General features: G+C 42.9%; 4 protein-coding genes and 1 pseudogene across 4 annotated transcripts; 3 read left to right on the top strand and 2 right to left on the bottom strand.

Annotated features, from left to right (window-relative positions):
- The first annotated feature begins 5,272 nt into the window (after positions 1-5,272).
- LOC129487298 (small cysteine and glycine repeat-containing protein 2-like) lies at positions 5,273-5,599 on the top strand. The gene has a single exon (XM_055287897.1). It carries the CDS (start codon positions 5,273-5,275, stop codon positions 5,597-5,599), a length of 327 nt encoding a protein of 108 aa, XP_055143872.1.
- Positions 5,600-7,901: 2,302 nt separating this feature from the next.
- Positions 7,902-29,755, bottom strand: LOC129487268 (folate transporter-like protein C2orf83; annotated as a pseudogene).
- LOC129487269 (small cysteine and glycine repeat-containing protein 1-like) lies at positions 10,966-11,301 on the bottom strand. The gene has a single exon (XM_055287867.2). The coding sequence runs from the start codon at positions 11,299-11,301 to the stop codon at positions 11,017-11,019; it is 285 nt and encodes a 94-aa protein (XP_055143842.1). The 3' UTR covers positions 10,966-11,016.
- Positions 13,957-14,290, top strand: LOC129487270 (small cysteine and glycine repeat-containing protein 9). Its single transcript, XM_055287868.2, has one exon. It carries the CDS (start codon positions 13,958-13,960, stop codon positions 14,237-14,239), a length of 282 nt encoding a protein of 93 aa, XP_055143843.1. The 5' UTR covers position 13,957; the 3' UTR covers positions 14,240-14,290.
- A 39,343-nt stretch (positions 29,756-69,098) lies between the features above and the next one.
- Positions 69,099-69,392, top strand: LOC129487336 (small cysteine and glycine repeat-containing protein 9-like). The gene has a single exon (XM_055287908.1). The coding sequence runs from the start codon at positions 69,099-69,101 to the stop codon at positions 69,390-69,392; it is 294 nt and encodes a 97-aa protein (XP_055143883.1).
- Positions 69,393-72,089: the final 2,697 nt, after the last annotated feature.

The raw sequence follows: 72,089 nt of genomic DNA on the forward strand, positions 1-72,089 counted from the left end.
TTGGCTGATTGGGGCTTGGTACCACTGTGTATCCCCAAGAAGCCAAGCAGAGCTGCCTGCCTGTACGTAGGTGAATCTGAATGCAAATACACTTTGAATGAGTTCTAGTCATTGCCCAATATCATTTTTTTTTTCTAATTTTGGTTTAAAAGTTCAAGAAAAGCAAAGAGCCTATTAGATGGTATCTGTGATCTGTATAGGAGTCTAGTCTAGTCTTTGGGTAATTACTCTTTGGGATTCCTCTTACAATGGAAGGCATTATTGTTAGTATTAAATATGGTAATGGGCAATATATCCATGCAACAAACCTACACATGTACCCCCTACATCTAAAATTAAAAATATATGCATGGGGCTGAGGCAGGAGAATTGCTTGAACCTGGGAGGTGGAGGTTGCAGTGAGCCGAGATTGTGCCATTGTGCTCCAGCCTGGGCAACAAGAGCAAAACTCTTGTCTCTCTCTCTCTCTCACTCTCTCTCTCTCTCTATATATATATACATACATATATATGTGTGTATATGTATGTATATACACACATTTATACAACATATAATATATATATTAATATGCATATATGTGTGGTACTTGGTCCAGGATTCACCAGAATGTTGGAGTGCCCTGAGTCCAGATTTCTTCAACCTCTGTCTACCTTTTCTCAACTTAACCTGTGCAATCCACCATCTCTTTGGCTCTGTGAAGTGTCCCTAATGGACATCCTTTTGCCACGTCCATTAATGTCTATTTTTCCTCTAGGGCAGTGTAGCAGTGTACAGAACCCTTCTTTCCTTTCCTATAAGAAGGAAAGAGAAACAGATTACTTTTTTTTTCTTAAATAAGCGTGCTCTCCCACTATCTACAAAATATAGAAAAAGTACCCAGTTACAACGTTCAAGATACAAGCAAATAATTCAATTTTGTTTAGAGAAAACAAGAAACTTTTAATTGTTGTTAATCTATTTGATATTGATTCAATCAAGAGCAGAGCCTCTGAATGGCAATTTCCACATTACTGTGATACTTGTTCATACCTCATTAGTTATCTGAATACCTGGCTTGAAAGTTGGCTGTGGGGGTGGGGAAACCTAATGAAACAATTCTCACTACTTGACTTGTAATAAATACACTTTCTTTTTTTTTTTGGAGACAGAGTCTTGCTCTGTCGCCCAGGCTGGAGTGCAGTGGCGTGAACTTGGCTCACTGCAAGCTCCGCCTCCCGGGTTCACACCATTCTCCTGCCTCAGCCTCTCCGAGTAGCTGGGACTACAGGTGCCCGCCACCACGCCTGGCTAATTTTTTTGTATTTTTTTTTTAGTAGAGATGGGATTTCACCGTGGTCTCGATCTCCTGACCTCGTGATCCGCTCGCCTCGGCCTCCCAAAGTGCTGGGATTACAAGTGTGAGCTACCGCACCCGGCCAATAAATACACTTTCTAGCACATTCACTGCATGTGGCCAATAAATACACTTTCTAGCACATTCACTACATGTTGAAATTTACATTTTGACCTAATTGTATGGAGGATTGGTAGGAAAACAGTGAGCAGTTGCAAGTAGGTGATTCCCGACTACTCCTCATATTTCCCTGTCTCCAATCTTCTTTTTTTTTTTTTTTTTTTGAGATGGAGTTTCGCCTAGGCTGGAGTGCAATGGCGCAATCTTGTCTCACTGCAACCTCTGCCTCCTGGGTTCAACTGATTCTCCTGCCTCAGCCTCCCGAGTAACTGGGATTACAGGCGCCTGCCACCATGCTTGGCTATTTTTTGTATTTTTAGTAGAGACGGGATTTTGCCGTGTTGGCCAGGCTGGTCTCAAACCCCGACCTCAGGTGATCCGCCTGCCTTACCCTCCCAAAGTGTTGGGATTATAGGCGTGAGCCATCGCGCTCGGCCCCCTGTCTCCAATCTTTACTGAAGCCGTTTCCTGTGATAGACAGTCCCTGTCAGAGTCCTTCCAATTCCTCTTCTCCCACAGACAATCAGACTTGATTTATTTTTCCCCATACATCTAAGAAAGTCATTCGCTAGGGTTCTTGTTGCAGGTGCTTTTATTGGAATTTCTTTTCATGCATTTCTTATCAGACTGGGAGCTTGTGGATTCATCTTGTTAGGTTCTCACAGTGCCCTGCAGAGCCACTTTCTCCTAAGAGGAAGACAATCCAACAACTGTTTGTTAAATTGAGTACACTGCTCCCTGCAAGTTTATATGATGGGAAAGTATTATGGTGCATCAAAGTAGAGGTTCATGGGCCTCTTTAAGTAAAAACAGACAAATCCTGGAGATTAGAGGGTTGGAAAGAAACGTCTACCAGGTGAAGGCATGGAAGAAGTGCTAGTTCAATGTATGTTTTACAATATAGTTATTGAAGCAATTTAACTGTTTTGTCTTTAATCTGGAATATTGGAAAAAATTACCAAACATTGGCAGGAAATTATTACATTCCAAAATTTGAGGGAAAAATATGAACCAAAAACTAATTATTTTACACAGGGGTTCATCCTTGAAACATGGTACCTGAAGCCAACTAAGTGTAGGCAGGACTTAGAGGGCTGTACAACAGAACCACAGTGCTGAACCACTTCATTATCTTTCTGGTTTGAAAAGTAGTACACAGTTGCACTCTCAAAAAAGTAATCTTTAAGACTTCTTGTACAGTAACTAAAAATTAATCTGAAGAAAGGCCAGTGTTAAAGATCTAGCTCATATGGCTGGGTGCGGTGGCTCATGCCTGTAATCCTAGCACTCTGGGAGGCTGAGGTAGGTGGATTGTCTAAGCTCAGGAGTTCAAGACCAGCCTGGGCAACATACTGAAACCCCATCTCTACTAAAGTACAAAAAATTAGCCGGGTGTGGTGGCACACGCCTGTAGTCCCAGCTACCTGGGAGGCTGAGGCATGAGAATTGCTTGAACATCAGAGGCAGAGATTGCAGCGAGCCAAAATCACACCACTGCACTCCAGCCCCGGTGACAGAGCGAGACTCCAACTTAAAAAAAAAAAAAAGATCCAGATCGTAATATTATTCCAGGGTGTCATTATTCAGAGTTCTCCTGAGAAACAGAACCAGTAGGAAACATGAATAGATAAATGAGATTTGTTATGGGAATTGGCTCATGTGATTATGGATGCCAAGAAGTCCCATGATCTGCTCTCTGCCAGGAAAGCCAGTGGTGCAATTCAGTCCAAGTCAGAAGGGCTGAGAACAAGGGCAGCCAATGGTGTAAGTCCCAATCAGAGTCCGACTGAGACTGAAGAACCAGGGTGCTGATGTCTGAGAGCAGGAGATGGATGTTCTAGCTTAAGAGGAGGGAGAGAGAATTCCCCTCACTCTATCTTTTTGTTCTATTTGGGCCCTTAAGGGACTGGCTGATACCTGTCTTAGTCCATTTTTTGTTGCTATAACAGAATACCTAAGACTGGGTAATTTATAAAGAACAGAAATTTATTCTCTTACAGTTCTGGAGGCTGGGAAGTCCAAGATTAAAGCACTGGCATCTGGTGAGGCCTTTCTGCAGCTTTGCATGATAGAAGGCAAAAGGGCAAGAGAGAGATAAACTATGTGTCCTCACTTGGCAGAAGAGCAGAAGAGGGTGAATTCACTCTCACAGGCCCTTGTTTTTTTTTTTTCTTTTTGAGATGGAGTCTGGCTCTGTCACCTAGGCTGGAGTGTGGTCTGGGCTCACTGCAACTTCCACCTCCCAGGTTCAAGTGATTCTCCTGACTCAGCCTCCTGAGCAGCTGAGATTACAGGCACCCACCACCATGCCTGGCTAATTTTTGTACTTTTAGTAGAGATGGAGTTTCACCATGTTGGCCAGGCTGGTCTCGAACTCCTGACATAAAGTGATCCACCCACCTCGGCCTCCCAAAGTGTTAGGATTACAGGCGTGAGCCACCACACACGACCTCACAGGCCCCCGTTTATAGTGGTATCAGTTCCTTCATGAGGGCACAGTCCTCACGATCTAAACACCTCCCATTAGGCCCCACCTTCCAACACTATTGCATTGAGATTGTTTCCAACACGTGACTTTTGGGGAACACGTTCAGACCATAGCAACGCCCACCCATGTTGGTGAAGGTGATCTTCTTTACTCAGTCCACTGATTCAAATGCTAATCTCTTTTAGAAATACCCTCACAGACATATCCAGAAATAATGTTTACCAGCTATCTGGACATCCCTTACCCAGTCAAGTTGACACAGAAAATTTACCATCATGCAGGGGAACCATAGTTCCTGCAACTCTGGGTCCTGAGGGGACCTGAGAGGACTCTTGGGTTCTCCTTGTCTTGTGCTCCTTGGCATGGCCTGGGGTGACTGATAAGAGCACTATATTCTGAGAACAGACACACAGGGCTAGAACCTGTAGATTTCATTGATGGCCTTCACTATTCTATTTTTCCTTTTCATTTTTCCTTTGACAGGAAAGAGTAGTCTGCATAGGGATGGCCAATTGGAAGTAATCATTTCAAGTTAGCATTCTGTGGGGGACTGGTCCAGGATCAACCAGGCCCCGGGGACTGCCAGAAACATGCCTTCAGCATTATCCTCCTTCCTTAACAGGCTGATGATAACAGAAGCCTCTTTGAGTTTGGAAAGTGGCTTGGAAGCGTTCTGCCGAGGATGTGCTTTTATCATCTGCACAACACGAAGGATGCCTGTCATAACCCTTGATAATGCAGGATCCCCTCTTCTCTGAATCAGAGAGTCCTGACTCATGTTACAGGGCTAGCAAATAGCCGAGGAGCTCTGCCTGGGGAGGACAAAATAACATAACCTGAGACCACTCTTTCCTTTTCCATATTCAAAGTGCTCTCCTCCATCTAAAGGGATGTTTTGCAAATTAATAAATAGTTACAAATAATGTAGGAATGAAAAAATCTTTGTCCTGGGCTGATACAATGGAGAAATGTACAATAGCTAAGGGAAATTGTAACCCCACTCTGACTTTTACAATGACCAGAAAAAGAAAAGGGAGTTGTTAGACGTTTACTGTTCTATGTGATAGATGGCTTTAAAAAAACAAGTGAAAGCTAAATTTAGCAAGTTTTTGAAGTCAGAAGGACCCATTAAGGAAGTGTCCAAAAGGCCATGTGAGATTCTGCTTTGGATATTTGCATAAGCAACAGGGAAGCGGCATGGAGTCTTAGGTCAATATTCTCCCCCAGAGTTAGTATATAAGCTCCACCCCCAGCAGAAAGAGGCATCCTATCTCCCTCACCTCTCCTGAGTCCTCTCTTCTCACTTCACCTGAGACCTCTCTACTGACACCATGGGTTGCTGTGGTTGTGGTGGCTGCGGTGGCCGCTGCAGTGGTGGCTGTGGTGGCTGTGGTGGTGGCTGTGGTGGTGGCTGTGGTGGTGGCTGCGGTGGTGGCTGCGGTGGTGGCGGTGGTGGCTGTGGCAGCTGCACCACCTGCAGGTGCTACCGGGTGGGCTGCTGCTCCAGCTGCTGCCCCTGCTGCCGCGGCTGCTGTGGGGGCTGCTGCAGCACGCCCGTGATCTGCTGCTGCCGCCGCACCTGCACCTCACGTGGCTGTGGCTGTGGGAAGGGCTGTTGCCAGCAGAAGTGCTGCTGCCAGAAGCAATGCTGCTGCTAGGTGGGCTGGCCTGGCCTCTGTCCTGTGGCAGGATATGCTGGGGACTTTTCTTCACCCCATTCACCTGCCTTACCCATCCTCTGGGTATCCTAGCACTTATGCTCTTGGGCTGTAACTTTGCTCCTGAATTCTGGGGTCATGTATTTTCTGCTTTGGGTGTTTCCAGTCTCCCTACATGAAAAGTTTCCTCTCTAATATCAAGCAGCCAAAACAAAGACATGAGGATAACCTACCTCTTCAGGAAGAGTCTACATCACTGAGCTTAATCAAAGAGGATCATGATTCCCAACAGACTTTTTGATGTACATGATCATTTCATTTCCATTAGTGTGCTTTTCTCTGCTCCTTTTCTGTCTTGTATTCCTATTTGTCAATAGCTACCTTCTAAATTTCCTAATAGATAAAAATATATCATTAAAAGTTTATCTTTGCCTTTGTTTTTGGTTTGAACATATCTCACATTCTAGAAAATCTTAATCTCTCTTAGAAAGCCTTTGGTGGATGGGCAGTGATAGCGGAGCAAGTTAAAGACCCTGAGAGTAGCTTCCTGCCTCTGTTGTTTGTGCACTCTAGTTACCAAACAGAATACTTGAATGTCCAGCTTCTCTCTACAGTTTGTATTCAGTTTTGAGATGGGAGGTTCCATTAAAAAATAGACAAGCTGGGCCGGGCGCGGTGGCTCACATCTGTAATCCCAGCACTTTGGGAGGTCGAGGCGGGCAGATCACCTGAGGTTGGGAGTTCGAGACCAGCCTGGCCAACATGGTGAAACCCCATCTCTACTAAAAATACAAAAAAGTTAGCCGGGCGTGGTGGTGCACACCTGTAATCCCAGCTACTCAGGAGGCTGAGGCAGGAGAATCGCTTGAACTCAGGAGACAGAGGTTGTAGTGAACCAAGATTGTGCTACTGCACTCCAGCCTGGGCCACAGAGTGAGACTCTGTAAAAAAAAAAAAAAAAAGACAAGCTTCCTGAATGCATTCAAAAATCCTGTTTTATTTACAAGGAACTAATTCAAACAAATTTTCAGAAGCACACCTATTTGCAAAATGCAGGTGATTTGCTTTAGTTTTCCATCTGCTGGGGCCATTTACTCCTTGCCTGGAGGGCAGAGTTCCATCCTTTGTTAGAAGCCTAATTTTTACCACCCCCCACTACACCATAAATTCAGCCAACAGTGCACATTTAGAACTGTGGTATTATCGATTTCGCTTTCACATTTCCCTAACCACAAAATTAATGCCATCAGGTTGTACTGACTGCGTAGGCATTGATGAACATTGGATTTGGGATTTATCTTAGCCCTCCTGGCCTTCTTATATCCACCTTGGGCCCCACTTCTTATTTTCAAGTCAATTGCTATTTGCTTTTCTGTCTAAATTAATTTAACCGTGATTGGAGTATTGTTAAGGCTTATGGTTTCTTTCTAATTCATTTCAGATATTACTTAATAACTTAAACTGTGATTTATGTTTTCATTCATTTCTTCTTTTTCTGAATTCATAAGCCGAAGGGGCCTTGAGATTAGAATAATCTAATCTGTGTCCCTTTGCCAGACGAGTTAGTCCATTTCTGATAGAAAAACCATTTTTGTGTGTATACGATCTATGGTGTTTTTTATACCTAGAGAGAAAAGTAGATAATAATTAGATAATCCTCACTAATCATCATTCACTTGGAAGGTATAAATTGAAAGGCAAATGATGTTTTATGACTCAGACCATGAGTAGTCTATAAAAGCATTAACAATTTTTAGAAGAGACTTCTTTCTCTTGACCGACGCTCATCAAGAGACTCCTAGATGTAGGCCGGGCCTGGTGGCTCGCACCTGTAATCCCAGCACTTTGGGAGGCTGAGGCGGGCGGATCACTTGAGGTCAAGAGTTTGAGACCAGCCTGGCCAACATGGTGAAACCTCATCTCTACTAAAAATACAAAAATTAGCCAGGCATGATGGCACGTGCCTTTAATCCCAGCTACTTGGGAGGCTGAGGCACAAGAATCGCTTGAACCCAGGAGGTGGAGGTTGCGGTGAGCTGAGATCACGCCACTGCACTCCAGCCGGGGCAATGGAGCGAGACTCTGTCTCAAAAAAATAAAATAATAAAGAAACTCCTAGATATAAAGGCAAGTTTAAGGGGGTAAGACCAGTTCAGAGATGGAGCAAGTCCTGCTGTGGACTGTCTTTGGGATGGGATGCGTTGTGCACAAAGAATTATAATCCTAGGCAAAGTGTGGTATTTGCCATGGTATCCCTATCAGAGGTGGGAAGCTAGTTCCCCTGAAACTATCTACAGTGGCTTCAGAGAACTGAATCTTGTGGCTTCTTGTTCTCTGTGGACTTTTCATTACATGCTCCCTCTCTCACTCTTGGTCTGTTTAGGGCAGTGCCAGAGACAGTTTCAGGCTGAAGCTTGTGCAGTTGCATGGCAGAGGCCATGGCCCTCAGGGCGAAGGTCAACCTGCATGTCTGTACGGTAAGTTTCCTCATCCCTGGGTCCCAAGCCTCTAGTTTCTCAGATGGACTTAATACTGAAAAAAGAAAAAAAGATGAGTCAGAATTTAAAGAAGATATTTCTGTAGTTCAATTGTGCCCAACAAATTGTTTTCATTTTTCAATCTACTAGTATTCTTACTTGGTTTGCAAATCCCTATAAGCCCTGCCTGTAAATTCCCCTACAGTAAGGGATAGTTGACTACATTTGTGCTAATTATTCAGACTGCCTAAACCAAGACTCCAATTCACAACTGGATTACAGGGAGGTACCTACAGCCACTCCTCTGCGGAGGTGAGATGCAGACAGGTGCCCCGGTGCACTGCATTGTAAGTTTTGCGTATCTCTCCCAGATGAGCCCCAGCGTGGTATGTTTAGCCCCTGCCACAGGTTCACCTCCCTGTCCTCCCCTGACTGAGACCCAGTAACATTCAGATGCACTGATGGACACCCCTGCACCTCTTGCTCGTATATTCCACCCTGACACCCGTCAGCGAGCCCGTGGATGCTCTCTTCCTGTCTGCCTGGCTGAGACCACTCCCCCGGCGCTGCCTCCCATGTGACCTCCTCTTGGCATGCAGTGACTCCATCTCTTTAGGACCTGTGATTGGAATACACTGCTTTCCTGAACCTCTCCTTTGTCTCTTCTTTTTATTTATTTTTTTAATTTTTGAGATGGAGTCTCTCTCTGTCACCTAGGCTGGAGCGCAGTGGCACGATCTCGGCTCACTGCAACTTCCACCTCATGGGTTTAAGCAATTCTCCTGTCTCAGCTTCCCGAGTTGTTGGGACTACAGGCACATGCCACCATGCCCAGCTAATTTTTGTATATTTTTTTTAGTAGAGTTGGGGTTTCACCACATTGGTCAGGCTGGCCTTGAACTCCTGACCTCAGGTAATCCACCCACCTCGGCCTCGAAAAGTGCTACGATTACAAGCATGAGCCACCGTGTCCAGCCTTCTTTGCCTCTTCTTGTGGCCGTGCCTGATGGACCATCTGACTATCTCATAATATATGTACATATATACACACACACAACACAAACCCCACACCAGGCCACCTGGGTTTTTTCACAAATCTGTGTCAACATGAGTAATGACACCCAGCAAATCCTGGCAGGCAACCATGTCTTCTATTTACGCTGACTGGAAACAAACTCACATTTTCAGCGAGTGGGACAGGAGGAGCAAGTGCCTAAGAAGTGTTGGGTCTTGGTGGCTGGAAAAACCACATGTCCCAGAATTCTGCCTATTGGGTTGGTCAACATTACTGTGTGGGAAAAGCGACTTGAGGGGTCCTCCCTCAGTGAGGAAAAGCGGATGCCCCTTGTCTTAGCATAAGATGGATGAACTGGTGCTTCTCTCCTGACCCCGCTCTTCCAGCTGAGAACCATCACAAGGGAGGGGGCAGTTCTACGGGTGAAGCCTGGGAGGGAAGAATGAGTGAGAAGGTGGGGCCCCAGAGGTAAATCCTAAAGGCTGAGAGTAACTAAGGGGCTTTGGGTAGCCTGAGGGTACTAGAGTCTTAGGGCTCTTGGAGCTGGAAAGGGAACAGAGACAGAGCCAGATGAGTGCCCAAAGCCACCTTGTCAACTTAGACTTCAGAGGGCTCATCTCGCACCTGCCTCCAAACCCTCTCTTCTGAATTTCAAGGTGGAAGGAAAACTGTCTTTCTGTGACAGCGTCTTCCCCTCTTTGGAAATCTTATTTGACATGGTTATTTGACTCATGTTCCCTTTGGTTATAACATTCATTTGGTCAGTTCAACCTGTTTAAGTTTCTATCCAGAGCCAAACTCTGCTTAGAGTAACAAGGAAACATCGTAAGTGGCCCTCGTGGGGCTGGTGCAAGAACCAGCTTCTCCTGGAGACACACCCAAGGAGCTTGGCTTCCCTCGGCCCCTGCCCCACTGCTCACCCAAGCTGGGATTCCCCACTCTCTGTCTCGTTTCCTTCTCACTTTGCTGCTAAACCAGCCACAATAAATCAAGAATCTGGAGTCTGCAAAGAAAAGGATCGGGGAATCTCTATGAAAAATTAGCAAAAGGGGTGTTCGGGGACATTTTTTATTGTGCATGGGGACACTCTCAGTAGGGTGTATGATTATTTTGATTCTAATACTGATATCCTCACATTACAACTGAAAGCTAATTTTGTAGTTTGAAGTGGTTGATACCACAGACTTCCATGACACCTGACATGACACCCAAGAGCCAAATTTCGTCATTGCCCAAAAGCGAGCAGGCTCCTGAATGATCATATGACCATTTGGAGTCTGAACAGGTATTTATGAGTCCAGACTTCCATTTCTAAGACTCTATCGAGAGAGAGATTTGGGGAACGTTTTGGTTTATGATAAGTGTCAGGCTGAGGATGTGCCCCCAAGTCCCTTCCTTCTTTACAAACCCACAATGGATTAATCAGCTATGAATCTATGTGTCTGTTGTAAAGAATTCATCTAGTTTTTTATTCTTTGATTTATCTTTTGGGATAAAACTCATTTTTCCCCATGGACAGACAGTTTAGAGACTGGAAAGAACAAAAGAGATAGCTCTTTGAGAATGATTGAGTATAATTTATTAAGATAAGTGTTGCTTTGTGTATACAAATACACCCAGGCAGCGGTAAAAACAGCACAGAAATGAAGGCAATCTTAGAGGCATTTCAAGAAGGTCTATCTTCACTCCATTTTGTCGAGGTCATGACTTGAGTTGTAATCAACATAGAAGGCTGCGTGGTTGTTACTTTTGTTGGTGATGATTAAATGCAGGCAGAGTCACAAAAAACTATAGAAATGTGCAATACTCACGGGCAGGTGACAGGTTCAGGTCATGCTTGTGTCCTATTAGTCAGTGGCAGGCAGAAGCGGAAAGCTTACCTACAGCTGTTACCTGCAGCAGTTTCCAGAGGCTGGGCGCCCTGCCTAGCAGCAGCATTGCTTCTGGCAGCAGCACTTCTGCTGGCAACAGCCCTTCCCACAGCCACATGAGCCACAGGTGCGGCGGCAACAGCAGATCACCGGTGTGCTGCAACAGCCCCCACAGCAGCCGCGGCAGCAGGGGCAGCAGCTGGAGCAGCAGCCCACCCGGTAGCACCTGCAGGTGGTGCAGCTGCCACAGCCACCACCACAGCCACCACCACAACCACCACCATAGCCACAGCGGCGGCCACGACAGCCACCACAACTTCCACAACCACAGCAGCCCATGGTGTCAGTAGAGAGGATGCAGATGAAGTGAGGAGAGAGGACTCAGGAGAAGTGAGGAGGTCTGATGCCTCCTCCTGCTGGGGGAGGCCCTTATATACCAACTCTGGAGACAGGAGAGGGAAGGCACATGACCACTTCCTTGTTGTCATTTGACTTGATGTACGTGGAAGAATCTCTCCATCTCATATTGACTTTCCTTTCAAACATCTTTGTCTTCACTACATTTTCAGTTTTGTTAATTTTTTTCATAAAACTGTATTCCAGTATAAGTTAAAAAGGCCTAAAAGTTCTAGGGAAGCATTCTGGGAGCTGAGGTGTGGTGAGGCTGTCCTTAGTAATGACAGCCTTCTCCTTCCTAAGCTGCCCTGGGAATATGTGCCATGTGCATAGGTCCATGAGTTGTTAGCGGGGCTTACAAACCCCACACAGCACCAAGCAGTCCCTGCACCAAACAATCTGAGAGCTTCTCAGCGATAGGTACAGTGTTATTGAAGGCACAGTCCGTGACTTCAAAGGGCTTGCAATAGTAAGTAACACTGCAAGCTGGGAGGTGTAAATGGCAACAGATTCAAAGGTCACTGCCAAAGTCAGATGCCATCATCCCATTTATTGACCAGTGAAAGCACTGGGGCTGCTCCCTCCCTCCTCATTTGAAGCACATCATTGTGATTTGTCTTCTGCACACCATGTCTTAATGATTATTTCAAAAGCAGAAATCAATCCTCTTAGGAGTCTGCATTTTGGTGATGTAATTCTTGGTCTGGTTCACTGTAAACTCCACCTCCCGGTTTCAAGCGATTCTCCTGCCTCAGCCTCCGGAGTAGCTGGGATTACAGGCATGTACCACCATGCCTGGCTGATTTTTGTATTTTTAGTAGAGACAGAGTTTCATCATGTTGGCCAGGCGGGTCTCGAACTCCTGAGTTCAAGCAATCCTCCTGCCTCGGCCTCCCAAAGTGCTGGGATTACAGGCATGAGGCACTGCGCCCGGCCAGGAATTCATTTTTGTCCTTGATTAGGTGATGTCAATTGATGGCTGAGAGAAACAAGTCTGTGCTAAATAGCCTGGCCTGGTCTCCCTAGAGAGCAGGCTGTTGGGCTATTTAGAGAGCGCAGGGTGGGAACATCGAGGGACGCATGGTCCAGAGGTCAGAGAAGCTTGCTGAGCTGAATGAAGGCCCAGCATGGGGAGGAAAGGAGTTCATGGCTCCAAGGAGAAGCCTGTGGCTGTGGATCATGGTGGAGTGTGAGTTTGTGACAAACAAGGAGCCTGTAAAAAAGGCAAGAAAAATATGAGTTTAAGCAGGGTCTTCTCCATGCATGCTGAGGTAGAGGCTTCTGGCGATCAGTCAGTGCTCAGCAGACAGCAGTCAGCATCTCTGCTGCAGACGAGATTATCCTCCAACTCATTTTGTAACAGGCTTGCAGCCCAAAGCCTGTTTTCCCAGCTTGGTAAAATTTTTCTTCAGAAATTTGAGCAACAGAAAGTGCTGCCACGTCCCTATGGCTGATTAGAGTTGTTTATTAATGACCCCAAGCTGTCTCTGTGGTATTTGGACTAAACAGAGCATTTTCAACTTGTCAGGGAGTTGCTTGAACTAGGGGTTGCGGGGACAGTGGACCTAGAGATACGTGAATAGGTTTGAAGTTATTAATGAGGCAGAAGCAACAGAATTTGGTGAAAGACTAGAAATGGAACTAAGAGAAAAGAAAGATTCAAAGATAATTTCTAACATGGATTCGTATCTTGATGGATACGGAGCAGTGGAGGAAAAATGCAGTTTTATTTTGGTGGATAGTTGGTGATCAGGCAGGGAGAATTATGACTTGAGTCTGGAGCATGTGACATTGGAGGTGTCCCTGAAACTCCAAGGGGAGAAGATGGAATGGAGAGTGGCTATTGATGGATTTTGTAGTCTGCAGGAGAGTCTGAGCTGGAGGCACCCCGTGGAGAAACTAACCAGGGAATAGGCATGTGGAAGTCTACAACGTGGGTGTGAATGTGAGCACTCTGGGAGGCAGGACAGAGTGTGAAGGGAAGGGAGTGTTGCTTCAAGGCTTATCATAGACAACTGTGAGGGGAAACAAAACAAAAAAAAGAGTCTTTTACTATAAAGATCCCTTCAGAAATATAGTTGGCAAGTGACCATTTTTGCAAAAACGATGTGTTTTATTTGGATGCTCTTATTTACTCTTTTGCATCTCGGGAGTTTCCATGAAAGCAGGGTGATTTCCTGGAGAGACGCCATGGCAGAGAGATGGAAAAGCAGCTGGCAGCAACCTTGGGTTCCAGCTTAACCCGAAGTCTCAAGGATTCAAGTGGTTTCTGAGAAAATGAAGATCCTCTCCTACATGTTAGCATCTCTTGGCTTGCTTTTAATCTGGTTTTAACAGAGACAAGTGAAAATTAGCAAATGTTTTGGGTCAAATATAGTCCATAAGGATGTAAACAAGGAATAGTCCTAGATAACCTTATCATGGAAACTGCAGTAGCAACAACAAGGAAATGACCACTGGTCATGCGTCCTGGGTCATTCCCTCTTCCTTTTCCCAAGATGGTACCTAAGGGCCTCCCCCAGCAGAAGGAGGCAGCAGACCTCCTCACCTCTCCTGAGTCGTCTCTGCTCACTTCACCTGAGTCCTCTCTACTGACACCATGGGTTGCTGTGGTTGTGGAAGTTGTGGTGGCTGCGGTGGTGGCTGTGGTGGTGGCTGCGGTGGTGGCTGTGGTGGTGGCTGTGGCAGCTGCACCACCTGCAGATGCTACCGGGTGGGCTGCTGCTCCAGCTGCTGCCCCTGCTGCCGCGGCTGCTGTGGGGGCTGCTGCAGCACACCCGTGATCTGCTGCTGCCGCCGCACCTGCAGCTCGTGTGGCTGTGGCTGTGGGAAGGGCTGTTGCCAGCAGCAGTGCTGCTGCCAGAAGCAATGCTGCTGCTAGGCGGGCCCCTGGCCTCTGGGCAGGGGCTGCAGGTATCTGTCCTGTAGGTAAGACTTCCATCCTTCCCGTCTTGTCTGGTCTCCCTGTCCTCTATGGTCTTGAACTCTGTTGCTGTTTTTCTTTGGTGTTTCATGTCTTTCCGTCTGAAAAGCTTCCAAACTAATAGGAACCATCTCATGGAAAAATATGAGAACAGCGCAGCAGCTGTGAAACTGTCCAGGTCACTGACCTCAGGGAAATGAAATCACAACTCCTCGTGTTTGGTCTGAGGGACATGCTCATGGCTATGCAGCTCTGCCTTAGTTCCACTTTTCCCGTTGGCATGCGATGTTTCTTTTGTTTCTTTGCTTTTGTGTTCTTAGTTATCACATAACATTGTCCGAATTTCCTAATAAACTAAGTGCCCATAAAAAGTTCTCTTTTTGCCTTTCTTCCATTTGATCACACTGAATTCTGGTTTGTCTTTTCAGAAACTGGAGAGATATTTTATCTTTTTTATCTTGGAACAAAGCCTTTGAAATGCTTGTGCCCTGGCTCATCCCTGTAATCCCATCACTTTGGGAGGCAAAGGCAGGAGAGTCCAGGGGTTCAAGACCAATCTGGGCAACATGGTGAGACCCCAGTCTCTACAAAAAATACAAAAATTAGCCAGGTGTGATGGTGCGTGTCTGTAGTCTCAGCTACTCGGGAGGCTGGGGCAGGAGGATCACTTGAGCCTAGGAGGTTGAGGCTTCAGTGAGCCGAGATCACGCCACTGCACTCTAGTCTGGGTGACCCAGCAAGACCCTGACACACACACACACACACACACACACACACACTGAACAATAACCCAAAAAAAAAAGGAAAAAAGATGAAAAACACTTGCTATGGCAGCGATGCAGCAAAGGATCGTGTAAGAAGCTGCGGCCGGGTCTCTGGGGACCAGCCCTGCCCAGTGACACATCATGTTGCCTCAGAACACGCCTGCAGTGTGTCTTCCTCCCTGGAGATCCAGGGTCCCTGTTTTTGTTTTTGTTTTTTTTTTGAGATAGAGTCTCACTCTCTTCCTCAGGCTGGAGTGTAGTGGCGCGATCTTGGCTCACTGCAACCTCTGCCTCCTGGGTTCAAGTGATTATCCTGCCTCAGCCTCCCGAGTAGCTGGGACTATAGGCATGAGCCACCACGCCCAGCTGATTTTTGTATTTTTAGTAGAGACAAGGTTTCGCCATGTTGGCCAGACTGGTCTCGAACTACTGACCTCAAGTAATTCACCTGCCTCAGCCTCCCAAGGTGCTGGGATTATAGGCGTGAGCCACAGGACCTGGCCTGCGGCCCCTGTTTTATTGATGTAAGATGACACAGCCCTTCAGTGACAGACCCACATGCCAAGCTCAGGCGTTCCAGTCAAGAACAAATATGGGATTTAATGGTGGGTAAACTCAGCTGGGTTTCCCTGAGTTTTTTCATTCATATGTTTCATATTCTTCTTTCTTCTTCCTCCCATTCTCCTGTGTGTGAGGTTTTCTTCTTTTCCTTTTTTTCCATACACTGGAACATTTCGTGGAAGACATTTGAAATGTTTTATTTATTTATTTATTTATTTTGAGACAGAGTCTTGCTCTGTCACTCAGGCTGGAGTGCAATGGCGTGATCTCAGCTCACTGCAACCTCCACCTCCCAGGGTCAAGCGATTCTCCTGCCTCAGCCTCCTGAGTAGCTGGGATTACAGGCGCCTGCCCCTGTACCTGGCTAATATTTGTTGAAACATTTTAAAACCAAATACATTCGATTGTGGAAAAATTCTCCCAGTGACACCGTCTTCTCTACTACCTTTAGTAAAAGTAAGAAATGAAAGCAGGGCCTAATAAAAGAAAGCCCGTGGGAAGGGGGTTTTCTTTTTTTTGTTTGTTTTTTTTTGAGACAGAGTCTCGCTCTGTCGCCCAGGCTGGAGTGCAGTGGCGCGATCTCGGCTCACTGCAAGCTCCGCCTCCCGGGTTCACGCCATTCTCCTGCCTCAGCCTCTCCAAGTAGCTGGGACTACAGGCGCCCGCCACCACGCCCGGCTAATTTTTTGTATTTTTAGTAGAGACAGGGTTTCACCGTGGTCTCGATCTCCTGACCTCGTGATCCGCCCGCCTCGGCCTCCCAAAGTGCTGGGATTACAAGCGTGAGCCACCGCGCCCGGCCGGCGGGAAGGGGGTTTTCAAACATCTTTGAAGGAGGAAGTCTTTTCTTCAACGTTCCAGTTTTACAAAGAGCATGTTGCTCTTTCCTTTCCCTTCCTTTTTTCTTGTTGATTATTTTCTCCAGCTTCCACACATTTTCTGACTGTCAAGATTCTACGGTCCTGTTCGCTGTAGAGACTTTAGGCTAAGGAGATTTGGGATCAAGATGGTTTCACGTTTTCACACATTGATGTGGCCTCTGTTCAAAACAGGAAAAAGAAAGTTTTTTTGTGTGTTATATACACAGGATAGATATGTGTATATAGCATATAAAAATAAAATAACAACATAGCTGAACTAAAAACCAAGACATCTATCTCTGTGGATCACAGACTGAAAATGTAAAATGCAGGGCTGGAGCTGTGGGCTTGCTGGGTTCTGGGTCACAGGCATGATGTGCGTAGGATACAAGAGAGGCCAAATACCCCATGAGAATGGGGGATCAGAGCCAGTCTCACTTTTGAAGATAGGTGTCAGAGTGGGGCCCCCTTTATCTTGGAATAAACGTGCTGTCCTTGCTGCCCGGGGCTGTGGATTCTGAACTGCTAACCCCTTACACCAGGTGTCCCCAAACACAAGGCCACAGACCAGGACTCACAGCAGGAGGTGAGTGGTGGGCAAGTGAGTGAAGCTTCATCTGTATTTACAGCCACTCCCCATCATTCACATTACCACCCAAGTTCTGCCTCCTGTCAGATCAGCAGCCACAGCATTAGCTTCTCCTAGGAGCACAAACCCTATTGTGAACTCCACATGCGAGGGATCTAGGTTGTACATACCTTATGAGAATCCAATGCCTGTTGATCGGTCACTGTCTCTCATCACTCCCAGATGGGACCATCTATTTGCAGGAAAACAAGCTCAGGGCTCCCACTGATTCTACAATATGGTGAGTTGTACAATTATTTCTTATATATTACATTGTAATAATAATAGAAATAAAATGCACAATAAGTGTAATGTGCTTGAATCACCCTGAAACCATCTCCCCACTTCCCATGGAAAAATTGTCTTCCACAAAACCAGTCCCCGATGCCAAAAAGTTAGGGACCACTGCCTTAGAGAGACTGGAGGATACAGACACAGTCTTTTTTTTTGAGACAGAATCTCACTCTGTCACCCAGGCTGGAGTGCAGTGGTGGGATCTCAGCTCACTGCAACCTCTGCTTCTCGAGTTCAAGCGATTCTCCTGTCTCAGCTTCCTGAGTAGCTGGGATTACAGGTGCCTGCTACCACACCTGGCTAACTTTTTTTTTTTTTTTTTTGTATTTTTAGTAGAGACGGGGTTTCACCATGTTGAACAGGCTGGTCTCAAACTCCTGATCTCTGGTCATCTGCCTGCCTCGGCCTCCCAAAGTGTTGGAATTACAAACATGAGCCAACACGCCCAGCCCAGACACACAGTCTTTAGATAACAGATTGACCTAAATCCTCAGCAGGCTTGAGAATAATCTATTATTATCCCCATTAGCACTACGGGATGGGGCCTGGGGATGGGACAGGAAAAGACAACTGCAAAACTGCTAGACAGGTAGAGGCAGGCGGTGCTGGGTCGGGGTGTGTGTGTGATTGGGATGAGGAGAGAAAGTGAGAGCTATGGAAAAAAAAACACCTTGCTCTGAAAATTATGACACTGACGGACTTCATCTGCCCTGCATAGCTTCCTGAGCCCGGCTTCTTGATCATGATGACTCTCAGGCTTCTGATGCCCCTCACTGCCTACCTGTAAGTAATCAACCTGCTTCATGTCATTCATTGTGTGTGTGGGTGTGAGCCTCCCTGGACTCAGACAAATGGGTAATCAGTGCACAGTGAATCTGCTCCCCAAAACTGACACAGCAGGCAGGGTCCAGTCTGACAGAATCATGGCTTATTTGTGAAGCAGGGGGCAAAACCCCCCAGTACCTGGTTGAAGGTGGAGATGTCAGCCTGGGGGCACAAGAGCTGGACGGTACTGCTGGACATGTTATGGGTCAGGAGGGGTTATATGTGGGACTTCTGGATGTGAGTGAGCTGGACATGGACTGAGGCTGCCAGGAAGGAACGTGGAAACGAGATTGTGGCGCACGGCCCCCTGATTGTTGGGCACTGATGCGATCATTCATTCCTGGGGCTGGAGAGCTCAGGAAGAGAATGCTCAGATGGACCCTGAGGCACCTGAGAAGGATGTGGAAAGAGGTACTCAGGTCTTGAGGCATCTGAGCAGGAACCAACCATGCAATGCAGGCTGCCACAGAAGAGGAGACTCTCTAGCTAAAGGACAGGTATGGAGATGGTTCAGAGACGCCTTATGCAGCCTGGTTGATGTGTTTGTTTGATAAAAGGACATTGCAGACCCAATGTCTCGGGCTGAATGGTGTGGTTAGATTGAGGCCAAGGTCTCTGGGTCTCCACTGGAGGTCAATGGCGCTATACTCCAGTAGATACAGAAAGGGAAAGAAGGGGAATTCAGACTTTTCTGGGGTTCTTGGATACTGGAATCCATATGGCAATATTTCCAGGACCCCTTAGGGGAAAAATTAACCTGGTGACATTGGGAGGTTTGAGGACAAACATGGTGAACTGTGGTGCTTATCTGCTTCCAGGTGGGGCCCTCAGGCCATTTTGGGTGCTGGTGATCGTGGTTCCTACCACTTCGTGTATTATAAGCACTACCATAGGCTGCTTGTGGCACAGACCGTCACTGTGGCCTGAGGGGGTGTGGTCCCCTACAGCTAAGAATCTGAGCTGTAATAGTGGAACATACCCACTGCTGCTGGCTACCTAAGCTCCCAAGCCTGATGGGTTATTCAACAAAAGCAGTACTACAAACTAAGTGAAAAAAAGTACATTACTTGTTTAAATCTACATCAGTCGGCGTTCAACCTGAGATACAGAACAAAGAGGAGATATAAATAAAGAAATTAATTTTAAAAAGTTGGCTTCCATGGTGATGGAGGATGGCAAGGCAGTCCAAAATTCACAGGACAGGCCATCAGAATGGGTGGGCTAGGACTCACAGGCACAGGCTGAAGCTCCTGAACACAGACAGAATCTCCCTTTTCAGAGGATCCTCAGCACTGCTGGTAAGGCCTTTCCCCTGATTGAATCAGGTCTACCCAGATTACTGAATCAGGTCCTCTAGGATTGTATTTAAAATCAACTGATTACGGACTTTAATCACATCTGTAAAACACTAGCATGACCGAGGTTAGTGCTCTTAGATGGTCCCACTCTTTTGGTTTTCATGTTGTTTTGGGGGTGGACTTGAATGTGTTGAAACAGTATTTTGGGTTTCATTTGCTCACTGAGGCCGTGTAGATGGTTTGTTTCAATCTGTTCCATTAAATAATTTGATTGTACCCAGTTCACTGGCCGATGGATGTGGTTTTGATGGGGCCCATGATGGCCCAGTCTTTCATGGCACCCAGTTTCATCAGTTATCAACTCATGGCCCCAACCATTTACCCTTCCCCCCATGGGTTAATTTGAATCCTGTATCATATAATTTAATAATATTTATTAATTTAATATTTAATAAATATTTCAGTTTGTATTTTTAAAAATAAGGACCCAGAAAGTAGAAATAAAGATGCAGAAAGACTGTATTACAAGGTAAGAAGAGATGCAAATTTAAATATGATCATCATGGCAGGCCTCATTGAAAAGGAGACATTTGAACAAAGACTTAAAGGAAGTGAGTCACAGAGCAAGCCATGTGGATATCTGGGGGAAAAGAGCATTCCAGGGAAAGGAAGCTAAAGTCCAAAGATGGTTTCTGAAATACTTAAAGACTCTCAAGGAGCCCAGTGTAGCTGAACTGAGTGAGAGGAAGAATAGCAGAAAATGAGACCAGACAGGTAAAGGAGAGAGCAGGAATATCAGGTGGGATTTGCAGGTTATCCTCAGGCCTGTGGTTTTTCACTGTGTGTAAACTGGAAAGCCATTGGAAAGTTCAGCGCAGAAAAGTGACATGATCTCATGTATATTGTATAAAGAGCTCTGACTGCTATTTTGAGGCTAGGTTGAGGAGGGCAAAGGATTAAAGCAGAGATGAGTTAGAATGTCTTGCAATAATCCATGTGGAAGAGATAGTGACAACTCAGAACAGAGTGGTAGCCATGGAGGTGGTGAGAAGCAACTATCTCCTAAAATTACTTTGAAAATAAAGAAAAGAATATTTTCTGACACGTTATATCTGAGATGAGAGAGAATAGGAGGAGTCAAAAATAACTTCAAGGTTTTGGGCCTAAGCAACTTGAAAGATGGGGAAAAACTGTAGATAGCACCGTTTTGAGCAAGATGAGGATTCCATCTGGAGCATGCTGAATTGCAGGTGTCTACCGGACATCCCGATGGAAATGCTGAGTGGTAGGCAGCTGGATACAGTGGTCTGAAGTTCAGGGGGAGAAGTCAAGGTCAGAGATTGCATGAAACCATCAAAGACTGTATAGAGAAAAGAGTTTGTAAGCACTTAATCTTAGGAGCTCCAGGGTTAAAAGCCTCTGAAAAAAGAGGAGAGGCCAGCAAAGGAGACAGAAAGGAGCATCCAGTGAAGAAAGAGTAAAATTAAGAATGTATGGTGCCCTGGAAGCAAGTATGGAACTGTTTCAAGGAGGAGAGAGTGATAATGGTGACAATGCTACCAAAGGATGAAGCGAGATGCGTGAAGTGAGGCGAGCACTGACGAATGACTGCTGGATCGATACTGGTGATCTGGACAGGAATGGTTTTGGTGAAGTATTGAAGATGAAAGATGGATATGAATAGGTTTAAGAAAAAGTGTAAGGAGAGGAATTAGACAGGAAGTAGACAACACTTCCATAAATTTTTGCCTTAAAGGGAAGCAAAGAAATGACTTAATCTCACAAACATAATGTTAAGCAAAACAATCTATATAAGAATGACCAACTATATTCATATAAAATATTTTTATATATGTGTATGTGTATAAACACATATACATATACATACATTTTAGAGACAGGGTCTTGCTGTGTTGCCCAGGCTGCGTGAACTCTATAGCAAACTGTGCATGTGAGAGATCTAGGTTGCACACTCCTTATGACAACCATAGCTCATTGCAGCCTTGAACTCCTAGGCTCAAGTGATCCTCCTGTCTCAGCCTCCCAACTAGCTAGGACTATAGTGGTGGTGATGAAGTGGTCTTCCCTAGGTACAGGCAGTAAGGAGGAGAATTACCTGTAGAGAATTTAAAAACAATAGTAAAACTGGTGAAGGGCCTGTCTGCATTTTATTGTTGCCATGTACCAGCAGTTCTAAAATAATGATGGTGATAAAGTATGCTCCCCACCAGGTGGGCTGCTACCCCTCCTGGCTTGGCATGCCACCCTGGCAGTGTCTAATTAATAACGTTTACCTTCTCCAGAACAGTACAAAAATCTTTGGTTTTGAACATTCTTCTAATTTATTATTGTCCAGGATGTTAGTCTTATGTTTTTCAAAACTCTTTAAGATATAAAACGTTACTATTGTTTGACATGGCCAGTGTTGAGATTTACTCATGTGTTTTCTGTTTCACACTCCCTCTTGCATCATATGCCTTCCTTTTGGGGTAATTTTCCTTCTTCCTTGAGTGCATCCTTTAGAAATTGCTTTTGGAAGGGTCTGTTACACTCTTACAGAGTGAGTGTGTCTCACTCACTCCATTTCTCTTTGTCTGAAAATGGCTTTATTTTATTCTCATTTTTTGAAATGTTTTTCTCTTTGTATACAACCCTAAGCTGGCAATTATTTTCCCTAGCACTTTGATGGCATTATTCCATGATCTTTCTGGCTTCCCTTGTGTGCCATTGAGAAGTCATTTGTCAATCTAATTATCATTTTTCTGTAGGCGATGCTCTTTTCATTTTTCTGACTGTTTATAAGATTTCTTTTTCTTTGGTATTCTGCAGTTTCACTGCGGTGTGTTTAGATTTGAATTTCTTTTCATTTACTCTTTTGGAGAGCTGTTAGGCTTCCTAAATCTAATTGATGCCTTTCGTCTCGTCTGCAAAATTCTCCATGGATATTTCTTTGTCTGTCTCTCACTTCTATCTTATTATCTCCCCAAGGAACTTCAAATAGACGTTTGTGAAACTTTCTCACTCTAATCTCCATGTGTGTTAATATTTTTCACTTTCAGCTCTGTGCTATACTCTAAATGAGTTCTTACAGTTTAATATTTTCTTCTTTATTGCTCTTAACTTCTACATAGCTCTTAACTTGTTTATTAAGCTTCTATTCTTGACTACAGTAATGCATCCTTAATAACAGGGATATTTCTTGAGAAACGCATTGCCAGGTGATTTTGTCATTGTGCAAACATCACGTAGTATACTTATACAAACCTAGATGGCATAGCATACTACATACTTAGGCTAAATGGCATAGCCTATTGTTCCTACGCTGTAAACTTGTACAGCATGTTACTGTGCTGAATGCTGTAGACAATTGTAACACAATGGTAAGCATTTGTGTATCTAAATGTATTTACACATAGAAAAGATACAGTAAAAATACACATAAGAGATAAAATATGGTACACCCATATAGGGCACTTACATGAATGGAGCTTCAGGGCTGGAAGTTGCTCTTTCAGGGTCTTGATCTATCACCCAGGTTGGAGTGCAGTGGTGTGATCTCGACCCACTGCAACCTCCACCTCCCAGGTTCAAGTGATTCTCCCTGCCTCAGCCTCCGAGTAGCTGGGATTACAGGCACCTGCCACCATGGCCGGCTAAGTTTTGTATTATTTTTTTTAGTAGTGACAGGGTTTCACCACGTTGGCCACGGTGGTCTCAAACTCCTGACCTCGGGTGATCTGCCCACCTTGGCCTCCGAAAGCGTTGGGATTAGAGGCGTGAGCCACCGCGCCCGGCCATTTATTATAATTATCAAATATTATATACTGTACGTAATTGCATGTGCTAGACTTTTATAAGACTTGCAGTGCAGTAGGTTTGTTTACACCGGCATCACCACAGACTCATGAGTAATGCTTTGTGATGCAACATCACAATGGCTACGACGTCACTGGGTGATAGGGATTTTTCAGTTCCACTACAATCTTATGGGACCACTGTCCTATATGCCAGGGCTTCTCAACCTCCAGTCCAAGGGCCTGTACCAGGCTCCATGGCCTGTTAGGAACCAAGCCACCAGCAGGAGGTGAGTGGCGGTTGTGCAAGAGAAGCTTCATCTGTATTTACAGCCACTCCCCATTGCTCACATTACTGCCTGAGCTCTGCTTCCTGTCAGATCAGTGACGGCATGAAATTCTCATAGGAGCGGGAACCCTGTTGTGACCTGTGCGTGTGAGGGATCTAGGTTGTGCACTCCTTATGAGAATCTAATGCCTTATGATCTGTCACTGTCTCCCAGGAAAACAAACTCAGGGCTCCCACCGATTCTACATTATGGTGAGTTGTATAATTACTTCATTATATATTACAATGCAATAATAATAGAAATAAAATGTACAAAAATATAATGCACTTGAAACCATCCTGAAACCATTCCCCCGCCCTGGTTTGTGGAAAAATTGTCTTCCACAAAACCAGTCCCTGGTGTCAAAAAGGGTGGGGACTGCTGATATACATGGTCCATCATTAACCAAAACATAGTTACGCTTCCCATGACTGTAGTTCTATTTTTACCCCAATTCATGATTATTTTGTTCTATTCTTACGATGTTCTATTTATGTATCTTATTCTATTCTTATGATGTTATTTTCCTCCGTGTATAAGCGTATTAAGCATTTTATTTTATATTCTAATACTGATAATTCTTCTATGTCAAATCTTTGTTAGTCTGATTTCACTATCTATTACTTCAGTTGGCTTGTTCATGAAACTTTATATCCTTGTATGATTCTGAATTTTTAAAAATCATAATCTCCTATTTGATGGAATTTTATTTGTGGCAATATTTTGATTCTTGTATTGAGGTACATTCTTTCAGAAATCATTTGCCTTTGTTACATATAGGTGCCTGGAGACATTGCCAATCAGGACCACTTTAAACTAAATTTTCAGCTTAAAAAAAAATTTAGCCTGTAGGAATAGGACTCCAGAATTATGTGAGTACTGGTTTATAAAGGCAAATGCTGAGGGTATATTCTCCAGACTCCACCCAGATTAGTCTTCTTCATTAGGGATTTTCCCCCTGTCATTTTGTATTTTGTTCTGATTCACCATTCACTGAGGATGTGGACCTTTGGGGTTGCCACTGAAACCACAACTCTAGGTTCTGGGGGAACCAGCAGATGCCTTGAGCAACCGCAGGGTCAATGCTTCCTTAGCTATCTGGCTTCCTGTTCTTGCTTTGGCATCTGAGGATTTTTCTTAGTTTCTTACCAGTTCAGCCATTTATTTTTTTAAAATTAAATTTATATCCATGAAATCCAAGGGTTTTGTGGTGTAAAGATTTTTCTGATATCCAGTCTGTTGTTGCCTAATGAAAGTAAGCCTTTCTTACTTTAATATTTTTTAAAAAGTCTGTTGCCTTTAACAAATAAGCTTTCCTTAATAAAAAAAATTTAAAAACATTTACTGAAATTTGTTTAACTTTCAAACAACCCTAAAGTCCCCATCTTAGTCCATTTTCTATTGACTGAGAATACCTGAGACTAAAACATTTGTTTAAAAAAAGAAGCTTATTTAGCTCACAGTTCTGGAAGCTGGGAAGTCCAAGATCAGGTGGCAGCATCTGGCTGGCTTTTGGCGAGGGCTTTGCTTTGTGCTGTCATAACATGGTGGAGAAGGAAGGGGAAGCGCATGTGTAGAGACCAAACATGAGAGGCAGCCTTGCTTATAACAATTCACTCAAGTGGTAACTAATCTATTCCCAAGTGGGCAAGAGCTTACTTTCAGGAGAAAGGCATTGATCCCTCTTGAATGACCTAATCACCTCTTAAAGACAACACTTCTCAACACTGCCACATTAGGGACCAAGCCTCAGCATGAGATTTGGTGTTGTATTCCAGCCATGGCCCCCCTTCTCCTTTAAGCTCAACCCCTCAATCCCATTCCCCCTAAGGTAATTGCATGGAGACCATCTCCATTAGGATAGAAAAGTAAGAAAACAAGGCAATGTCTAAATGATCAGGACCCAAACTCACTGAAAATCCTTTTGAGGAGTTTATTTTGTTTGAAAATGAAAATGTGGGCAACGTACGGTGGCTCATGCCTATAATTACAGCACTTTGGGAGGCCAAGGTGGGTGTATCACCTGAGGTCAGGAGTTCGAGACCAGTCTGGCCAACATGGCGAAACCCTGCCTCTACTACAAATACAAAAATTAGCCGGGTGTGGTTGCGTGTGCCTGTAATCCCAGCTACTCGGGAGGCGGAGGTGGCAGTGAGCCAAGATTGCACGCCAGCCTAGGCGACAAAGCAAGACTGTTTCAAAAAAGTAAAGAAAAGAAAGAAAATCTAGCCTTTGACTTCAGCTGTCCTTTGAGTTAAGACACCAAAAAATAGTTTCTGAAATAGTGGAACCTAAGCCTGATGGGCCACACACATCCTGCATTTGAGTCCATAAGTATGAAGTGAGAACACTCATCTGGGCTATCTAGACTGTCAAATAGCACATACTCCACACACACTGAAAAATATCCATTTTGATATATGTGAGCCTATTCCAAATCCAGACAAATCCCCGTTTCATGCACTTAAAATAATATCATCACTGTGACGTTTCGGGAGGTAATCTTTCTACGCAGAGTGCCCCTCTCCTTACTAATCCCTTTGGGGATGCAACTAAAATTCCATTTTCATGATTCTAACTTTTATTTAATTAAAGGTAGATTAAAGTACCAGTTATGCTAGCTGGTTAATCTAATGGAGGGTGCAATCAGAGGCCATCAGCTGGTCCCAGAGTGGCTGAGTGCAACGGCTGCCGGCTGTGAGCACTGGGCAGGGTCATTGTGTATTTCCCAGTGAGGAAAATGAAGGCAGAGAAGCACAGCAGCTGCGGTTTCTGTGATATCAAAGGGGCACTTGGCGCCACTGGCCTTTCCCTTTTCTTTTTTGTGTGTACTCCCCAAACTTGGTGATAAGAGTTGCTTTTCATGTCTTAAGCCTCAAGACCATCCAGGGAGGAGGAGGGTGAAGGCAAAGAAATTAGCGAATGACGGAGGAGTCTTACTGTCAACTCCCTTGATCAAGAAGAAATGGGTGCTAACTCATTCTGTTTCTCATTCCAAAAGTTATCGCCGCAAATTAGGGGGTGAAAGTGGGGAAGTGGGGGATGATGAGAGGGATGAAGAGGTCTGGTAACAGGTAACCAAGAAGTGGGTGTTCTGATGCAAATCTTGTGGGGTGTTTTTACTTCATTTACCTAATTAAAGGCTTATTTTAAAAAATTAACCTTATTTGAGATGTTGTATGGTTATTTACCCACCCCCTCCAAATCCCTCTTATATTCCAACTTGTGAATTTCATCTATTTTTGGAAACAAGATTCTGCCAGAAAATCATTTTATATCATTAGTCAACCACAGTATATTCTTATGCCTTCAGTAAAGACAATTATATCTACCACTCTCTCCATAACCGGCTTGGTGATTATTACTAAATTACTCTTCAGCTTTTTCTAGTTGAGATAAAAATGCTTCTTTTAGCTTTTCTCATGGGCCTCTTCCCCTAATCTTTCAGTCATCTTCAAAGATGTGTCTTGAAACCTCTTTTTAAGATCTTCATAAATCCATTAAGACCTTGGAAACTCCAAAAATAGCTTATGTTGTGATAGCAGTTTGAGAGATGCTGGGAAAATGAAGGAATCGCTTCTGGAAGTCTTGATACATCCTACTCTTTGCTGAATCTCTGTGTCAGAGAAAAATGCTGATTCAGTTTGTATTTTCTACTTTTTAGATTCCAATTTTAAAAATGGCATTTGGCATCCTATTAGTGGAATATCATGAGCGCAGACAGAGTCAATGATGAATGGACATTTATGATTGAAATTTGGGAGTTACTAATCAATGCACTTCCATATTACTGGCTCTTAAAACCTTAATGAAAGCATATTTAAATAGATTCCTACCAAAAACCAATTTTTAAGAAGCACAGTTTTCAAGACCAGCCATTCATAATAACATCTTTTTTTCTTTGTATATAGGAATAGGGTGTGTCTTCTGTTATGCCTTTGAGCTGTATGTTTTTGCTCAGCCTGCTCTGTACCTGAGTAAACTGATCTCTTCTTTAGCAACCGAGCTTTAAAATAGATTTCCATGGAAGAACCGAATTGAAAGTTGTTCCAGCATTGAGGATGTCAGCAGAGACTGGCAGAGAAGATATGATAGCAATACAAAGCTTTTAAAGGAGTGACTTAAATGTATTCCTCTTGGTCAAGAAGGTAAAAGGATTCGGAAACACTGAAGTATCAGGGGATACAAAAGGTAAAGCTTGAATGTTTCTGCCAAATTTTAGATTTGTTTTCAGCTTTTAATGCCTGTGTGACCCCCTGCCTTTTGAAGAAAGAGCAAAAGGTGTTGATTTGCCAAAAAAAAAAGACACAAATTTTAAATTAGGTTACACAAAATAGTGGCAGAAAGGAGAATAGAAGGATTAATGGGTCATTTTTATTTCTAGTCCTATTTTACCTAATTCAGTTATAGGAATTCATTAATTTCAACTTAGGATATAATGGATTTGTCGAAAAGTAAAGGAAATATCTGGAGCTGATTAATGTAAAAGTCTTTAGAAAAGGTAAGTGCCTTCTAACCATGTTGATTAATGTAAATATATGTTATTTTTTCAATTAGGAAGAGAGAGAGAGATGTTTGTTTATTGACAACACTAAAAGCCAGGAATAGTGTGGTTTGGAGGCCAGCACTTGACCTGTGTACGAACTCATGCAGTAAGTCCTATATTCTCCATTTTATTCGTAAGAAAACTGAGACATTAAGAAAATATTACATCTTTAGGGTTTACTTTAAAATAATCTAGAAGCAGGGGTGAGAAATTTCATTGGGAGTGGGGTACAGATGAAACAAGATTGGCCATAAATTGACACTTGTTAAAGTTGAGTAAGGAGAAAATGAGGTTTCATTATACTATTTTTTCAAAATGTTGTATGTATTTGAAATTTTCCAAAATGAAAAGTTTTTAACATGTCACTATAAACATCACGATTCAAAACCAGATTTTGCTGATTTCAAGCTTGTTCTCTCGCTAACATATGATACACAGAATAATTTCTGAAAAACTGAAGAGGAATTTGCCAACCAGATAGTAAATTAGGAATTTAAATTTTATTTTAGAAAGTAATGCTTGCATGTCAAATAGCCTCAAACAAGCATATTGTATTGAACAAGTGTGTAGTACTGAATCTACATAAATCTTAGTGTTAAGATTTATTAAATGGAAGCAATCCTTTCCTCTGTTGAACAAGTGTGACTACAAAACAGATTTTTTAAAAATGTCCTGGCATTACTTCATTTAATTTTGTATTCTGAAATGATTTCTTTTTGCCTTTTTGCTTTTAAAGAAGATAGCTTCTAAATATTTTGTAGGAATTCTTATCTATTTATAGATAGGTAAGAATGACGATTTTGTCCATGAGACAAAGTAGATTTACAGAATTTAGGAACTAAGCTTTAATAAGATTGAACTTTAGCTAGGGCAAGGAAAAACCTTTAGCTGTAGCTAATGAGAACCACTTCCACTGGAATGACTTTATGGCTTTAATTTTACGCAGTTCTTTCATTCCTTCACCTGTTCAGTGAAAAGGTCACCTGTTTAATGAAAAGGTGTCTTAAGAAATAGAACCTTAACTACACCCTATTTCTATTTCTCAATATAAAATTATTCTATTGAAGACATCATGCTGAAGGAAAGAAACCAGAAACAAAAGGCCATATAAAAAGTAATTCCATTGATATGGCATTCTATAATGACAAACTATATGGATAGAAAAACCAAACAGTGGTTGCCAGGGACAAGGGGTAGGGAGAGGGGATTGGTGGCAGAGAAACACAAGGGCACTGTTTGGGCTGATGGAACTCTATTTTATCTTCATTGTGGTGGTGATCACACAGCTGTACATTTGCCCAAATTCATAGAACTGTACATAAAAAGTGTGAACTTACTGCATGTATATTATTTATCAGTAACTCTGATTTTTAAAAGTATAAAGATAAATAGATATAGATACATAGTTTTGAAAATATGCCTCTTTGTTCATGAAAGCACAGTGGCCCATGCACTTACCTGAATGTCAACAGGAAGCCCCAGTCCTTGGTTGTCAACCACAGTCATAATCATGATGGGTTGAATCATCAAGGCAATGAAGAGATTAATTCCAAATGCCAGGGCATAGTCTTCCATGCTCAGATTAACTCCAATCTGAAATCTGTCATTGTACAAATGGAAAGAGTTTTAAAAGGATGCACACATGTGCATTCAAATACAAAACAGTGAATTGTGTTCTTCTCAAGGCTTTGCTCTGCTGAGGAAGCCCAGGTTTCTATTGACAGTTTCTTTCTAAAAGCTCTTTTAGCAGAGATAGTCTGAAGAAATAGACAAATGGGATGGTGCAATGTATTTTAACATGCCATGGGATGGGATATAGTATGCTAAGAATTTAAAACTAGTTATTCTAAAATTAAACCAAATTTTCAAAATACTCTGCAACTAGAAAACATTCAACATTATTTGAGATAAATATGGCTTAACAAGTCACTTTTAAAATTAGACATATCAGGCCGGTCACAGTGGCTCACGCCTGTAATCCCAGCACTTTGGGAGGCTGAGGCAGGTGGATCACTTGAGGTCAGGAGTTTGAAACCAGCCTGGCCAACATGGTGAAACCTTGTCTCTACCAAAAAATACAAAAATTGGCTGGGTGTGGTAGTGCATGCCTGTAGTCCCAGCTACTCAGGAGGCTAAGGCAGGGGAATCCCTTGAATCTGGGAAGCGAAGGTTGCAGTGAGCCGAGATCGTGCCACTGCACTCCAGCCTGGGAGACAGAGGGAGATTCTGTTTCAAAAAAATAAAATAAAATAAAATAAAACAAAAAATTAAGCTTATCAATAAGTGAAAACAGGTCAGCATGATGAATTTTTCACTTATTTAAAGATTTAATCACTGGATTGTTGATTGTCTGAGTTAGCAATTTCAGGGTCTAATTAGTAAATATTTCTCTGTAAAATCCACAAATTATTTCCTTTCATAGTTCATTCAATCTGGTAATTAATTCATTTTAAATAATTGTACTGGGATGTTAAATTTAGTCAGTCAAAACTGACATATATAGTTAAAATTCTTCTATGCAATTTAGCTAAAACATTTGTAATGTGAATCTATTTACAAAATGAACCAAATGAAAATGTTAACTATTTTTATGTCCCTTCCAAAATTCTTTACATAAAAAAACAAATACAAGCATTTGAAAACTATGTGATTCAATGAAAGGCATTATTTCCATGCAAGATACTACCAACTAAACATAGCAAAACCCACAAATGACCTTAGGTCCCACACAGTGAATATGACAGGTGGTCCAAATGGGACTTGTAATTTCAGGTCTTTCTTGTTCAGCTAACAATTTTTCCCTTGAACAAATGTGGAACTACACTGATGCTTTTAAAACTTAGATGAAATCAAATGGCAGATTTCCTTTTAGTATGCAAATTATTTCATGTTGGAATCTTGATTTAATCTGTTCAGATGCCTAAGCAGCTTGACAGTGATTTATCTGGTTTTGGATAAGACCTCTACATGTGATGGATTAGAAAAATCACAGTTCTGATGGTGGGCTCAGAGTGGCTTTGAATCCTAAGATTTTTAGTCCAAAGCCCCAAATTATTTCCAAGATACCTGAAATTACATGTAATCAAACTATCTAAAATCTTATCTTGAAGCTCTGGCTGGGTTATTTCACAGTGGCCTCCACTTGGTCACTGTGGAGACATTGAGCTACCACGCAGAGAACATTGCCTAGGACTAGCCAGTTCTTAGAAAAGTAATTGTTGTATTTATGTTCTTCCATTGGGCATTTGGCAGTAAGTACAGATGAGCCTCTGGGGGATTGTCTGTAATTTAAAAAACAGAACTACCTTGAAGTTTTATTCATTCATTTATATATTGTGTATTACGGAAGTATGAGATTAGCATTTCCCAATTTACTCTATAACTTAAAGGAAAGTAATAGGAACATATGCTAAAGCATAAAAAAATTAGGTTGTGCCTGTATAACAATGAAATTGTTAAATTAAAAAAATTTCAGGCTGGGCTCGGTGGCTCATGCCTGTAATCCCAGCACTTTGGGAGGCCGAGGTGGGCAGATCACAAGGTCAAGAGATCAAGATCATTCTGGCCAACATGGTGAAACCCCTTCTCTACTAAAAATGTAAAAATTAGCCAGGCGTGGTGGCACGTGCCTGTAGTCCCACCTACTTGGGAGGCTGAGGCAGGAGAATCGCTTGAACCCGGGAGGCGGAGGTTGCAGTGAGCCGAGATCATGCCACTGCATTCCAGCCTGGCGACAGAGAGAGACTCCACCACAAAAAAAAACAAAAAAACAAACAAAAATTCAATAGCTCAAAGTTTTATTTTCATATTGTATGTATTTATGTTGTGTTTTGGAGGAAATACTAACCAAGTGCCTACATAAAGCGAGAACTAGAGGAAACACCAGGGGCATAACAGGGAACAAGCTAGACAATGAGAGCACCCACGGAGCTTGCACTCCATCAGGGAATAAATTAGGACCAGATAACTGCTTTGATTAATTTTTAATTAAATTGATCAGTTTTTATGTCATGAAAAAAATGCAAAGTAAATATCTTTTTATATAATAACCACAAATTAGGCCAGGCACAGTGGCTCACACATGTAATCCCAGCAATTAAGAAGGCAGAGGCGGGAGGATCACTTGAGGTCAGGCGTTTGAGAAGAGCCTGATCAACATGGCGAAACCAACATAGTGAAACCCCATCTCTACTAAAAATACAAAATTAGCCAGGCATGGTGGTGCATGCCTGTAATCCCAGCTACTCAGGAGGCAGAGGCACAAGAATCACTTGAACCCGGGAGGTGGAGGTTGCGGTGAGCTGAAATCACACCACTGCACTCCAGCCCGGACGATGAAGCTAGACTCTAAAAAAAAAAAAGAAATCACAAATTATTTTATGTAAACTTCTGTCACATAATGATTGAAATCATGGATGGTCAACAGTCTTAGAATTTCTTCTAAACCTGAATACTAACTCTTTGCATGAGACAAATTTATTCTACACTTGCTAAATTTATAAGTTGCCTAGAAGTTGGAGCAGTAATTAGATGTAAATGAACTTACAGAGATTGAATTCGCGTATGTAGAAAATGATATTTTGTCAGTATGTTGAGTTAGATATGTAAATGATCATTTTATTTAGTGCCAAAGTTCACACATCTATTTGGTCAAGTTCCCTTGGTTTCTCTACTGCGTATGTCTCCAGACACTAAAATACTAGGTTTATTCAATTCTTGCCCAGTAATTAATTTTAAAAATGTAACCCAAATTAATTATGTCTGAAATAATTTTTCTCTTCACTGAACTTACTGACCATCCGACTGAATTGACAAATTAGATAAAAGATGATTGTGCAGGCCTTTGGTGGAAATCTCTGAACATATTCTCTGAGAAAACCCTAACAGTCAGATAACGAGTCTCATTTTATGGCCTCTTAGAATCTCAGGATTCTCACTATTCATGTGGCTTAACCTTTCACCGCTTTCATGTCCATAACAAAACATTCTGAGCATTTCTTAATTCATCAAAAGGTTTTGTTTTTTTCTAAATATCTCACATCCTGACAGTTAATTATTAATATTTTTCTAGTTTCCCAATTTGTTTCCTCAGTAGAATGATGTTAACTTGCATCCATCAGTAGAATGAGATTAACATGCAATAGAAACGCAATATGGCTGTGAACCAATATGTTCTGAAATATTCAAGAATAATATACATTTATCTTTTAACAACATGGAAGTTATAGTCATAAATAGTAAAAATAACTGAAAAATCATTATTATCATTTTTACTAACTTTCAGGTTCTCCTTCCTAAGTATAGCCATTGACCATGAAACGAAACTGATTTAGGTTTGGCTAGAATTATTTTTTCCTAATCAAGATATTGCTAAGTGAAATCAAAATATTTAGAATGAATATTGGGGGAAGATAGAGATTTACTTCCTGTTACAGTAAGAAAATAACAAGGTAAGCTAAAAATCATATTTTTCCATAAAGAAAAAATAGGCATAAACTGCTGAAAATCAAATAAAAACAGAAAATCTAAAAGCAATTGCAGGCTGGGTGCAGTAGCTCACGCCTGTAATCCCAACACTTTGGGGGGTGGGATCACCTGAGGAGGGTGGGATTACCTGAGGTCAGGAGTTCGAGACCAGCCTGGCCAACATGGTGAAACCCCATCTCTACTAAAAATACAAAAAGTAGCCGGGTGTGGTGTCTCACACCTGTAGTCCCAGCTACTTGGGAGGCTGAGAGAGGAGAATCGTTTGAGCCTGGGAGGTGGAGCTTGCAGTGAGCCGAGATCGTGCCACTGCACTCCAGCCTGGGCAACAGAGTGAGACTGGGTCTCAAAAAAATAAATAAATAGGCCAGGCGTGGTGGCTCACTCCTGTAATCCCAGCACTTTGGGAGGCCAAGACAGGCGAATCATGAGGTCAGGAGCTCGAGATCAGCCTGGTCAACATGGTGAAACCCCGTCTCCACTAAAAATACAAAAAATTAGCTGGGCGTAGTGGCAGGTGCCTGTAATCCCAGCTACATGGGAGGCTGAGGCAGGAGAATTGCTTGAACCCAGGAGGCGGAGGTTGCAGTGAGCCGAGATCGTGCTGCTGCACTTCAGCTCCAGTGACAGAGTGAGACTGTCTCAAAAAAAAATAAATAAAATAAAAATAAAATAAATAAAATAAAAGCAATTGCAACAAAAACAAAAATTGACAAATGGGATCTAACTAAACTAAAGAGCTTCTGTACAGGAAAAGAAACTATCAATGGAGTAAACAGGCAACCTACAAAACAGGAGAAAATATTTGCAAACTATGCATCCAACGAAAGTCTGATATCCATAATCTATAAGGAACTTACACAAATTAATGAGCCAAAATCAAAGAACCCGATTAAAAAGTGAGCAAAAGAGGCCAGGCATGGTGGCCCACACCTGTAATCCCAGCACTTTGGGCGGCCAAGGCAGGCAGATTGCTTGAGCTCAGGAGTTCGAGACCAGTCTGGGCAACATGGTGAAACCCTGTCTCTACAAAATATACAAAAATCAGCTGGGTGTGGTGGCACGCACCTGTGGTCCCAGCTATTTGGGAGGCTGAGGGGGAAGAATCACTTGAACTCCAGGGGCAGAAGTTGCAGTGAACTGAGAGAGAGAGGTAGTCATCTCCCCTTTTTCATTTCTGATATTCATAACTTGTATTTTTTCCATTCTATGCACGAGCACTCTCCCTCACATTTATTAGACTTTTCAAATGACTAATTTGGCTTTGGTAATTTTTCCTATTGTACTATTTTCTATTCCATTGATTTTATTTTTTGTTATCTCTAACATTTTCTTCTTTTCTTTGAGTTTCATTTGCTGTTCTCTTCTAGGTTCTGAAGATGAATGTTTAAGTAACTTAATTTGTGTCCTTTCTTTTTTAAAAAAAAAAAATGCATTGGAGACTGTGTGTTTCTCTCCTTGCACTGCTTAACTGCATCCTATAAGTTGTGATTTTTCATATTTTCATTGTCATTCAGTTCAAATTATTTTCTAACTCCAAGTATAATTTTTTGACCATGTTCTATCTTTAATTATAAAACATTTGGGTATTTTTAAATTACAATTTTGCTAATGATTTTAGCTTAATTTTGTTTGTCAGAATACTTTTTCCATGTGATTTCAGTCTTTTGATATCTATTGAGGGCTACTTTTTGGCCCAGTCCAAACCTGTTTTTGGTCACTCTTCTTGTTTTTTTTTTTTTTTTTTTGAGATGGAGTCTTGCTCTTTCGCCCAGGCCAGAGTGCAGTGGCGCGATCTTGGCTCACTGCAAGCTCTGCCTCCCGAGTTCACGCCATTCTCCTGCCTCAGCCTCCCGAGTAGCTGGGACTACAAGCGCCCGCCACCACGCCTGGCTAATTTTTTGTATTTTTAGTAGAGATGAGGTTTCACTGTGTTAGCCAGGATGGTCTTGATCTCCTGACCTCGTGATCCACCCGCCTCAGCCTCCCAAAGTGCTGGGATTACAGGCGTGAGCCACCGCGCCCGGCCCTTGGTCACTCTTCTATGTTCACTTGAAAATAATCTTTATCCTGCAGTGTGTACAGTTTCCACACATCCATCACTGCAACTTTATTCGACATGTAGTTTCAATCTTCCTAATCCTCACTGATGTTTTCTGTCTGCTTGTTATTGAGAGAGCTGTGTTCACATTTGCAACTGTGCGGACTTTTTTATTTCTCTAAATTTTTTTTGGCATTTTGCTTAATACATTTTGAGGCTATATTTTTCGTGCATACAGATTTAGAACAGCTTTATTGGCTGGGCACGGTGGCTCACGCCTGTAATCCCAACACTTTGGGAGGCCGAGGCGGGTGGATCACTTGGGGTCAGGAGCTTGAGACCAGCCTGGCTAACATGGCGAAACCCCGTCTCTACTAAAAATACAAAAATTAGTTGGGTGTATTGGCACACGCCTGTAATCTCAGCTACTCGGGAGGCCAAGGCAGGAGAATCGCTTGAACCCGGGAAACAGAGGTTGCAGTGAGCCGAGATCGTGGCACTCGAGCCTGGGTGACAGAGCAAGATTCCATCAAAAAAAAAAAAGAAAAAGAATAGCTTTATTTATCTAGTTGTTGATTAACACTTTCGTCATTATAAAATGACTATGAAACTTATAATGAAAAGACAAATCACTCTGGTGTTATTGCTTATTTCATCTGATATTGGGATACCTAAACTAGCTTTCCTTGTATTAGCATTTGTACAGTATATCTTTTCCCATATTGGCACTTTCAGCCTTTTGGAAACCTTATTTTCAAGAAGTGTGTCTTGAAAGCAACATAATTAGGTTTTGAGATTTAAAATCCATTTAGCTGACTTTTGTCTTATAATTGGAGTAATTAGTTCAGGCACATTTTAATGATTTTGCTGCTATATTGGGTTTTAAATTTACCATTTATTTGTCCTGCCTGATTTATGTTCCTTGTTCTGTTTCTTGTCTTTTGTTGCCTTAATTAAGTTTGAAAACACTTTCCCTCCCTTCATTAGCTTGTTAGTACTATCTTATTGTATTATTCTTTTAGTAGTTACCATATATATTATAGCATGAATTTTTGACCCAGCAGAGTCTACCCTAAAATAGTATTTTCACCACTTCTTTGACAATATAATGATTTTGCAATACTTTAAATCTATTATTTCCCCTTCCTTTTGTGCTACTACCATCATAAATTTTAACTCTACATATATTTTTTTTAATTTATTTTTTTGAGATGGAGTCTCGTTCTGTCACCCAGGCTGGAATGCAATAGTGGGATCTTGGCTCACTGCAACGTCCGCCTCCCAGGCTCAAGCGATTATCCTGCCTCAGCTTCTCGAGTAGCTGGGATTACAGGCACCTACCACCACACCCAGCTAATTTTTGTATTTTAGTAGAGATGGGGTTTCACCATGTTGGCCAGGCTGGTCTCAAACTCCTGACCTCAACTGATCCGCCTGCCTTGGCCTCCCAAATTGCTGAGATTACAGGTATTAACCACCGTGCCCGGCCTCTACGTATATTTTTAAAATTAGAAACATTAGGCCAGGTGCAGTGGCTCACATCTGTAATCCCAGCACTTTGGGAGGCTGAGGTGGGTGGATCACTTGAGGCCAGGAGTTGGAGACCAGCCTGACCAACATGGTGAAACTCCTTCTCTACAAAAACTATAAAAAAATTAGCCAGGTAGGGTGATGCACACCTGTCATCCCAGCTACTTGAGTGGCTGAGGCTCAAGAATTGCTTGAACCTGGGAGGCAGAGCTTGCAGTGAGCTGAGATTGCACCACTTCACTCCAGCCTGGGCGACTCTGTCTCAAAAATCAAGATTTGCTTAGATTTACTTATATATTTATTCTTTCCGGTATTATTTTTCCTATATTATTGCAATGCTAATGGTGATCATTTTCATTCTGCCTAAAGAATTCCCTTTATATTTCTTTTAGCGTAAGCCACAATAATTTTGCTTAATTTTTTGTCTTAAAAATTCTTTATTTTGACTTAATTTTTGAGGAATATCTTTGCTTAGTATAAAATTCTAGGCTAGCAGTTCTTTACTTTTCACACTTTAAAAATGTTCTTGGGAGGAGGGCAAAAGTTGAAAAACTACCAATTGGGTACTATGCTCACTAGCTGGGTGATGGGATCAATTGTATCCCAAACCTCAGCCTCATGCAATATACCCATGTAACAAACCTGCACATGTACTCCCTGAATCTAAACAAAAAGGTGCAATTATTTTTAAAAGATAAAAATAAAAATAACAGGCTGGGTGTGGTGGCTTATGCCTGTAATTCCAGCACTTTGGGAGGTCAAGGCGGGCAGATCACGAGGTCAGGAGTTCGAGACCAGCCTGGCCAATATGGTGAAACCCCATTTCTACTAAAAATACAGAAATTAGCCAGGCGTGGTGGCACGCACCTGTAGTCCCAGCTACTTGGGAGTCTGAGGCAGAAGAATCGCTTGAACCCGGGAGGCGGAGGTTGCAGTGAGCTGGGATCGTGTACTGCACTCCAGCCTGGACAATGGAGTGAGACTCCGTCTCTAAATAAATAAATAAATAGAAATAAAAATTAAAATGTCGTTTCATTGTTTTCTGGCTTCCAGTATTTCTGTTGAAAATTCAGATGTCATTATTACTAATACTCCTTAGAAAGAAATGCATCTCACCTTCATTTTATAGGCAAACAGACTAGAAAACTTCAACGCCACAGAGCATGTCAAAGATTATGCTGCCAGTAATGTTCAGCCGAGGAAAATATCTTCAGATGTTTATTTCTGATTAACTTGGTATATAGAATGAAATACATTGTTACACAGGAAATGAGAAGCAACATCTAATTCCTTTGGAGTGTTCTCCAATCAGCATTCACCACCTCCTTAGCTCATGTTCTTTACTTTGTGATTAATCTAAACCAAATACTTCATATTTTTAAACTACCGTGTGATATAGTATTTAGATGTAGTTTTATAGAACAGCTTCACTTCTATAACAGCCCTCAGAATATTTGATAAATTGTTTCAAAAAGAAATAGATACGCTCTGACTATTCAAGCAGGAAAATTGGGAGTGAAAACTAAACTTAGTCAAAATTAGAATCGCATCTTATTATACTATGTTGCTAAATCAGACAAAATCAAAGCCTAACAATATATTATTGCTTAAGAACTTCACGTATCCTCCTGATTAGGAATCTTAGTCAAGTCGTAACAGAAAGTTGATTCAAATGGGAATATAGTTTCATTTTCTCTTGTAGGAAGCCTTAGGTATAACCTTGCAAAATGCTATTCAGAGGAACTGGAAGAATAAATAAATGTTTTGTTGCTTCAGGTTTAGGTAGTTAAAAGAAAGAAATGGTAAATACTTACACAGCTATGGTTATAAAGAGCATAAAACTTGACTTGAATATCGAGAGACCAGCATAGCACACCCAAATATTAGTTGTGAAATGTATGGGACATAGAGAACCTGCATCTGCTCCTGAGAAGATCACCAAGGGCAACTCACCCAGAAGATCCCAGATGACTTTGATGTAGCCACTGTGAAGGCTGCCACGGCTCCTAAAATAAAATAAAATGAAATGAAATAAAATAAAAATACACTAAATCTTGTTAATCCATGTATAGTAAAATAGCACACAGTTTTGTTAAAATCCACAGTTACAGAAGCACTGAAGCGTTCTCAGACTACAGTAAAAAAAATGCTGACTTATTGTGAACTTTGAATAAAAAATTGCTTGATCCACCTCTGTGAACTGTACATATCATTTTCTCTTAAGGGTTGAAATAGACCAATTGAATTTAGGCTTTCATAAATCAGAGACTGGAGAGGACCCATGGAGAGGGCCATTTTTTCTTTCCTCCTCCCTTTGCAGATGTTAAAACTCAGGCTTAGAAACCTGGTGTCAAATAAAAAAAAATATATGTGACTTAGATAGGACAGGCTTTATTTAGAAGAAAGGCTATTGCAATAAAAAGAACTCTCTGAGTGCAGAAATCTGCATGACTCAAGATCAAACAGAAAAAGGATTTTCTTTTATAGGGTAAAGAGGGTACAAGCAGACATAAGCAGAATCTCTGCAGAGGAAGCTGGATTCACAAGGGGAAATGGTCAGTGGCGTTTGACAGGAAAGTATCCCACTGTGGTCAGCCAATTCCCGTTTGGAGCTGATAAGGGGGACACATTCCACATTTTTTTGTGTTTGCTCAGGGTTTGGAGTAAGCAACATTTAGGGGCCTATAGGAAAGCCAGGATCCTGATTAAAGTCTGGTCAAGACAAACAGAGGGTAAGAAATGGGAAACTGAATGCTTGGTCATTGGATTGAGGTGCACAAGGTCTGCAGCCTAAAGTTGCCTAATGTGTGGTGGCTGCTCTTTTCTCCCACGCCCTTTCTGTGAGCCTATTACCAATGTCCTAGGAAGGATGGCCTCTCTCTCTTTGCCCTTGTCTCTGTTTTCTCTTTCCTCTCTGTAACACCATTTAAAAATTTTCCTCAAGATCCCTGACAGATGCCAAACTTTTCTATATATATCTATATAGATATAGATATATACTTATAGAGATGGGGTCTTGCTATTATTGACCAGGCTGGTCTCGAACTCCTGGCCTCAAGCAATCCTCCCATCTTGGCCTCTCAAATATTAGGATTACAGGTGTGAGCCTCTATGCCTGGCCTGATCATTCTCTTCTTTATCTGTTCCTTCCTTCCTTCCTTCTTTTCTTCCTTCCTTCTTTCCTTCATTTGTTAAACCAACAAGTACTTTTGAGGTTCTCTGTGGAACAACATAGTGGTAAACTTTGGGTCCTTGCTTTGAAAACAATGCAGCCTAGGGGGGAAATTAGATAAATAAATTTAAGTTAATGAATAAATAAATAATAAATAAATACAGTATGATAAAGATTATAAAAGAGTTCTGTTGGGAGGCCAAGGCAGGTGGATCACCTGAGGTCAAGAGTTCGAGACCAGCCTGACCAACATGGTGAAACCCCATCTCTACTAAAGATACAAAAATTCGGGGGGGCTGAGGCAGGAGAATTGCTTGAACCGGGGAGGCGGAGGTTCTAGTGAGCCTAGATCACGCCATTGCATACTAGCCTGGACGACAAAGCGAGACTCAGTACCCCCCTCAACCACCACCTAAAAGCTCTGACCCTAATCCAAATCTTATCTAGTGGTTGTCAACCAGGGGTATTTTTGCCTTCTAGAGGACAGGTGGCAATATTTGAAGACAGTTTTGGTTGTCACAATGGGGTGCATCCTGGCACCTAGTGGCTTACAGGCATACAATATTGCTGAACATCCTACAGAGCTCAGAACAGTGCCCTCGACAAAGAATTGCCCAGCCCAAGAGGCCAGCAGTGCAGAGGATGAAACACCGATCTGATCCCTGACCTAATCAACCAAGTGTTAGGAATTTTCGGGGAGGGAAATGAGAAGAATGTGAGCTCAACAATGGGCCCCGCCATGTTCAATAAACAGGTGGGTGTGGAACAACCTAGCTTTAAAATAAACAGCTTCAAAGTCTCATTTGATATGAAAGCTTTGTTTTGTCAGGAAAATACATGCAGATTGTTGGGCTAACTTCAAAGACGGCCTTGGGGCCTGCCCTTTGTACCCTGGAGTATCAATGCTTGTGTCAGCCCACCTCTCCCTCCTTGCACCACACTGCCTTTGGAAGAGTGTTTTAAAGCTCACAAAGTATATTCTGGGAGAGACGAGTAGTGCCTGGACAAGCATCGAAAACTCTCCAAACTACTGTAGCTTCTGAGTCAGGAGGAAGGTTTTGCCCAAGCGGAAGGCCCAGGGAGGGGGCTTGAAGGGTGAACCCAGGAGTGGGAGCTGAAAACCCTCAATCCCCCAGAGACCTTCCCAAGATTTCTCTTGGTTGCTCAGTCTTCCTGCCTTTTTCCTGTCAGACAACACACAATATCAGAAATTCATCTTTAGATAAGGACGAAGGAGACACCAGCCAACTCAAGGGACAGCAATGATACTCAGGCTGGGAACCCTGATATGTATAAGACAGCTCCAAGAGCAGAAGCTTTCAAACTTCTTTGACCATAGCCTGAGAAATACATATTTTATATATTAATTAGTACATACATATGTGTGTGAACAGAATTTTTGCAGAACAAAATGTATCCTTACAAGCTGATATACTCCCTACTCCATGCTAGACTAGTCTGCTCTGATTTAAAAATGCTGGTCAGCAACCCACTACATTGAATTCAAGATCCACAATCTCTATAGGGCCAGATAGTGAATATTTATGGCTTATGAGCCACATATCCTTTTTTACAACTCTTGTTGCATATTTTTTTTTTCTACAATCCCTTAAAAAGGTAAAACTATTAGCTGCGGTCACCTATGGCTTAGGTCAGTTTATGCATATCAGGTTTGCAGACCATTACCATGAGTGTGCCCACCTCATGGTAATGTGGTCTGCAAACCACATTTTATTCTTTTTCTTATTTTTTGACACAGGGTCTCACTTTGTCATCCAGGATGGAGCGCAGTGGTGCGATCTTGGCTCTCTGCAGGCTTGACCTCCCGGGTTCAAGTGATTCTCTTGCCTCAGCCTCCTGAGTGGCTGGGACTACAGGCGAACGCCACCAAACCTGGCTAATTTTTTTTACATTTTTTGTAGAGATGGGGTTTCATCATGTTGCCCAGGCTGGTCCACCTGCCTCAGCCTCCCAAAGTGTTAGGATTACAGGCATGAGCCACCACACTTGGCCTTTCAAACCACATTTTAAAGACTAGAGTTATTGAAAGATTCCAGAAAGAAAAAAAGGTTTTTTTGTTATTTTTTTTCCCCAAGACAGAGTCTTGCTCTGTTGCCCAGGCTGGAGTGCAGTGGCAAGATCTCAGCTCACTGCAACCTCTGCCTCCCAGGTTCAAGCGATTCTTGTGCCTCCCGAGTAGTTGAGATTTCAGGTGCATGCCAGCATGCTTGGCTAATTTTTGTATTTTTAGTAGAGATGGGGTTTCACCACGTTGGCCAGGCTGGTCTTGAACTCCTGACCTCACGATCCACCCACCTCGGCTTCCCAAAGTGCTGGGATTACAGGTGTGAACCACTATACCCAGGCTGTTTTACGAGACAAAGTCTCACTCTGTCACCCAGGCTGGAGTGCAGTGGCACAATCATAGATAGGAGGAACCATAAGAAACTACATAGTAGCTCTCTTATTCAAGTCAATTTTGGCCACAGTTTCTTTTGGAACTGGTGGCATTGGCCAATTATCAGAGCCCATCTGTAGTAAGTGATTATTTCATTTTCTGTAAGGGGAATGTACAGTGGGTGGAGGATGACATAAAGGCAGTTGGGATAGACCTTCTCAAATCCCTGTCCTCTGAATTTCTAGACAACCGAAATAAATCCATAGATTTACTGAGCCTGAGAATGCCCTTTGCTATGACCTAATCTGTGTCCTCATGCTTTGGGTTCCCAGGTAGACTTTTACCCAAGCACTGTTGAAGTTTGGTAGAACTTTATTCTTACTGTTTTTGGCTTTTGGGTATAGTCACTAACATGGGAAAATCTGTATGCCAGATATGTTTTTTGTGACAATCTCTGGTGTTTGAATCCAGCCCAGTCATAGCTTCCAGCTAAACCAGTTTGTACCTAATGGGATGTACTGGTGTTTATTGTGAAGAAGAAAGGTGGATTGGTTTAGAAAGCAAAATCTCCTTGGTGTGAGGTGGGTGAATGTAGATGGTGGCTAGGAAAGAGAGGCAAAATAAGATAAAACTGTTGGGTGCAATAGCGCATGCCTGTAATCCCAGCACTTTGAAAGGCCAAGGTGGGAGGATTGCTTGAGCCTGGGAGTTCCAAACCAGCCTAGGCGACATAGTGAGACCCTCTCTCTACAAAAAAAAAAAAAAAAAGTAAAAATTAGCCCAGCACCTGTACTCCTAGCAACTTGGGAGGCTGAGGCAGGAGGATCGCTTGAGCCCAGGAGTTTGAGGCTGCAGTGAGCTCTGATCATGCCATTGCACTCCAGCCTGGGCAACAAGAGTGAAACTCTGTCTCAAACAACAACAACAACAACAACAACAACAACAACAACACAAACAGACATTCAGATTCAATAAAGTCTGGGGCAGGGTCTGAGTATTTACATTTCCCACAAATTTCCAGATGATGCTGATACTCTGGTTCAGAGACTACACTTTGAGAAGCACTGGCTTAGAGGCTTCTTAGGACTTTTGTTCCTGTGACTGTAGTAAAAGTTAAAAACAGCCTTAATATTTATAAATAAAGAGGGAAAAATCTTCAGAGGATTTCTCACATGATTGTCAGTAACTTTTCTCCTGCCCCACCCTCCCCACCAAATTTCATTTTATCCTCTAAGACTTATACTATTTATTTATTTATTTATCTATTTATTTATTTGAGACAGAGTCTTGTTCTGTCGCCCAGGCTGGAGTGTAGTGGTGTGATCTTGGCTCGCTGCAATCTCTGCCTCGCAAGTTCAAGCGATTCTCCTGCCTCAGCCTCCCAAGTAGCTGGGATTACAGGTGCTCACAACCCTCCCCAGCGAATTTTTGTATTTTTAGTAGAGGTGGGATTTCACCGTTTTGCCAGGCTGGTCTTGAACTCCTGACCTCAGGCGATCCACCTGCCTCGGCCTCCCAAAGTGCTGGGATTACAGGTGTGGGCCAGCACACCCAGCCAGACTTATACTCTTTAGTGGGGATGGCTTCATTTTAGGTTAATGATAATATGCATTGAAGTCCTGGAGTATGGTTTTTGTACAACTGAAAAATTAGGTAAGGCTGTTTTGCGCCATAAAGAGATTATATTTTTGACTGGGTGCAGTGGCTCATGAATATAATTCTAGCACTTTGGGAGACCAAGGTGGGGGGATTGCTTGAGAGTTTGAGACCAGCCTGGGCAACATAGTGAGACCCTATCTCTACAAAAAATAGAAAATCAGCCAGACATGATGGCACATGCCTATACTTCCAGCTACTCAGGAGGCTAAGACAGACAGAAGTATTGCTTGAGTCTGAGAGACTGAGGCTGCAGTGAGCCGTGATAGTACCATGGCACTCCAGCTTGGGGAACAGAGCGAGACTCTATCTCCAAAAAAGAAAAAAAAGAGTTTATATTTTTATATGACAAATACATAAAAATCATTAAGGCCCATTTTTTCACATTAGAGAGTGTAAGAAGTACTAGTATTTGGCTTCTACCCAAAGCTTTAGAAGTAGTTCTAGCTAGAGTTAAATCTAAGATAAGCATGTTAGTTAGTTAACTTACCATGCTAGGGCTCAAATTTTTATCTGGTCCCGTCAAATAAGGTACAAAAAATGGCTCTGATGGTTTCATCATGGAGAAAAATCCAAATAACTGGAGAATTCTGGTGGGAAAAACCCAAGAACAGCTCGGGGAAATTTGGTGACAATTCATGATTGGTTAAACTGTCACAGGGAAAAAATAGCAAGTAAGAAGACTGGTCATCAATCTAGTTGATTTCCTTTAAGGAAACATGCATTCTCTTCCTATGTTCCTTTTGTCCTTCAGTCTTAAAAATTAAAGAAAATATCATTGTGACTGAAGATATGTCAGGGGTCAAAACACCAGGCTTGAGTCTTTGCTTTTGGACTTCTTGTCTAAAGAGAAAACTAATGATTACTTGAAAACAGTAAGGGATTAATTTCAGTTCGGCTGGAATGATGGGGTCGCTGATGGAAAACCACTCTTAAGTTTCGTTTAGGAAAATCAACCAAATTCTCCTCTCATCTGTTAGAGTTAGAAAAACATCAGGGACTTTCTTCTGCAGTAGAAATCTTGGGCAGAAGAAGAGACTGTGACATTGGCAGACTTTAGACAGGAAAGAGAGTCACCAATAGACAAGATTGCTAAGCAAACATCTGCTTCGTGCTCCTTCCCCAGCATCCTAAAAACATGTAGCTATTAGTAAGTTGGAAACGAACTTTAACGAGTATTTATCTGTAGTGAATAGAAAAGCCTTTGGGGAGACAGGATTTATAAAGCAGATAGATTCTGCTTTTTCTAAGCATCAAACTCGAAGTGAACATCGGCTTAGCATAAGTAGCCTAAGTTAATTTGAACTGTTGTCCATCCAGGAGATTTCATTTGTTTTTAGTACCTATTTTTAGAAGGAGAACTATGTGACACCTAAACAAGATCACCACATGGATAAAATTCAAATACGACACTTAGAAATACTTTTCTGAGTTGATATTTTAGCCCCCATTACGATTCTTTTCCCACTTCTGTACCTATATTGAAAAGCAAGAATTTATGTTCAGAGTGAGAAGCCTCTGGGTTGGCTGATGGCAGGTAGGACCAGGGCACCTTTTATTATACAAAGTCTCCAGCAGCTCCAGGCGGGGTCTCACCTACTCAGTTGTTCACCACTTCCTTCCTGAAGCCTCCCTGACCCTCTCCGTCTCCTCCCCCTACTTCCATTAGACCTCATCTCAGTCCAGCTCTGGCATGCCATTTAAGACCATGGACTCTGCAGTCAGACAATCAGGTCCAAATCCTTCTCTGCTACTTACAAACATGTGACCTTTGGTAAGTTACTGGACCTCTTTATACCTCAGATTCCTCATCTGTAAAGTGGGGATGATAATATGTTTTGAGGATTCCATTCGCTAGTACATGTTAAAACAATGCCTGGCACACACTACGCAGTCATCAATCATAAGCTATACAATCTGCCATACTGATGGCTTTGAAAGGTATTGATGTGTTGACACGCACATCTTACCACTAGCCTGGGATCTCCTTGAGAGCAGGGATTCAGTTTTGTCACCTTAGAGTCTAGCACAGTGTCTGACCCATCAAAGGTATCGAGCTGAGAGCAGTGGCTCATACTTAGAATCCCAGCACTTTGGGAGGTAGAGGAGGGTGAATCGCTTGAGGCCAGGAGTTCAAGACCTGCCTGGCCAACATGGCAAAACTCTGTCTCTACTAAAAATACAAAAATTAGCCAGGCATGGTGGCACATGCCTGTAGTGCCAGCTACTCTGGAGGCTGAGGCACAAGAATTGCCTGAGCCTGGGAGGCAGAGGTTGCAGTGAGCCATGATCTCACTACTGTACTCCAGCCTGGGCAACACAGTGAGACCCCATCTAAAAAAAAAAAAAAAGTATCCTAGAAGCACTTGTTGAAAGTACAGTCATCAAACCAGACTTTTCTAACTGACCATAAAAATTCAAATAATAATATGTTTTCCAAGTGTTTAACTTATTTAAAGTTGTTCTCTGGAGTGAGAACTACAAGCCACCATTTGATTCTCAAGAATATGCTGGTTACTTACTCCTAAAACAGCTCTGGAATAAGGAAAAGAGGATTTCCTGGTGGGAAGAACATGGGCATTGTAGTTGAATAAATTTAAATCTCTAATCCACTCTTTCAAGCCGTGTGATCCTATCTGAGTTTCTCTGTGTCTTGGGGCCTCAGTTTCCCTTACCTGAAGAGGGCGATTGTAATGCACATCACACAGGCGTAGTCGTGAAGAAATTTCCTGGCCTAATGCTTTCATGGTAGCAGGTGCATAACGTGGGTTACATTCCATGCTATGCCACCTCTATGTAGGAATCCACATCTAGCTTCTGTGGCCGTGGATGAGAGAAGGATCATCTTGACAGAGACTGGAGACACTGGTCATCATCCAGCTCATATAAGCCACAGGCAGGTGCTGGAGCCTGAAACCATTAAGTTTTAAGTGAGTTTAGCAATTGAGATTGTTATTTACACTGATTAGTTCCACTGGCGATTAAGGGGAATAGCCAGGGGAGACCTGTATTCATTAGAGATAATCCTCTGGAAAGTGAGATATTAAATAATTGCATACTTTAGAAAAATGCATCATTTCTTGTCACCAGCTCCATTGCAGTTTTACAAGTGTATTTTGGAGAACATTAATTCCTGGGTTACTTCTAGTAAAATATAGAGTAGAAATGATTTCTAGGGCCAGGCACAGTGGCTCACACCTATCATCCCAGAGTTTTGGGAGGCCAAGGCAGGAGGATCACTTGAGCCCAGGAGATGGAGGCTGCAGGGGGGAATGATCGTGCCACTACACACCAGCCTGGGTAGTAGTGTGAGACCTTGTCTCAAAACCCCCAGAATTAGCCAGGAAATCTCAAATCCTCTTTCTCAGTCAGGCATGGACAAAACATCACTCACCATTTTTGAGGACCAGGGGAGACCATGGCTTCAGGTTTTTACATTGGAAATAACTCCTGATTCCTCCCCTAATGCTAGCAGCAGAATGTTTAACTCAAAATGGTTGGATGGGTTGGTTCAACTAAATTAGGAAGTCCATCACCAGCACAGTGAAAAGACTCAAAGAATATGAGTGATCACATGGAGAAATAGCAACAACAAATCCTCTTCAGTGTGAGATTTCCACAACTCTGATTAGGATGGGCACCAAGTTTGCCCCCTGCTAGTATCTTCATTTATCATAAAAAGACGGTGAATGGTATATTATTTTATCTGTCAGCATTCTGCTTACACAGCCCCTCTGAACTGAATGCTTTCCCTTATGGACTACAGAAAACGAATGACTACCTAGGAAAACTTTGAAAACATAAAGAATACAATATTCCTTGATTATGTGGTCTCTCTGAGATGGAAGGGAGCAAAAAACAGCCTGAAAGATTCAAACATTCTTTCCTTAGGGCTATTTTTCTAACTTCAAGGCATTCTTCTATTTTTACAATTAAAGGCAGAGTTACAACTATGAAACGAAAAAGACAAACAGTGAATTTACAATCCCATGTTATGCCAGTGGCATACTTTTTAATATATCAAGCAAGTGTTAATTTTTATTTAATGTTTAACCTCTGCTTCAAAGGTCATTGGTTAAAATGGTCATTGGTTAAAATCAGTTAAAACATCACCGAAGAAATGCTCTGATTTGCTCCTAATTATGTTAGAATGTAAATTTCTAACCTTTGCAAGGAAGATAGGTGCAGAGAAAGCAGTGGACTTATGGTCTGGGCCACTGGTCTATCCTAGTGTTGCTATAGACAGGGAATCCTGGAACTTGGGGGCTGTGGCTATTGCAGAGCTGATGGGCTGCTCTCAGCAGCTTGGTATTTCATAAACATCCCAGGTATTACTGTGATGTGGCCATCAGATATTTTTTTCTGTTGTACTTAATCACAGCTAGCTGAACTTACTCAAATTCCTTAACCTTTCTGAGTCCCACCGATTAAGAGAAGATAAAAATTATCCACTATCTTGTTTGCAAGGAGTAGATAAGATCAATAGGGGAGGAATCCAAGCAGCACCTAGTATAATAAATATGGCTGTCTTTCCCTTGCTTTTCCTTGAAAATCTGGTCTAGTCCCAGTCACCCAGAAGATCACAAGGACCAATGAATTGGTGATAAAATAAAAGCTCATAATGTCAGACCCAGCTAATATAGATTGTTGATCATCTGTACAAACACAATGTAAAAGGTTACAAAATCAATTTCAAGGCTATCCTGTAAGAATAAAGAGAGATTGAAAAAGTAAATTTATGGCTTAATTAAGGTTGCAAGGAAAACTGTTTCTTTAAGGAATTACATTGTCTGAAAGCACTTTATAAATACTAACTTATGTAAGAATAGCAATAAATCATTCTTAACTGCTCTTTAATCAAATGTTCAGTCCTTCATTCCATAGTTCCTTCCATAGGGAACCCTGGGTCAGCTTCGTTAAATTCTGCTCAAAATACATGCTTTCCACACACATACTTCCCTATTTGGATGTTTTACTAATTCATTTTGATTCTTCTCGACATAGTCTAAATCAGCAAATATTTGCCATATGTACTTTTTAAAGAGTTGAAAGGAAGTGATCCCTATATTCTAGCTCCTCATGACTCGTGTCTCAGCATGAAAAGTTTTTTTATCCAGATTACTTCAATCAACTTTCCACACCAACATTTCCCATCTGAACCTTGGCCTGCCCGTTTTTCCTGGCAATGTTGCTTAACGCCCACTGACCATGTAGTCTCATCATTTTTAATGGTGATGAGGCAGATTTCCTCCTAGTTCACATTGAATAGTCTATGTCACTGATCTTGCTATTTGGATGCTATGAGCTAGGACTAGGGACTCGTTTCAATGGCCTATTTCTCTGTCACCCAGGAACTCACAAGGCTCAATGAATTGCTGATAGCAATTTTGGTACTGAAAAGTAGGGCGGGGCTATACCAAATTTGTAAAAGTATGGAAGTGCCTTTGGAATTCTGTAATGGGTAGAGGCTAGAAGTGTTTCGAAGCACTTCATAGAAAAAGCCTAGATCACATGTCTGAAATTGTTGGTACAAATACAGACATTAAAGGCAATTCTGGGCCGGGTGCAGTGGCTTATGCCTGTATTCCGAGCACTTTGGGAGGCCGAGGCGGGTGGATCATGAGGTCAGGAGTTCGAGACCAGCCTGGCCAACATGGTGAAACCCCATCTCTACTAAAAATACAAAAATTAGTTGGGCGTGGTGGTGCTTGCCTGTAACCCCAACTACTCAGAAGGCTGAGGCAGGAGAATTGCCGGAACCTAGGAGGCAGAGGTTGCAGTGAGCCGAGATCATGCCACTGTACTCCAGCCTGGGTGACATAGCAAGACTCTGCCTGGCGGAGTGGGGGTGGGCTGGGGGAAAGACAATTCTGATGAGGGCTCAAAAGGAAGAGAGGAGAGCTACAGAGAAAGCTTCTATTGTCTTAGAGAATACATGTACCACCATGTACAGAATGTTCCTAGAATTATGCACATTACAAGGTGTTTCTGGTGAGGTCTCAGATGGAAAGGAGGAGATTTTATTGGACACTGAAGGAAAGGTGATTGATCCGTGTTATAAAGCAGCAGAGAACTTGGCTGTATTATGCTGTGCTGTTGGAAGGAAAGTAGAATTTGTAAGTGATGACGCACTTGGATATTTAGCCGAGGAAAATCCCAAGCAAAGTGTGCAAAGGGGAAGCCTGATGTCTCCTTGTTGCTTGTAATAAAATGTGAGAAGAAAGAGATAAATTGAAGAAGGAACTGCTAAGCAAAAAGGAAGCAGTACCTGATTTGGAAAATTCTCCACCTGTCCAAATAGTATACTATAGAAATGTCAAAAGTATGGCTTAACAAGTGTTTGCTAAATAAATGAGGCGTGTGGCTCATGGATCCAATCATTTATCTCATCAGAAGCCAGGAATAGAGATGTAGTTGTTCAGGAAAGATCTGTGCAGGGCCCTCTTGTCTGATGGCTTAGATCACCATGAATTTCTTGGGAGGCTGACAACGTTTTTGAGAATTTTATACCAGGAGAAACATTGCCATTCTGGACTGAAAGAGACCATAAAATCAACAAGAATGACTTAAAAGCTGGAGTGCTGGATGCAGAGACCAGTCTCGAACTCCTGACCAGTTCGAGACCAGCCTGGCCAACATGGTGAAACCCCATCTGTACTAAAAATACAGAAATTAGCCAGACGTGGTGGCGGGCACCTGTAATCCCAGCTATTCAGGAGGCTGAGACAGGAGAATCGCTTGAACCCGGGAGGCAGAGGTTGTAGTGAGCTGAGATCATGCCATTGCACTCCAGCCTGGGTGACAAGAGTGAAACTCTACCTCAAAAACAAACACATAAACAAAAACATTGTAGTCTTTTATGAGAACATCTAAGTTTTTTTTTTTTTTTTTTTTTTTGAGACGGAGTCTCGCTCTCTCGCCCAGGCTGCAGTGCAGTGGCGCGATCTCGGCTCACTGCAAGCTCCGCCTCCGGGGTTCACGCCATTCTCCTGCCTCAGCCTCTCCGAGTAGCTGGGACTACAGGCGCCCGCCACCACGCCCGGCTAATTTTTTTGTATTTTTAGTAGAGATGGGGTTTCACCGTGGTCTCGATCTCCTGACCTCGTGACCCGCCCGCCTCGGCCTCCCAAAGTGCTGGGATTACAAGCGTGAGCCACCGCGCCCGGCCGAGAACATCTAAGTTTTTAAGCAACCACCATGTGGGTGTAGAAGACCATCAGGCCATAGAGGATTATGTTCAGGCCTTGAAATCTTTTTTTTTTTTTTTAATTGTAAGTTTTCTTCAGGCTCAGAAGGTATCAGACCTTGAAATCTAATGGAACTTGCCTTCCTAGGTTTCAGACTTGCTTGGGACCCATGACCCCTTTTTTCTTTCCAATTTCTCCCTTTTGGAATGAAAATGTCTGTCCTAGGCATAGCTATTGTATTGTGTAAGCAGATGACTCATTGTCTGACTTCACGGGTTCACGGATGAAGAGAAGTTTTCCCCAGGGTGATTCATACTCTGAGTCTCAGCCATCAGTGATGTAGATGACAACATTTGGGACTTTGAGTTCATGACATTTAGATGAAATTTTGGCCTTAGAGTTGACACTGGAATGGTTAAGACTTTTGGGAATATTTGGAAGAGGTGGATATATTTTGCATGTGGGAAAGACATGAATTCTGGGACAAAGGGGAAGACTATTATGGGTTGCTTGTGTCCCCCAGAAAGACACGTTGAAGTCCTAACCCCCAGCATCTCAGAATGTGACTTTATTTGAAAATAGGGTTGTTGTAGATGTAATTAGTTAGGTTATGATAAAGTCATGGTGGAGTAGGGTGTGTTCTTAATCCAATGACTTGGTGTCCTTATAAGAAAGGGAAAAGAGACACAGAGACAGACCTGACAGTGAGAAGACGGCCATGTGAAGACCAAGGCAGAGATTAGAATGGTGGATCTACACGACATGCAACACTGAGAATTGCTGGTAAACACTAGAAGCTGAAAGATGCAAGGAAGGGCTCTCCCCGATAGGTTTCAGAGGGTACATGGCCCTGTTGACATCTTGAATTCAGACTTCTAGCCTCCAAAGCTGTGAGACAATAAACTTATGTTGTTTTAATCCAACCAGTATTTATGGTATGTCATTAAAGCCACCCTAGGAAGCTGACACAGATTCTGGTACAACTAATTTGAATTTTTAATCAGTTGCACAAAATGTGAGATTAATGTCACATTAAAAATATTTCATGTAAATCTACTCTATTCTGATTTTCCATGTATCAATACTTTCATTATTGTTAAATACAAATAGGACAGATGAGTCTATATTTACATATGGAGTGAAATTTTCCAGTTTGTTTTTGTTATCTTTAGCTAGGTAATAAATGTTATTATACCCGATATGGTGGTTGTTTGAAAACTTAGATGTTCACATAAAGGACTACAATGTTATTTATTTATTTATTTGTTTGTTTGTTTGTTTTGAGACAGAGTCTTGCTCTGTCGCCCAGGCTGGAGTGCAATGGCGCAATCTCGCCTCACTGCAACCTCCGCCTCCCAGGTTCAAGCGATTCTCCTGCCTCAGCCTCCCAAGTAGCTGGGATTACAGGTGCATGCCACCACGCCTGGCTAAGTTTTGTATTTTTAGTAGATGCGGGGTTTCACTATGTTGACCAGGCTGGTCTCAAACTCCTGACTTCTCACCTCGGCCTCCCAAAGTGCTGGGATTATAGGCATGAGCTACCATGCCTGGCCTACAGTGTTATTTTTAAAAACTAGATACTATATGAAATGCAGACATGATAAATGGGTGCTTAACCCTTTTAGGTGACCTGCCTTTTTAAGAAAATTGCAATTTTCATATAAAAATGTATACATTTTTAAATAGTTTAGTCATTACTTGATTTGTAATTTATTTTATATTGATTTTCCCCTCTGAGATTCAAATGTTTGTAACCATTGCTGTCTTTTTTACAGGTCTCTCTTCTTTATCAAGTTATCATATTTGGGAACAAGTGTAACATGGTAGAAATAAGATGTGTCTTGCTTGGGAGGCTGATGCTCCAAGGGAACCCTGGGCAGGATCCATGCTTTCTGCTAACACAGGCTTCATCCACCCTAAGTGCTCAGGCAGCATTTGGAGAAGGAAGAAGGATGACTGGAAGGAAGAAAGTTACTTTTTTTTTTTTTTTTGCAGTTGTGGGGAAATTGCGCTGATTCATGCATGTACTTTCATCCAGTCTCCCCGGTCACGAACAGAGCGTAGTTGCTGCATGGCTGGCCAGAACAAACACTTGAGCTGGAAATACCAAACTGTATATATGTTAAACACAGGCTAGTTTTACAGAATTTTCACCTCTACTTCTCAATACAAAACCTGTTTTTCACAACTAGCATTACCCCCACAGGCAGAAATTTTTAAAGAAAAGATGACTAGGTCTATTCTAGAACCTTTTGTTATTCCTGGCAGTGGTACAAAGAAATTGGGTCTAGTGGTATTTATTGCTGGGGTGGATGTAACTCCTATTGAATCTGAAAGCACAGCATCAAGTGAAAACTGCTGAACAAATGCTAAGCATAGAAACTCTTCTGTTTATGAACTTTCTGGTTTTCAATAGGCTGCCCTGAGCCTGCTTTTTTGTTCTTAATTGAACACAACATGGTACAAAAAATTACTACCCCTGGCCAGGTGCAGTGGCTCACGCTTGTAATCCCAGCACTTTGGGAGGCCGAGGCAGGCGGATTCCAAGGTCAGAACTTCGAGACCAGCCTGGCCAACATAGTGAAACCCCGTCTCTACTAAAAAATATAAAAATCAGCTGGGCATGGGGGCGCATGCCTGTAGTCCCAGCTACTCAGGAGGCTGAGGCAGGAGAATCACTTGAACCCAGGAGGCGGAGGTTGCAGTGAGCCAATATCATGCCACTGCACTCCAGCCTGGGTGACGCAGTGGACTCTGTCTAAAAAAAAAAAATTACCTGTGGGTGCTGGGCTGAGCCATGATTTTGTTCCTCATCTGGAGGGATTAAGGACTGCTTGGCTAAGCTCATCCCCAGTTATTGACTCAGTGGGACTTGTGGGGAGGGTGTGAAACCAAAATTTTTTATTTCTAACAAATTCCCAGGTGTTGCTGCTGCTGCTGCTGGTTGTGGACCTCACCTTGAGAACCACTGCGTAGCTCACAGCCGTCTGGGCCAGCTCTCGGGCTGAAAGTTAGAAAGAGATTTCTGTAGTCATTTTAGCTGTAATTCCCCCGAGGGTTACACTAGAGGGCAGTGTGATTACAGCTACTGCGATGGAGAGCAGCTTGACTTCACACTGAATCCAGACAAAGGTTTTATATTCTGTTTACGGATGTTTCATGTAGGCATTTGTAGGTAGAAAAGGTTCTGCTGCTAAAAAGAAGTTAAAAGTTTGCTCTCTCTCTCCTGTCTTTTTATTTTCTTTACTTATTTTTTTGAGATGGAGTTTCACTCTTTTTGCCCAGGCTGGAGTGTAATGGCACGATCTCGGCTCACTGCAACCTCTGCCTCCTGGGTTCAAGTGATTCTCTCGCCTCAGCCTACCAAGTAGCTGGGATTACAGGCATGAGCCACCACTCCTGGCTAATTTCATATTTTTGGTAGAGATGGGGTTTCACCATGTTGGCCAGGCTGGTCTCGAACTCCTGACCTCATGTGATCCGCCCGCCTCGGCCTCCCAAAGTGCTGGGGTTACAGGCATGAGCCACCACGCCCAGCCTTTTTATTTTAAAATCATACATATTTATTAGCTGGAGAGCTGAGGCTGTTGAGGTGTACAATTTTATTTTCCATTATTCAGAGAACGTTAGAGACAAATTTGCTCTTTGAGCTGTTTCTAAACGTGTTTTCAGTGACTCCAGTGTTGTTAGTAGTAGAAATAGGGTTTGAGAACAAATAAAGCTGGAAACCCTGAGTTAAAGTTACATAAGACTCCTTTATGAAAATGTTCCTTACAGCCTATATTTGTACATTGGAAACCACTGGGAGGAGGAGGCGGAAGGCAGGACCGCTGTGGGAGGAAAATCCCTTTTGGGTATTTTGGACAGGAAACACCTACCTGGTCCTGATTCTTCATCTTTTCCATAAGGAATTAAAAACTGGAAGAGAGAAGATGGCCGAATAGGAACAGCTCCGGTCTCCAGCTCCCAGCCCCAGCGACACAGAAGACGGGTGATTTCTGCATTTCTGCTTGAGGTACCGGTTTCATCTCACTAGGGAGTGCCTAACAGTGGGTGCAGGACAGTTGGTGAAGCGCACTGTGCGCGAGCCGAAGCAGGGCGAGGCATTGCCTCACTCGGGAAGCGCAAGGGGTCAGGGAGTTCCCTTTCCTAGTCAAAGAAAGGGGAAACAGACGGCACCTGGAATATCGGGTCAGTCCCATCCTAATACTGCGCTTTTCCAACGGGCCTGGAAAACGGCACACTAGGAGATTGTGTCCCGCACCTGGCTCGGAGGGTCCTATGCCCACAGAGTCTCGCTGATTGCTAGCACAGCAGTCTGAGATCACGCTGCAAGGCGGCAACGAGGCTGGGGGAGGGGCGCCCGCCATTGCCCAGGCTTGCTTAGGTTAACAAAGCAGCCAGGAAGCTCGAACTGGGTGGAGCCCACCACAGCTCAAGGAGGCCTGCCTGCCTCTGTAGGCTCCACCTCTGGGGGCAGGGCACAGACAACCAAAAACTCAGCGAGAACCTCCACAGCTTTAAATGTCCCTGTCTGACTGACAGCTTTGAAGAGAGTAGTGGTTCTCCCAGCACGCAGCTGGAGATCTGAGAACGGACAGACTGCCTCCTAAAGTGGGTCCCTCACCCCTGAGCAGCCTAACTGGGAGGCACCCCCCCAGTAGGGACAGACTGACACCTCATTCAACCGGGTACTCCTCTGAGACAAAACTTTCAGAGGAACTATCAGACAGCTGAATTTGTGGTCTCACAAAAATCCGCTGTTCTGCAGCCACCGGTGCTGACACCCAGCCAAACAGGGTCTGGAGTGGACCTCTAGTAAACTCCAACAGACCTGCAGCTGAGGGTCTTGTCTGGTAGAAGGAAAATTAACAAACAGAAAGGACATCCACACCAAAAACCCATCTGTACATCACCATCATCGAAGACAAAAAGTAGACAAAACCACAAAGATGGGGAAAAAACAGACCAAAAAAACTGGAAACTCTAAAAAACAGAGCACCTCTCCTCCTCCAAAGGAACGCAGTTCCTCACCAGCAACGGAACAAAGCTGGATGGAGGATGACTTTGATGAGTTGAGAGAAGAAGGCTTCAGACAATCAAACTACTCTGAGCTACGAGAGGAAATTCAAAACAATAGCAAAGAAGTTAAAAACTTTGAAAAAAAATTAGAAGAATGGATAACTAGAATAACCAATGGAGAGAAGGGCTTAAAGGAGATGATGGAGCTGAAAGCCAAGTTTCGAGAACTACGCGAAGAATGCAGAAGCCTCAGTAGCAGATGCGATCAACTGGAAGAAAGGGTATCGCTGATAGAAGATGAAATGAATGAAATGAAGAGAGAAGGGAAGTTTAGAGAAAAAAGAATAAAAAGAAATGAACAAAGCCTCCAAGAAATTTGGGACTATGTGAAAAGACCAAACCTACGTCTGATTGGTGTACCTGAAAATGATGGGGAGAATGGAACCAAGTTGGAAAACACTCTGCAAGATATTATCCAGGAGAACTTCCCCAATCTAGCAAGGCAGGCCAGCATTCAGATTCAGGAAATACAGAGAACGCCACAAAGATACTCCTCGAGAAGGGCAACTCCAAGACACATAATTGTCAGATTCACCAAAGTTGAAATGAAGGAAAAAATGTTAAGGGCAGCCAGAGAGAAAGGTCGGGTTACCCACAAAGGGAAGCCCATCAGACTAACAGCTGATCTCTCAGCAGAAACTCTACAAGCCAGAAGAGAGTGGGGGCCGATATTCAACATTCTTAAAGAAAAGAATTTTCAACCCAGAATTTCCTATCCCGCCAAACTAAGCTTCATAAGTGAAGGAGAAATAAAATACTTTACAGACAAGCAAATGCTGAGTGATTTTGTCACCACCAGGCCTGCCCTAAAAGAGCTCCTGAAGGAAGCACTAAACATGGAAAGGAACGACCGGTACCAGCCCCTGCAAAAACATGCCAAATTGTAAAGACCATCAAGGCTAGGAAGAAACTATAGCAACTAACGAGCAAAATAACCAATTAACATCATAATGACAGGATCAGATTCACACATAACAATATTCACGTTAAATGTAAATGGGCTAAATGCTCCAATCAAAAGACACAGACTGGCAAACTGGATAAGGAGTCAGGACCCATCAGTGTGCTGTATTCAGGAAACCCATCTCACGTGCAGAGACACACATAGACTCAAAATAAAGGGATGGAGGAAGATCTATCAAGCAACTGGAAAACAAAAAAAGGCAGGGGTTGCAATCCTAGTCTCTGATAAAATAGACTTTAAACCAACAAAGATCAAAAGAGACAAAGAAGGCCATTACATAATGGTAAAGGGATCAATTCAACAAGAAGAGCTAACTATCCTAAATATATATGCACCCAACACAGGAGCACCCAGATTCATAAAGCAAGTCCTCAGTGACCTACAAAGGGACTTAAACTCCCACACAATAATAATGGGAGATTTTAACACCCCACTGTCAGCATTAGACAGATCAATGAGACAGAAAGTTAACAAGGATATCCAGGAATTGAACTAAGCTCTACATAAAGTGGACCTAATAGACATCTACAGAACTCTCCACCCCAAATCAACAGAATATACATTTTTTTCAGCACCACACCACACCTATTCCAAAATTGACCACATAGTTGGAAGTAAAGCTCTTTTCAGCAAATGTAAAAGAACAGAGATTATAACAAACTGTCTCTCAGACCACAGTGCAATCAAACTAGAACTCAGGATTAAGAAACTCAGTCAAAACCGCTCAACTACATGGAAACTGAACAACCTGCTCCTGAATGACTATTGGGTACATAATGAAATGAAGGCAGAAATAAAGATGTTCTTTGAAACCAACGAGAACAAAGACACAACATACCAGAATCTCTGGGACACGTTCAAAGCAGTGTGTAGAGGGAAATTTATAGCACTAAATGCCCACAAGAGAAAGCAGGAAAGATCCAAAATTGACAGCCTAACATCACAATTAAAAGAACTAGAAAAGCAAGAGCAAACACATTCAAAAGCTAGCAGAAGGCTAGAAATAACTAAAATCAGAGCAGAACTGAAGGAAATAGAGACACAAAAAACCCTTCAAAAAATTAATGAATCCAGGAGCTGGTTTTTTGAAAAGATCAACAAAATTGATGGACCGCTAGCAAGACTAATAAAGAAGAAAAGAGAGAAGAATCAAATAGATGCAATAAAAAACGAAAAAGGGGATATCACCACCGATCCCACAGAAATACAATCTACCATCAGAGAATACTACAAACACCTCTATGCAAATAAACTAGAAAATCTAGAAGAAATGGATAAATTCCTCGACAAATACACCCTCCCAAGACTAAACCAGGAAGAAGTTGAATCTCTGAATAGACCAATAACAGGTTCTGAAATTGTGGCAATAATCAATAGCTTACCAACCAAAAAGAGTCCAGGACCTGATGGATTCACAGCTGAATTCTACCAGAGGTACAAGGAGGAACTGGTACCATTCCTTCTGAAACTATTCCAATCGATAGAAAAAAGAGGGAATCCTCCCTAGCACATTTTACGAAGCCAGCATCGTCCTGATACCAAAACCTGGCAGAGACATAACCAAAAAAGAGAATTTCAGACCAATATCCTTGATGAACATTGATACAAAAATCCTCAATAAAATACTGGGAAACCGAATCCAGCAGCACATCAAAAAGCTTATCCACCATGATCAAGTGGGCTTCATCCCTGGGATGCAAGGCTGGTTCAACATACGCAAATCAATAAATGTAATCCAGCATATAAACAGAACCAAAGACAAAAACCACATGATTATCTCAATAGATGCAGAAAAGGCCTTTGACAAAATTCAACAACCCTTCATGCTAAAAACTCTCAATAAATTAGGTATTGATGGGACATATCTCAAAATAATAAGAGCTATCTACCACAAACCCACAGCCAATATCATACTGAATGGGCAAAAACTGGAAGCATTCCCTCTGAAAACTGGCACAAGACAGGGATGCCCTCTCTCACCGCTCCCATTCAACATAGTGCTGGAAGTTCTGGCCAGAGCAATCAGGCAGGAGAAGGAAATAAAGGGTATTCAATTAGGAAAAGAGGAAGTCAAATTGTCCTTGTTTGCAGATGACATGATTGTATATCTAGAAAACCCCATTGTCTCAGCCCAAAATCTCCTTAAGCTGATTAGCAACTTCAGCAAAGTCTCAGGATACAAAATTAATGTACAAAAATCACAAGCATTCTTGTACACCAATAACAGACAAACAGAGAGCCAAATCATGAGTGAACTCCCATTCACAATTGCTTCAAAGAGAATAAAATACCTAGGAATCCAACTTACAAGGGATGTGAAGGACCTCTTCAAGGAGAACTACAAACCACTGCTCAATGAAATAAAAGAGGATACAAACAAATGGAAGAACATTCCATGCTCATGGGTTGGAAGAATCAATATCGTGAAAATGGCCATACTGCCCAAGGTAATTTATAGATTCAATGCCATCCCCATCAAGCTACCAATGACTTTCTTCACAGAATTGGAAAAAACTACTTTAAAGTTCATATGGAACCAAAAAAGAGCCCGCATTGCCAAGTCAATCCTAAGCCAAAAGAACAAAGCTGGAGGCATCACGCTACCTGACTTTAAACTATACTACAAGGCTACAGTAACCAAAACAGCATGGTACTGGTACCACAACAGAGACATAGATCAATGGAACAGAACAGAGCCCTCAGAAATGATGCTGCATAGCTACAACTATCTGATCTTTGACAAACCTGACAAAAACAAGAAATGGGGAAAGGATTCCCTATTTAATAAATGGTGCTGGGAAAACTGGCTAGCCATATGTAGAAAGCTGCAACTGGATCCCTTCCTTACACCTTATACAAAAATTAATTCAAGATGGATTAAAGACTTATATGTTAGACCTAAAACCATTAAAATCCTACAAGAAAACCTAGGCAATACCATTCAGGACATAGGCGTGGGCAAGGACTTCATGTCTAAAACACCAAAAGCAATGGCAACAAAAGCCAAAATCGACAAATGGGATCTCATTAAACTAAAGAGCTTCTGCACTGCAAAAGAAACTATCATCAGAGTGAACAGGCAACCTACACAATGGGAGAAAATTTTTGCAACCTACTCATCTGACAAAGGGCTAATATCCAGAATCTACAATGAACTCAAACAAATTTACAAGAAAAAAACAAACAACCCCATCAAAAAGTGGGCAGAGGACATGAACAGACACTTCTCAAAAGAAGACATTTATGCAGCCAAAAAACACATGAAGAAATGCTCCTCATCACTGGCCATCAGAGAAATGCAAATCAAAACCACAGTGAGATACCATCTCACACCAGTTAGAATGGCCATCATTAAAAAATCAGGAAACAACAGGTGCTGGAGAGGATGTGGAGAAATAGGAACACTTTTACACTGTTGGTGGGACTGTAAACTAGTTCAACCATTGTGGAAGTCAGTGTGGCGATTCCTCAGGGATCTAGAACTAGAAATACCATTTGACCCAGCCATCCCATTACTGGGTATATACCAAAAGGACTATAAATCATGCTGCTATAAAGACACATGCACACGTATGTTTATTGTGGCACTATTCACAATAGCAAAGAGTTGGAACCAACCCAAATGTCCAACAACGATAGACTGGATTAAGAAAATGTGGCACATATACACCATGGAATACTATGCAGCCATAAAAAATGATGAGTTCGTGTCCTTTGTAGGGACATGGATGAAACTGGAAAACATCATTCTCAGTAAACTATCGCAAGGACAAAAAACCAAACACCGCATGTTCTCACTCATAGGTGGGAATTGAACAATGAGAACTCATGGACACAGGAAGGGGAACATCACGCTCCTGGGACTGTTGTGGGGTGGGGGGAGGGGGGAGGGACAGCATTAGGAGATACACCTAATGCTAAATGACGAGTTAATGGGTGCAGGAAATCAACATGGCACATGGATACATATGTAACAAACCTGCACATTGTGCACATGTACCCTAAAACCCTAAAGTATAATAAAAAAAAAAAAAAATAAAAAAAAATTAAAAAAAAAAAAAAAACTGGAAGAGAAAAATGACTGCTATGTAGTGACAGGACCTGTCTCCAGACTGTAGCCCAGGGTACTTTCTGTAGGACCAAAATATTATTACCTGCAGTTCTGTGTGCAATGACAATACCCAGGCCAGTCAAATGCACTCCGTCTTCGGGCCTTGGGTCTTCCTATTCCACCTGTTAGAACGCTCTTACTCCAGGCACCTGCAGCCTTGCCTCCTCACTGCATGCAGAGTGTTTAAATACCACCTTATTAAAGAGGACCTCCCAGACCACTCTCCAAAATGGGCCTCCTTGGGTCACTCTCTATTTTTGTACCTTGCTTTGTCACCACCTGTTGTATGCTTAATTATTTTTTGTTTGCTTCTTCTCTCTAAAATAGAGCTAGAACAGAAGGGACTTTATCTATCTTAGTGTCTGCTATATCCCTAGTACTTTGTAGGTGCTCAGTGAACATACACTGGATGAATTAATATTTTCAAAGTATATAACATAAGATTGGCTATTCTATCAGACAGAGTTCTCCAGAGAAATGGAACCAACATATTGATATATAAGTATACATAACACATTTTATATATATATATATATATATATAAAATGTTAAATATGTTAAAATGGTAAGAACTGGTATCTTTTATTAAATGGTTCTAACAGTACCCAGATAATGTGAACATTATATACATTTACAGAAAAATTTCCACTTGCACTTCTGGATTTGAAAGTGCAGTATCTGGCCAGGCGCGGTAGCTCACACCTGTAATCCTAGCAATTTGGGAGGTCGGGGCAGGCGGATCTTTTGAGCCCATGAGTTCAAGACCAGCTCAGGCAACATGGCAAAGCCTCATCTCTACGAAAAAATACAAAAAGTAGCCGAGTGTTGTGGCGGGCGCCTGGGTCCTAGCTACACAGCTAAGATTATACCTAGACCTACACTACACCTATGCTGAGGTGGGAGGATCACCTGAGCCTGGGAAGTTGAGGCTACAGAGAGCCATGACTGTGCCATTGCACTCCAGCCTGGATGACAGAGTGAGACCCTGGCTCAAAAAATAAAATAATAAAAGTGCAACATCTGACACTTTCTAGTAATTGTTTAAATGTAATGATATTGTATACTCTGGTTTCTCTTCAAATTGTGTACATCTTTTGCCTTTTAAATGTAATGGCATTTTATTTTATTTTATTTTATTTTTTTGAGATGGAGTTTTGCTTTGTTGCCCAGGCTGGAGTGCAATGGCACGATCTCGGCTTACTGAAACATCCGCCTCCCAGGTTCAAGTGATTCTCCTGTCTCAGCCTCCCGAGTAGCTGGGATTACAGGCATGCACCACTACACCCAGCTAATTTTGTATTTTTAGTAGAGACGGGGTTTCTCCATGTTGGTCAGGCTGGTCTCCAACTCCTAACCTCAGGTGATCTGCCCGCCTCTGCCTCCCAAAGTGCTGGGATTATAGGCGTGAGTCACCATGCCTGGCCGGTATTTTATTTTTATTTACTCTGGTTATGTTAGAGAATATCCTTCTAGGCTTCAGGGAGTTTGAATTTAAATATTATTAAGGTAAGGTGTATTTATATTTATCCAAGGCCTCTCTGAGAAGGAAATCTATGCTGGGTTTGACTGTAATTAAGGTAGCTGCCTTGGAGAATACTGGCCATTTTAATTTTCCACTCTCCAAATTTCACAGAAATGTTCTCATTGTCAGACTGACCTACAGTCATACAGGGAAGGGAATCCAGGCAACATCATCCCAGGTTTCTTCCACAAAGGCAGGAGGAGACTCTAGAAGGTGATGGTGGTGGTGGTGATGCCAACAGACATGAAGTACAGGACCTTTCAAATGAGATTTTGAAGTTCACACACCTTCCATAAGGCCCACCTTCCCCTCCTCCACTGAGGATCACCGGGTTTCATTGTCTGTTCCTGAGCCACAGGGCCCCTCCTCTCCTGCTGACCGCGAGGCAGTGGAGGTGGGGAGTGGAGTGTGTGTGGTCCTAGATAGAAAAGAAAGCCTGAAAAGAAACGTAATGTGCTAAACAACTGATGTGTTAAACACCTGCCTTCTGATATTCTTAAATGGCAGTCAGTCCTGTCTCCAGTGAGAAATAAATGTCTTCTGATAAATGCATTTACACTTACTCCCTAGTCACGATCAGCCAGTCCTCTGGGTAATGTCACTTTGAAGGAAGGTTGGATGCTTATCAGGAGAGAGTGAGTGGCCTTGGGTGGAATCCAGCGCCCAGGGGTGGACAGCTTTAGGGGGATGACCTTCCAGATCACACCACACTGGCTGCCACCAGCTCTGCCCTGCACAAGGTGGACCCAGGTGAAATAGCCCTTCTTGGAGACCCATTAGATGAATTCTTGTCTTCCTTAAAGTAATTACTGTTCCAATTTATATCAACCAAACTCTTGCTTACATGGAGTAGGTGGCAATGACAGTCAGAAACTGAATTACACCCGTAAAGAGCAAAGCTGATAAGGAGAAAAATCTGTCAGTGGTTGAATTGACACTGGCTGCTTCCCATCTACTTTGACTTCACAGAAAGTGGGGAGATGCTCTTTTTTTTGTGGGATACTTCTGAGGTTTCCTAGTCTTTCCTGTGCAAATAAATGAGGAAAATCTATCTGCAGAGTCACTTAGGAGGCTTACTGGGGTCAGCCATTTTCTGTGCTCCAGGAAGCCCGCCCTCTTTTTTCTTCCATTATATTTCTATCTCATCTGACCACGTGTTGCTGCACAACTCCAAGGCTGAGCTTGGAACTGAGCTTCCTGTCTTTTCTTCCTCATGCTCTCATGCTTTTCAGAGACCTGGAGATGCTGAAATTCCTCTGCCTTTTCTTGTCTCTTTGCCTACTCTAGCACTTCTGTCCTCTGAATTTGGTGGGAGAAAGTCAGAAGAAATAAATCTCATAGAATAAACAGAATAACAGTCTCCTTAGAAAGAGGAGGTGATGAGGAAAAAATACAGACATGAAGGTAGAGTAGATGGTCTTAAAGGAGAAGGGAGATGGAAGCCAGCCCCCACAACTGACAAGGAGAGTAATAATGCTGCCTTTTGAGGATTTTTTTTTTTTTGACAGGGTCTTACTCTGTTGCACAGGCTGGAGTGCAGTGGTGCATTCACAGCTCACAGCTCACTGCAGCCTTGACTTCCCCAAGCTCAAGCAATCTTCTCACCTCAGCCTCCCAAGTAGCTGGGACTACAGGCACACGCCACCATGCCTGGCTAATTTTTGTATTTTTTTGTAGTAGAGACAGGGTTTCATCATGATTCCCAGGCTAGTGTCAAACTCCTGGGCTCAAGCAACCCACCTGTCTCAGCCTCCCAAAGTACTGGGATTGCAGGCGTCAGCCTCTGCAACAGGCCTCTTTTTCAGGTTCTTGAGCTCAAATGTCAGCATCATCACTTTCTAGCTATGATCTTGGGAACTTAGATGTGTCATTGATATTGCCCTTGCTTCTCATTGCTGCCTCCAGACAATTATTCCCAACTCCTTGGGAGAAAATGAAAATGTCAATCTATTTGAAACTCAGTCAGCTAGAGCACTGTCTCCTCGGCGCTGACATCTACTGACTCCCTGATCCGTCTTCCTCAGTCATCACACCCTTTGGCATCAATTCTCCATCCTAGGTCCTGCCATTATCTTGCAGTTTTTCAGTATCCACATGTGATACATCTTGTCTTTTCTGTTCCTCAATCCCCTCATTTCTAGACTCCCTTTCCACTCTGCCTCAGCTCCCCATTCTTGTGGCCACATCCTGTCCTCCCTCCAATGTAAGGAACTGTGTCACCTGGCTCTGTCTACAGGGACCTTGCCTTTTTGCTTACTTGATCATCTAGTTACACGGGACCATTCTTCAGTGTTATCGGGACATCCTTGTTCTCCTCCCAACCTCCCTGCCTGTCCTTTCTTCACTTCCCTTATTTCCTCTACAGCAATCACACCAATGCCCAAAGCTCCATGGACTCCCCGTGTTTCAGTCACATCTGTATGGGAAAAAACCAATCCCAGGAAAAATCTTTGATCTGCTTGCTAGAGAAAGTCACACAATAAAGCAAAATAATTCCATCATAAGCTCACAATCACCAGCCTCAAGTGGGATTTAATCAGGCAGTCCTGTGAGGTTTCTCTAGTTGCCTAGTTATTTATTATTATTTCGAGATGGAGTCGCACTCTGTCACCCAGGCTGGAGTACAGTGGTGCAATCTTGGCTCACTGCAACCTCCACTTCCTGGGTTCAAGCGATTCCCCTGCCTCAGTCTCCCAAGTAGCTGGGACTACAGGTGCATGCCACCACACCCAGCTAATTTCTTGTATTTTTAGTAGAGACGGGGTTTCACCGTGTTAGCCAGGATAGTCTCGATCTCCTGATCTCGTGATCCACCCTCCTTGGCCTCCCAAAGTGCTGGGATTACAGGTGTGAGCCACTGTTCCCAGCTGGCTGGTTCTTCCTCTCCATCTGGGCCATATTACACTGTGTCTGTATTTCTCAATCCTCAAATTCCCCTACTCTGCCTTCATTCCCAGAGACTATAACCTACTTTATAGAGAAAAAGGAAGCCACCAGATGCCATCTCCCTCAAGCTCCCAGCAACATGCAAACTACTCTCCATCTGCCTCCGCTCACCATGTCACCACTCTGTAACGCGAGGCAGCCGTTCCTTCTCACTAGGGCCAGTCCCTTCATTGGGACCTGGAATTCCCGCTCCTTCCCACTCTGAGCACATTTGCACTACATTTTTTTTTTTGTTTACAAAAATAAATATTTCATTTCTTTTACTTAAATTGACTCTCCTTATTTAAAAATTTATTTGACATCTTCCATTTTAGAAAATCCTCTCTTGATTCGGCAACACTCCTCAATGACAGTCTGACCTCTCTTCCTTCATCAAAGACAAACCCCCTGAGCAAGTTTTCTACATTGACTGTCTCTATCTGCTCTCCTCCCTCTCATTTTAAATCTCACCTGAAGGTATCCTGTCTCCTAAATAGAAACATCTCTTGCTGAGGTCAAAAATAACCGCCATGTTTGCAACTGCAGTGAAAACATTCCACAGCCTGTCACTTGATTTCTCATTTTCATTGGCCACTACTGATCACTTCTTCCTGCTTCAAACATTCCCTTCCCTGGGCAGCCAAACCCTTTCTGTTTTCCTACTTTTCCCCTCTGTCCTCTCCTTAGACCACTGTGCGTGCTCATTCTTCTCTAAATAATTGTATTTCTTCAAAAGTCTGTCCTTGAGCTGCGCATGGTGGCTCACGCCCGTAATCTCAGCACTTTGGGAGGCCGAGGTGGGTGAATCACCTGAGGTCAGGAGGTCAAGACCAGCCTGGCCAACATGGTGAAACCCCGTCACTACCAAAAAAAAAAAAAAAAAAAAAGAGCCGGGCATGGTGATACACGCTTGTAATCCCAGCTACTCGGGAGGCTGAGGCAGGAGAATCACTTGAATCTGGGAGGCGGAGGTTGCAGTGAGCTGAAATCACACCATTGCATGCCAGCCTGGGCAATAGAGTGAGACTCCATCTCAAACAAAAAAAAACAAAAACAAAAACAAAAGAAAGAAACTTCACTCTTACATGTCACCAAGAAAGATACCAGGATCTCTTTTTAACAGACAAATGTTCCTATAGTCTCCTGCTGTAGAGTAGTATTTTTTTCTTTTTGTTTAATACCTTGAGGGTACAGACAAAGTCCTGTCTATCTTCAGAAACTGATTAAAGATCTAGCACTTTTTCTTGAGATTTCCCTGTAATCTGAATCAAGGCTTACGCTTTAGGACTACAGTGGGAGAAACCAGGGAGACAGTATATTAGCTTGCATTGCTGTAACAAAATACAACAGATTGGGTGGCTTAAACACCAAAAGAAATTGATTTTCTTAAAGTTCTGGAAACTGGAAGTCTGAGATCAAGATGCCATCAGGATTCAGGTCTGGTGAGACTTCTCTTCCAGTCTTGTAGAAAACTGCCTTCTTACTGTGTCTTCACCTGATCTTTTCTCTGTCAGATAGAAAGAGCTCTGGAATCTTTTCCTCTTTTTATAGGAACACCAGTCCTGTAGGACTAGGGCACCACCCTTATTTGACTTTAATTATGTCCTTAAGGGCCCTGTCTCCAACTACAATCACATTGGGAGTTGGGGCTTTCACATATGAGTTTTGGAAGGACACAATTCAGTCCATAACAGATGGTAACTCTAACAGAATTCAAAATTCAAAGGAAAATCTAGTTGGTACACCACTTAATGTATTTCAATTACACAAGTTACAGCTGTAATTTCTAGAATTCTATTTTATCCATCCATGGCACTATCTTTTTCTGTGCAAGTTAATACTTCAGGTATGGGTTATATAATATGTAATGAATGATGTTTCCATGTTACTCACTGTCAGAAGGATGTGTACTTTCAACTGTGTGTCTAAAGGTGGTGATAATTTACTTTGAGTAATACACAATTCCCTGTGCAGTCAATCTGCCAAACAATGGTACAGAAGACAACAGGGATATTTAGATACAATCTGTGGATATGATAATGGAATAGAGCTAAGCGGCCCACAGAACAGTAGAATCTCTTCTCTGGCCCCAGTCAAGACCTTGTGGTCGTTCCTTGAGAACACAGTCTCCATCTGGTTCTCTCTGGTGCTGCCAATAGCCTGGAAGATGGGCTGCATTCTCCACTGATCCTGGTCCTGCCTGGCCGCCTGAGGCCCTTGGTTCCTTCCTCATTTCACTCCTGCCATGGTGACACCCTGGCACCTCATCAGCCAGCTTGCTCAGCTGTCCTCTCTGTTCCATTGTGCAAGGAGACGTTCTGGGTCTCTTCCATTCCACATGGGATCAGGGGGAGGCTTGGGGGTCACTCTCTGAAGTTGAGCAGGCCATCCCAGGAAGAGGATGAGATACACATCAACATATTTCTTCTACCTCTATTTTTCTTTCTCTTCTTGTCCCCATATCCTACTGAGTCAGAAGGCATTCATATCCCCCTTTCTTGTATATCACATCTTCTGAGTTTTTCCTTTTTTAATCTTTGAAGCCTGGTTCTTCATATGTAAACAGGAGCTTTAAAATTTTAGAAAAATTTCTTCTAAACTGTAACTCTTTTTTAAAGCCAAATGTTTCCAGAGTGGATATAGATGAGAAAGAACTCTAGATTCCTTTACACATACTGGAATAAAGAGTAACAAGGAAGTAGCTCTTTGTCGTGTGCCCTGGGTCACTCCATCACCATCCTCAGAATGATACATAAGGACCTCCCCCAGGAGGAGGAGGCAGCAGACCTCCTCACCTCTCCTGAGTCCTCCCTCCTTACTTCCCTCGAGTCTTCTCTACTGACACCATGGGTTGCTGTGGTTGTGGAAGTTGTGGTGGCTGCGATGGTGGCTGTGGTGGTGGCTGTGGTGGTGGCTGTGGTGGTGGCTGTGGTGGTGGCTGTGGCAGCTGCACCACCTGCAGGTGCTACCGGGTGGGCTGCTGCTCCAGCTGCTGCCCCTGCTGCCACGGCTGCTGTGGGGGCTGCTGCAGCACACCTGTGATCTGCTGCTGCCGCCGCACCTGCAGCTCATGTGGCTGTGGCTGTGGGAAGGGCTGTTGCCAGCAGAAGTGCTGCTGCCAGAAGCAATGCTGCTGCTAGGCGGCCGGCCTGGCTCTGCTTCTAGACTGAGGTGCTGGGTCCTGCTTTCTCCAGGTAATGAGACTTTCCCCCATGCCCCTGCCTGCTTCTCTCCCAGACCTCCCTATCTGGTATCACCTGGGTGTCCAGGGACTTGCTCCTTTGGACTCTATAACCCCCTCTTTGAACCTAGTGGTTTAAAATCTTTTTATTAAACAAAAAATCCAAATAGGAAATGGCCATTACCAAAATACAACCCCAGACTCATCCCTAAAGATCAGTCCGCCTCGCTGAGCCCAGCCAAGAGGGTCATGATCCCAAGCGTTCTGTTTCCTGGATATTCAGATGGCCTCCACCTTTGTGTTTCTACTTCTCTGCACCTGCATGGGCACCATTTCCCACCTTTTCTATGAGTTTTGTTTCCAGTCACCACATAGCTACTGCTTATTTCCCTAATAAAACAATGTCAACAACCCTAAGTGCTTCTGTTTTTATTCTGCCACGTCAACAGGGGGAACGTAAGAGATTTCTTACGTTGGCTCACACCTGTAATCCCAGCACTTTGGGAGGCTGAGGCAGGTGGATCACTTGAGGTCAGGAGTTCAAGATCAGCCTGGCCAACATGGTGAAACCCTGTCTCCACTACAAATACAAAAATTAGCCAGATGTGGTAGTGCGTGCCCGTAGTTCCAGCTAATTGGGAGGCTGAGTCAGGAGAATTGATTGAAGCCGGGAGGCAGAGGTTGCAGTGAGTCGAGATAGCACCACTGCACTCCAGCCTGAGCAAAAAGAGTGAGACTCTACCTCAAAAGAAAAACAAAAAAAGAGAGAGAGATTTCTATCTCCTTGAACAAGTTGAGTGACAGACGCACCATGATCAGACCGCAATGCCAGCACAGGGCTGCCGGGGAGGCCACCACCAGGCCTCTGGGGACTTGGCCTCCCTGCCACCTGCCCTTTCTCCATCTCCTGAGATTGGCACTTCCCTCAGGTATTTCCACACCTGCTACCACGTACCCCTGTTCTTCTAAAGACCCCAAGACCCAGCTTACTTGTCAAAAAGGAACCATGCACCTCTCCAGATGCAACTTCCTCAAAACAAATCTAACTATTTCACATAAGTCCACGTCAAACTGTAAACAAAAGGCAGGTCTAAACAAGCTAGAAAAATGGCCTATCATTTTTTCTAAGGATGGTTATTCTCTTGCCTTTTCTATTCCCTTATTTCTGTACTTTGTCTGTGAACTCTTGTTTTTGTGGTTGTTGTCTTAAGAGTTGTTTTGTGTACAAACCAAACCCCTTAAATTGTTTCTCCATAGGGTATTCCCATGAGCCACAAAACTACTATCTCTTACAAAGCAAACCTACATTCTCATATTTTTTCTACCTTATTTTTTATTTCTAACTATATTTTTCTTTTATTTATTTATTTTTGATACTGGGTCTCACTCTGTCACCCAGGCTGGAGTGCAGTGTCGTGGTCACGGCTCGCTGCAGGCTTGAACTTGTGGGTTCAAGTGATCCTCCCTCCTCAGCCTCCCAAATAGCTGGGACGACAGGTGCACACCACCGGGCTCGGCTAATTTCTTCTGATTTTTTGTGGACACAAGACCTTGCTATATTGCCGAGGCTAATCTTGAACTCCTGGGCTCAAGTGATCCTCCTGCCTCAGCCTCCCAAAGTGCTGTGATTACAAGCTTGAGCCACAGTGCCCAGCATCTTCAAACTTTATTAAAAGTGAAAAAACTGCAAAGGACTAAAAACTTGTAGCCAATAGAACGAAGAGTATTTTTGGTGCTTTTCCAAAGGCATGTTTCCCTCTACTGGTGTATTCCAAAGAGGAAAGGAACTACGATCAGTTTATTTAGTTAATTAAGTAAAGATGCAATATGAGGCGCCTCTCCCCGGGAGTGACTAAGGTTGAGTACTCAGTCTTTTACTTACATTGAATTTGAATACCAGGTGAGTTGACCAAAGCATTTGTGACTATTAAGATTATACTAACAGCAAAGTAACCTTTGTTATGTTGTAGAGTTGGTTAACAAATATGAACACAGAAACCAAGAGCACTTACATGACCTCCAAGGGCAAATAATTAATATGAACGACATGTTCAGTGTCACTGTCACGCTTGTAATCCCAGCACTTTGGGAGGCCGAGGCGGGCGGATCACGAGGTCAGGAGATCGAGACCACGGTGAAACCCCGTCTCTACTAAAAACACAAAAAATTAGCCGGGCGTGGTGGCGGGCGCCTGTAGTCCCAGCTACTCGGAGAGGCTGAGGCAGGAGAATGGCGTGAACCCGGGAGGCGGAGCTTGCAGTGAGCCGAGATTGCGCCACTGCACTCCAGCCTGGGTGACAGAGCGAGACTCCGTCTCAAAAAAAAAAAAAAGAACTGTGAGCCCCATTAGCCAATTTTTGTAGGACCCTATGCTTTACTAGTATAAATATACATGGAAACTTTGGAATCCATACCTCTTTATTTAAACTAGTGGCTCTCGGCTGGGTGCCGTGGCTCACACCTGTAATCCCAGCACTTTGGGAGGCCAAGGCAGGTGGATCACCCGAGGTCAGGAGTTTGAGACCATCCTGGGCAACATGGAGGGACCCAATCTCTACTAAAATATAAATATTAGCCAGGCGTGGTGGTGTGCACCTGTGATCCCAGCTGCTTGGGAGGCTGAGGCACAAGAAGCGCTTGAACCCGGGAAGCTGAG

Source organism: Symphalangus syndactylus, chromosome 8 (assembly GCF_028878055.3).
Source record: "Symphalangus syndactylus isolate Jambi chromosome 8, NHGRI_mSymSyn1-v2.1_pri, whole genome shotgun sequence".
In the NCBI taxonomy this organism is placed as follows: Eukaryota; Metazoa; Chordata; class Mammalia; order Primates; family Hylobatidae; genus Symphalangus; species Symphalangus syndactylus.

Excerpts from the sequence above, each read along its gene's own strand:
- LOC129487298 (XM_055287897.1), top strand. The coding sequence starts at position 5,273 with ATGGGTTGCTGTGGTTGTGGTGGCTGCGGTGGCCGCTGCAGTGGTGGC.
- LOC129487269 (XM_055287867.2), bottom strand. The coding sequence starts at position 11,301 with ATGGGCTGCTGTGGTTGTGGAAGTTGTGGTGGCTGTCGTGGCCGCCGC.
- LOC129487270 (XM_055287868.2), top strand. The coding sequence starts at position 13,958 with ATGGGTTGCTGTGGTTGTGGAAGTTGTGGTGGCTGCGGTGGTGGCTGT.
- LOC129487336 (XM_055287908.1), top strand. The coding sequence starts at position 69,099 with ATGGGTTGCTGTGGTTGTGGAAGTTGTGGTGGCTGCGATGGTGGCTGT.